Raw genomic sequence first — 52,579 nt, 5'->3', positions numbered from 1 at the left:
TGAGAGAAGGGTGCAAAGGGAGGAAGAGAGAGAGAGGGAGAACGAGAGAGAGGAAGGAGAGAGAGAGAGAGAGAGAGAGAGAGAGAGAGAGAATGACTTCTTGGTTCTGTATAAAATAGAACTCAAAATGTGCACAGTGGATATGCTTGAAGACCAGACCCTGGCCAGGAGGACCCACTCTCCCCAGCCCTGCCAATAATAAATGTGCTGAGCTTCACACTTCACCATACCTTTCCCCCCTCCACACTTCCCTCTATGAGAGGCTCGGTGAACAAAAGTGGCAACTCAAAGTCTTTGATCTGAAGATGCTGGGTGGGTTAGCAAGAGCCTATGGGCAGGGGCTGGGTGGATAGTGTATTGGGTGGGTGTTTGCCTTGCATGCACGGTTGACCAGGTTTGATCCCCAGTATCCCAAATGGTCTCCTGAGTCTGCCAGGAGTGATGATGAGTGCAGAGCCAGGAGTAACCCCTGAGCACCACTGGGTGTGGCCCCAAAATAAACATAGAAAAAGCAAAGAAACGAAAGGAAGAAAAGACCGCCAGCGTTCCTTGGCCACATCTCACAGGGTCATCTCGGCAAAAAAATAAACAAAATTAAACTCAGGACAGAGGTGAGCAGCCTGTGCTGTGCTCTTTGGGTATCAAAAACTTTCCTCCAATTTTTTTGTATCTAGCAGGAAATTTTCCATTGGGGGCCCAGGGCTGTGTGTTTCCCCTGGTCAGGACACGGACTGCCAAGAGCCTCTCTCAGGACCGCCTCAGGACAGACTGTTCCTCAAGCCACGAACACGCTCTGCCTTCCTTCCTCTCCCTCACACCGAAGTAAGGTTCGATTAAAAAAACAAACAAACAAACAAAAAACACGGCATTGCTTCACCAAAAACTAAAAGAAGGGGCTGGAGCGATAGCATATCGGGTAGGGTGTTTGCCTTGCACACAGCCAACCCTGGTTCAATTCCCAGCATCCCATATTGTCCCCCGAGCACTGCCAGGAGTAATTGCAGAGCCAGGAGTAACCCCTGAGCATCAATGGGTGTGACCCCAAGTGCAAAAAAAAAAAAAAAACCAAAACACCAAAAACAAACCCAACTACAAGAATCGTCGTGGGTCAGGGATCAGGGATCAGGGAGCTGCAGTTCTGGGAAGGGGGGGGGACCCCGGATGGTGTTTTTCTCATTTCTCTGGAGAGAGAGGATTGCTCCTTTTGGAGGGGGCACGGCCAGCTGGAGGGGCGGGGGCAGCCTGGAAGTCACTGGGTACAAGGCCATGCGGTCCTGGCCCTGCTCACTCCTCTTGTTGCCCGGGTTGGCTCTGCCGCAACAGGCACCAAGGCCCGAGCTACCCCGTGGAGCGGCTCGGCTGCCTGTCCCCGCCCCCTCCATCCGCCCCCCCTCCAGCCCTCGGGGTGCGCCAGCTCGGGGAGGGTCGCGTTTTCCCCGGGCGTGCGGTCAGCAGGGCGGGTACCCCTCCTGGGCACACGAGTGGGAGGTGCGGGGGCACTGGTACCCCAGGCAGAACCCGTCCCTCTGGGACACTGGAGCACCACTCACGGTCTCTGGCTCCGGGGTGGGCCGGACACACCGCAGGGGCCCCAGAGAGGCCCGTGGCCCTAACGGGGGCTGCCGCGGTAGGTCGGCTGGGCTGCTGCAGGCGCTGGACCACCAGGTTCCTTTCCTCTCACCTCCCTGTGGGTGGCAACTCAGTCCCAGGCCTTCTGGCAGCATTTTTTTTCTCTTTCTTTTTCTATTTAGGGATTGCTCAATGGGACTGGAAGGTCCAGGGTCACTCCCAGGCGATGCCCCCAGCCTTGCTGTGGGTGACATGTCAGGCCCGGGACTCGGGGCCTCACGTGTGACAGACATGTGCTCTGCACTGCAGCCACCCTCCGCGTCTCTGGCAGCTCTCCACTATCACTGAATTCTGCAGGCTCCAAACAGCCAACAGGCCCCTCCCCTCACCGAGGTCGGCCAGAGAAAACTGATTTCCCAATCGCAGAAATTCCCCCCAAATTCTACTTATGTCTGACACACAAAGGACCTTCTTGTGGGGCAAAAGGCAGCCGGAGTGATGTGGGGCTCAGAGTACCCCTCTGTCCGGACGGCAGGCACCCAAGGCACGTTCCCTACCCCTCTCATCCCCAAGGGGAGACTGAGGCTGACACCGAGCTCTGGTGGGTTTGGAGGCCACACCCAGCGGTGCCCAGGGGCCACTTCCTCCTGGCCTGGTGCACTGCTGAGGGCAGCATGCGGTGTGAGGCATAACCCTACGTATAAAACATGCACCCCGGCAGTCTGAACTGTCTCACCCACACTAACTCAGCATTTCTTGTTTGGGCGGGGGTGTGGGCACACCGGCAGCAGTGCTCATATCTTACTCCTGGATTTGCACAGGGATCACTCCTGGTGCTGCTCGTATGGGTGCCATCATGGAGTGCCGCGGATCGAGCTCCGGCTGGCTGCATGCAAGGAAAATGCTCTATCCCGCTGTGCTCTGTTCAGTCTGCCAACTCTTAACTCATTTTACCTTCATTCACCTCAGAAGTGTGTTCAGGATTAAGGTGCATTTCTTGCACACAGGAGACCCTGGTTCAATCCCCGGCACCTCAGCCTGTTTCCTGTCTCTCCCAGATGATGCACAGATCTATTCCAGAGAGAGCGAGCAGCCTAGTGCCCAATGCCCGGAGCTGGCTTAGCATCACAGGACAAGGCGTGAGGGGCTCTTTGCTACTAGGTACTGGTTCTGTGAGACTTGCTCTGTCCACTCTCAAAAAAAAAAAAAGGCAACAGAAGAAAGACCCATTCATTGAGCACCTGAGCTGCATCCCATTAACCTATATAATCCACTTAGCCCTCAGCTCTGTGGGGGCATCTTTGCTCTTCTCACAGACGAAGAAACCAAGACTGCGGAGAATTCCACACAGGGTCAAGATCAGAGCTGCTAAAAGCTAACCTCGCCATTCACCTCTAGACGCCTGCGCCCTTCCCGGCCAGCCGAGCAAAGGCAGCTCCGAGCACCCATGATCTGTCTCACCACTGGCCCCAGCACTGCCATGTTACAGTCCTTGGCCTTTGACTCAGTCACAGAACCAGAGGTCAAAGGCTGGATTCTGGAGCTGGAGCGATAGCACAGCAGGGAGGACGTTTGTCTTGCACGCGGCTGACCCGGGTTCAATTCCCAGCATCCCATATGGTTCCCGAGCTCCACCAGGTGTGGTTCCTGAGTGCAGAGCCAGGAGTAACCCCTGAGCATTGCCGGGTGTGATCCAAAAAGAAAAAAACAAAAAACAAAGGCTGAGTTCCTTCATGTTGATGCTGTAACTACTGTTCCAAGCCTTCGTGGGTCTAGCGGGCTTCTCCAACACCCACATCATCAAAACAAAAACCAAACCAACTCTCCCATCCTCCTATACTTTCGTAAACCAGCCAAGGATGCTCAAGCCCACAGGCCCTTGCTGCTGCTTCTCCTTATGAGACCCTCTCAGACACTGCAGTGACACTTCCTCAGCTCAGTGGAGTGGGGGATCCACACAAATGCCTGTTCTGGCTCTGGCGCTGGCCTCCCCCTCCAGGGGCAGTGTCCTCAGGCCTGTGGGGAGATGGAAGGTTTCAGATGGAAACTTCTTGGGGCAGTCGGGGGATAACCTGCTCTTAGGAAAAGTACCTTGCCCAGTGCTCCTAGAACTTAACATGGCACTGTCCTTCTGTGATCCATGGCGCATTAAATGAGCCTGCATAGTGGCTGAATTATCCATTACTATGTATTTGCCCAAGTGGAAGGGTCTGAAACACTGTAGGAATCTGAAACCTGGGCGGCTCCTGGAGAAAAGCCTCTATCTAGCCCAGATAGGAGAGGCGCCCTTTTTGGAGCTCACCTGGGCAATGTCCCTCCCAAACACAGACACAGTCCTGTTCCCCAAACCAAACACACACACACATGCATGCACAGACACACAATCACTGACACACATACATACACGCACTCCTGTTCCCCTAACCAAGCACACGCGTATGCATGCATGCATGTAACAAACACTCCTGGTGCCCAAACCAAGCTCTGGGGTTGCCCATGGCTGCCCCCTGGTGGTTCTTCATGACAACGACACTTCAACGACAGAGCTTTGGGGCAAGCCCTTTATTTTAGGTGGTCACTGTTCTGGAGAGGTCCTGTGAGGTCGACAGCAGCCGAGGCAGTGCCTGTCCCAGGAACAAGGCCCTGTTTTCCCTGCCGGACAAGGCGGGCAGATCGCCTCAGAAAAGGCTGAAATCCAGGAAGCAGCTCCAGAGTCAGAAGCGGAGCTGGAAAGCTTCTGTCACGTGTTGCTTCCACGTGTCCAGGTTGGGTAGCAGGGAGGAGATGCCCAGGACATGCCAGGTGGCCCCCTCAGACACCGATGAGAGCTGGTAGGACAGCAGCTGCACACCAGCCCCGGTGAGAAGGTCTGGAAGTAAACAGATCTCTGGGTTAGCACTGGGCTTGGGGTAAGAGGCCAGACGTTGGGGGCAAAGTCAGAATCTTGAACCTCTGTGATCCAAGATGTGGGACAGCAGAGTTCAGAACCAGGGCCAGAGAGATAGGACACCGCCTTGCATGCAGCCTACCAGGGTTTGATTCCCGGCATCCCTTATAATTCTCTGAGCACCACCAGGAGTGAATCCTGAGTGCAGAACCAGGAGTAACCCCTGAGCATCGCTGGTGTGGCCCCACCCCCCAAAATGTTCAGAATCAGAGAGAAGAAAGAAGGAAGCCATCCAGCTCCCCTTCCTGTCTTGTCTCTCTAGGAAAACCCCAAGACCCCACAACAGGGCGAGGGGAAGGGAGGCCCAGCTGCAAAGAGCTAATGCCCCCCCTCCCCGCCCCACCCTCCAGCTTCCTGGCTGCCAGTTTTATTCAGAGTGACATCTGGGAGGGAAAACAGGGCAAGTTCCACTGAGCCGCTGGCCAGGATGGTGAACTAGGCCCTCTGGGGTCTGCTGGCATATTCTCTGGCAAACTTGAAAGTGCTTCAAAATTTCCAGCAGCCCTGGCATGGCCCTGGTCAGTGCATCCTGCACCCCACAGCTCTGAGTTCCAGGGACACAGTCCACGGGAAATGCCCCTATGTCTTCACTGGGGGCGGTAGAGGCTGGATACCTGCATCTTGTCTGAGAATAGGCGTCTGCGCTGCCCATCTCTGGGGCTGCAGAGAAGCTACAATGAGTTCTTTCCCAGGGTATTCTAGAAACCGGCCCTCTCTCTGCTGAGGGTCTGCAGCCGCCCCTGGGTACAGAGGGCCCTGAAAGGAGAAGGGGGAGCAGAGGTCTGCACGGCCCCCCAGAGCCACCCAAGCCCGGCCCCCTCACCGATGACGGTGGGCAGCATGGCGGGGCTGGAAGACTGAGCCCGGAACAGGAGCAGGGGCAGGTCCCGGCGCAGCGGCACTGGAGGGCTGAACACGGCTCCGTTGAGCGCTTGCAGAACGGGAGTCGTGCCCTGGACCGAGCCCACTGCCTGGTAGGGGGCACCCGCCAGGGCCACCGTCAGGAGGCTCTCCCCGGTACCCTGGTCCCCAGGCACGGCGGGGCTGTGTGAAGTGGTAACCTGCAGAGGGGAGACAGGGAGCCAGTCACCCACCCCTGCCTCGGCCACTGGGCCGGCTGGGCGGAGCTTCTGCCTGGCTCCCAGGCCCCTGCGCGGGGTGGGGGTCAGGGCAGAGGGCAGAGCTTGTGGACCTGGAATAGTCAAGACCTGGGGGGTCCCAAGGGGAGCGTAAGCAAAGTGCTGCTGAGAACAGGCGAAAGATAGAATGGGGGCTGGGGCGATGGCACAGCAGGGAGGGTGTCTGCCAGGCATGTGGCTGATCCCGACTCGATCCCCAGGATCCCATAGGGTCCCCTGAGCACCGCCAGGAGTCATTCCTGAGTGCAGAGCCAGGAGTGACCCCTGAGCATCGCAGGGTGTGACCCATAAGGAAAAAAAAGTTAGGACGGGAGGTTGGGGCAGGGCGGGAGGTGCAGGGAGGAACAGGGGCAAGTGAGAGGTGGGGGCGGCGAGGAAGGAGGGGTGATCGGGTCTAGCCTCCAGAGGCTTCCCCCACCCGGCCCCCCATGCTCAGCTCACTCCAGCCTGCACAGAATCAGGGCCATGACTGGGACTTGGGGGGAGGGGAGGGGTCCACAGGGGCAAACGTGAAAGTGCTTCAAAATTTCCAGCAGCCCTGGCATGGCCGTGGTCAGTGCTCTGCCGGCTCCTGTGCTGGGACACACAGACTTGGACCATGGAAACAGAGGGGATGGTGCCACAGGGTGGCCACGGGCGTGGCAGAGGTGAAGAGAACACCTGAGAGCTCCGGCCTGGCCAGGAGCCCCAGCACGGGCTCCATGGCTCTAGGGCTCTGGGGGACAGCCCGAGGCCCTGCACCATGGGATTTCCTCAGGCTGGGCACTCATGGCGTGACAGACACAGAGTGCGAGTCCTGCGGCCATGCGTGAGGCAGCTCCCGTCCTCTTTGCAGACGAAGCAATCAGGCGTCTTGCTTGGGAGCCACATCAGTGTCGGGGGCTCTGTGGGGTCGGGAAGGTGGGGCAGGGGGTGGCCTGGCGGGGCAGACAACACGCACGCTGAGGCCAGCCTCCTGCACCAGCAGCTTGGCGTTCACCAGGTTCACGTCGGCCTGACTGGAAGCTTCTTTCAGAAGACCCACGATGACCGCGGGGCTCAGGCAGTTCCCTGCATTCTTCAGGGACGTTCCTGGGGACCCAGAGAAGTTACCGTCAGGCTGCTGCTTCGTGAGGGACACAGAGGCCCACAGGAGTGCTCTGGACCACGGGCTCTTACTCCGGCACCAGCCCAGCCTTCCAGGCGGTTCCGCATCCTCGAGAGTGGAGAAGTGGGAGACTCCACGAGAAGCCCAGGGCAGGGCACGGGTCTCTGTAGAGCCATCTCCTAAGCACGTCTCGGGGTAGGTGAGGCACCTGCCTTGCACGTGGTTGACCCCGTTCCATCCCCTGGGCCCTACAGGGACCCTGAGCACTGCCAGGAACGATTCCTGAGCACAGAGCCAGATGTAAGCCCCAAGGTCCACTGTGTGTAGCCCCAAAACAAATAAGCAAAAAAAAGAAAGCCCTTTCTAGAGCTCCGCTTCCCGCCTATTCCCCATGGCCCAGGCAGCAGGGCTGGTGGGATGCCTGGCCGCTCTCAGCGGCCTCTCTGCTCTCAGCGGCCTCTCTTCTGCAGAAGCGGCTGCAGCCTGTGCAGTACCCCCACAGGGCCAAAAGGGGGCACTGCCTTCCTCACTCAGACAGCACAGGCCCGAATGCTGGTAGCAGGGCCAAAGACCCGCCTTCCTGTGTCACAGAGCATAAAATGTTGCCATTAGCACCCCACCCCCTCAGTTTAGGGTGGAGGCCCCTCCCCTGCAGGCCAGAAGGAAGCAACAAGGTTGACATCAGAATCGGACCTGCAGACTCAGCCTGGGACACACCCCCTCCTTCCCACTGCCCTACTATGAATTTCAACTCTGTTTTAGTCTCTTGCGCATCATATCCATTCCTGAAGTACTAGAAAAATATGATTTGTGGTAAGATAATACAGGGATTAAGGTGCTTGCCTTGCACATGGCCCATCCCAGCTTGATCCCCAGCACCCCATATGGTCGCCTGAGCACTAGTCCTGAGTACTACTGGGCTTGGTTCCCAAAATGAAACAATAATAATAATAATGATGATAATAAAAACCCAGAACAGATGGGTTGAAAGGAAGTCTGTTTCCCCAGGGGCTGCTTAGAAGGGGTCTGGGCAAACACCTGAGCTCTGTGCTCAGTGGACTGTGCAGTGCTGTGCATCCAACCTGAGCCCCAGGCAGAGCCACAGCCCGCGAGCACCTCCCCCACCGCCCTGTTCCCACAGCCGCTGGGGGAGAGGCTCAGAATAAGGGACATGAACTCTCAGTCACTCAGTGGTCTGTAAGCTGCAGCGATTATACCCAGTGGGGCACACGCAGTGCCTGTGTTCCCTTCTCCCCATCTTCCGAGGAACCCGGCATCACCTTGTGTCATTATGTGGATGGTCCCTTTAGGGGATCCAGCCCAGGAGTGCATCAGCGTGCCCAGAGCTTCTGCCAGGCCAATCCAAGGCTTAGTGTGTGGGGAGAAGGCACTGGTAAGGGCCTGGGCGTTCACCTGCAAAGAAAGGGGAGACAGAGATGACACAGCTGCCCAACTCGGCCTCCAAATGAAGACCTGTTGCCAAGACTCAACTCCTCAAGGAGAACAGAGAGCCAGGAGCCACCCTGGCTCTGTGTGTGTGTGTGTGTGTGTGTGTGTGTGTGTGACAACTGCCACCAGCTACCAACAAGGAAACAACCTGTTGCTATAGCTCAGGAGAGCTCTAAGTGAGCCTTCCATCTTCATTCTCTATCTTGGCTTTTGAAATAGGATGTTTACATAGTCACTGACAACAGTGACTCCAAGTTGTAATGAATAAAGCTGCATGACACTCACTCCTCAGTGGCCAGAGGCACACTGGGCAGTGGACAGAAGTCGTCACCGTCTATGCTCCTAAGATTGTAAGTCTGGGGTCTTATCAGTTAGACCCCACCAGAGGCCAAAGGCAAGAGTGTCCTGGGTCCAATGTCTGCCTGTGTTTGGCTCTGATTAAGCACTGGCCACTTTCACTGAGGTCATTGCAGACAGGTTCATCTAAAAAGGACTGAATGACAATCTGGGGATTGGTGCAAATCTAGCAGGAAGATCCAAGATGTGACAGAAAGAAAAGGGTGGCATCGGGTTGGAAATGACCCTTGGGGACGGGTGCTGGGGATCCTCTTTTTCTGCTGTGTTGTTTTTGTTTCATTGTTTGTTTTGGGGCAACACCCAGTGATGCTCAGGGGTTCCTCCTGGAGCTGCACTCAGGAGTCACTCTTGGTGGGCTCAGGGACCATACGGGTTGTAGGGTGTAAACCCGGGTCGGCTGCATGCAAGGCAAGTGCCCTCCTGGCTGGACTGCCTCTGGGTCCCTGCAGGGTCCCTCTCAATACTGTCCAGGGGACACGAAAAGGAAGGACAGTGAATGGTGCAGGAGGCGAGTGAGAGCAGCCCTGCAGGGAAGAGCTGAGGTGACAAGACAGAGTGTCATCAGGAAAGGTGCTCCCCAGGCTTCATGCCTCACTTCTGTCCCCTAGGCAAGGCCACAGCAGCACGGGGGCTTGTCTTCATGGACAAGAGCCTTCCTTGGAAACAAGACAGAGAATCCTGAAAAAGTCAGCTTAGTCCAAGTCCAGCCTGGATCCGAGTGCTAATCTGTGCCTGAGATTCAACCAAAACTGCACTGGAGCAGATGCAGTAAAGAATTAGGAGATGGGGGAGCTGGAGCAATACCACAGCGGGTAAGGTGTTTGTCTTGCATGCAGCCGACCCTGGTTTGATTCCCAGCATCTCATATGGTCCCCTGAGTGACGCCAGGGGTAATTCCTGAGTGCAAAGCCAGGAGTGACCCCTGTGCATCGCCGGGTGTGACCCAAAAAGCAAAAAAAAAAAATAATAAGAATAAGAATTAGGAGATGGCCAGGCCTCATGGTGGCAGAGGACCCGGGCTGTCCCTCCCTGGGTCCCTGCTCACCCAGCAGACTGGCTGTCACACCCACAGTTTGCCTCCAGGCGCCATCTTAGCGCACCAATAGCCCTGGCCCAGAGACGCCCAACTGAATCCCAAAATGGATTAGTGCCATACAGAGATGTCTCTGGAACCCAGCCATTTACAATCTAGAAATTTATACTTACAATCGCGGCCGCACGAGCTCTCATGATATTTAAAATGAACAATGAAAATAAATGATCTAGCATCAGCCCTGGTAGGTAGGCTTGAGTGGTGGTGGGAAAATTTGAGCAAAACCTAATGCCCAAGATTAGGGAGTATTGGGGAAATTGTCTGCCATAGAGGCAGGGTGAGGACTGGGATGTGAGTGGTGAGAAATGTGCACTGGGGGAGGGATGGGTGTTCCATCACTGTATGGCTGAATCCCAAGCATGAAAGCTTTGTAACTCTGTCTCATGGTGATACGATAAAATAAAAAAATAAATAAAGTACAATAAAGTTCATGCCCTATTCAATCAGCTTAATCAATGGCTGAACAAATAGCAGTACTCCTACATTATTAAAAAAAAAGAATTAGGAGAGGGATTTGACAAACTGTCTTCTGTGACCTGATGGCTTCCCTCCCAGGTAGAATGTGTGCGGCACAAGCACACTGACGAGAAACAATAAAGCAGACGTGACGAGCATGGACGCTTCCTCAGCAGGAAAGCGAGGAGGGGAGCAACGGCCACGAGGGTGACAGCAGCAGTGCGTGAGTATGGAGCTAGTACTGAAACTCCAGAGCACTGTGAGCCAGTCAGCAGTCAGTAAAAAAAAAAATTACCATCTGTCCAGACAAGATCTGGTGTATTCAGGGCTGGATACTTAAGCACTGGGGGGAGTGAGCCCTGAGCACAGAGCCAGGAGTAACTCAAGCACCAGCCAGGGAGATGCGATGCCCCCTACCCCCACAGAAAGAAACGCCTCTGCCCTCCAGGGACTCTGACGGAAGTTACATTTGCCTTAAGCTTTTTCAAAAGGAGATTGTTTGAGTTTCGCCTCCCAAACACACCATTTTTTAAAAAAAATTTTAAACTGAGTCGCAGTGAGATACACAGTTACAAAGCTGTTCCTGATCAGGTTCAGTCATACAGTGATCCTACACCCATCCCTCCACCTGTGTCCATTTCCCACCACCAGTGACCTCAGCTTCCCTCCTGCCACCCTCCCCACCAGCCTGCCTCTGTGCCTCTATGGCAGGCAGTTTCCTCCTCTCCCTGTCTCCTCCCCGCCCCCTCTCCTGGGCACTATGGTCTGCATCACAGATACTGAAGGGTTGTCATGTTTGTTCCTTCACCTACTTTCAGCACACAGTTCCCACCCAGAATGGTCATTTCCAACTGTCTCTGTCATAAGGGCCCCTAATCTATCCCAGTTGCTTCTCCCCCAGCTTTTGGGGCAGGCTTCCAACCGGGGACTCACCCTCCTTGCCCTTATCAAACGGGAGACTGTTTTGCCCCTGTAAGTAACATGGGACCACATTTGTGTCCCATGTGATGGAGTCCCTTTCATGAAAATGCCTAAGGGCCTCTCTGAACTCACTTCACCGTCAATAACCCACAAGCTATGACCATGACTGAAAACAGCAACGCCAAGTGCAGATGAGTGGGCGGTGCTTAAGTGCCAAACCTTGGCCTGGGTCCTGGCCGGAATCACTAAGAAGAAAAGAATGTGCTCAGCGGCTTCATGCTGCCTGCCCTGAAGCCACACGGAGGGAGGGGCACAGAGGCAGGCATCACCCAGAGCCTAGGAGCTCAGTCCCCTGCCTGCTGTGGTCCCCTGACCCCCGCACAGACGGCCTCTCCTTCCTCAGGATGTCAGAGGAGCGCATGGCCCAGGACGCCAGGCAACACATCAGCATGGCTTATATGCTGAAGAGAAGAAAGCCGTTCTGTCTCTCTCGGGCCACAGTGCCCAGCCAAAAGGCAGATTCCCATGTTGGCCGGGAGCCCGGAGTTTCAGCTGCGCCCACGCTGGCCTCCCCAGCATATCCTGACTTCCATTCCAGCAGAAAACGCTCTGGGCTGGAGCTATGCCAGGGGCAGAAGTGCATTATGTGGTAGGAGCTTTTCCCCCAGGACTCAAAGTTTAGCTCAGGAGAAAGATGGAAACACCTAAAACATTTTTTTTTAAGTGCTTCTTTTTTTATAAAGGACTTATAGAGTACAGCTAGACTCCAAATTTAGGCTAAAGGCAGTGAACAGTGAGCATGGTAAAGTTTTTGAATGATATTTTGCGAAGAGGGTGACTGACTGGTGGTGGGGGGTCCTTGGAACATGGGTGGAGGGAAGTGGGCAGTGCCCGGGGGTGGGCATGGTGTTGGGATTATGTGTGCATGGCAAGTGTGATCAACTACTATTGGAAATCCTGGCACTGCAATAAAAATGGTTTAAAAAAAATATTGAAGATGTGAGATTTGACCTGGGCCCTTGGTTTAGTTGATTTGGCCACATCGCCTGTGCTAAGGCCAACTCCCAGTCCTGCACTCAGGGATCATCCTGGCAGGACCTGGGGGGTGACAAGGGCACTGGGACTGAACCCAGCTAGTCTGCATGCGAGGGAGCTGCCAAGACCACACAAGCTCCTCAAAGACCCAGATCCTCCTCACCCACGACCCCCAAAGGGCCTGTGAGCAGCAGCTCCCAAGAGGTGCATCAAGATTATCCAAACTCTCAAAGAACAGGCTGGGACAGGGGAAGCTGGGCGTGGCTCGGGGAATAACTTACACCGAGAAGGGGTCAAGCTGGGCTGAGAGGAGCAGAGGTCATGAAGCCCTGCATGGGCAAAGCAGGGGGGTGACCTTGTATGTAGGGGCAGGGGGAGCCGGGTCATTAGGGCACGTCCATCACCCAGGTTCCCGGAGGGCATGAGGCGAGCTTGGTAGCTCAGAGAGGAGACATCTGATTGGCTCCGGCCATGCCCTGGCTGTGCTGGGGGCTGGCTTCCCGCCGACTCTCCCCCACGCCAGGGTGTGGGACAACAAGGGAGCCTTTGTCCAGAGTCGGGACAGGGAGAAGCCACAGTTGGCACCGAGGTGGCAATGTAACGGGCTGAGCTGGGCTCCCCGCTGCCAGGCCTCCAGTGCCAGTGTCCAGCACCAACCCCGGAGCTGGGATATTCAATCTCCAGCCCCACACCTCACCCATTCCCGGCAGCAAGCACCCTCCCCCCGCGAGCCGCCCCGCCACCACCGTGGTACTTACGACGCCCGTGAGAGACTTCCCCTTCACCATGTCCACAAACTGCAATGCAATTTCCTCTCCGCAGCGGCTCTGGGCCTCCTTGGTGCTGGCCCCCAGGTGGGGACAGCTGATGACATTCTCGTGGTCCACCAAAGCGCGGTCCCGGGGTGGCTCCTGGCCAGAAAGAGACACCTCTTAGCCCTGGACACTATGGCTGCCCAAGGCAGGAAGGCACTTGGAGGAGACAGGGGAGGGATACGCCTTCTGCTCTCTTTTGGGGGACTCATGGGTTCAGGAAACAGCTCCTTCCAGAATGTTCTACCAAGCACAGTGACAGATTCTAACCTCAGTGCCAACATACAAGCTGCCTGTGTGCCTTCAGGAAACCCTGAGTCTCTGAACCTGTGACCCTGCCTATACAGGGCCCACCTCCGACGTTATTGGGGCGATTACACGCAGGAGGCTTTCGACTGGCCTTGGGACTGGCGTTTCTCCTGATCCCATCACATGCCCCCAGCGTGCTTACTGCTAGCGCCTAGCACAGTGGCGGGTCCCAGCAGGAACGTGGGGCTGGTGGCTCTCCGCCAGGACCACCCCCAGTGGCCCTCTCAGCCCTCTGCTCACTGGTACTGCCCCTGGAGTACCCCCGAGGCCTCCACTTCTCTTAGAGCCATTCTCCCCAGAGTGCAGTGGCCCCCACTCACGGAAGCCACATCGCCCTGAGAGGCTCAGCTCTGGGGGAGCCAGAGGACAGAGCTGCAGTACACGGGAGCCAGGCACACCCCTGCCTCCAAAGAGCTCGTTCCGGATGGGAAAGGTGAGAAGGTGAATCTGCACCGTGTGGCCTGGGCAGCGAGCCAGTGGCGACACTGGCAAGCACGGAGGTGAGCCAGAAACCCAGGCCACAGAGCTAGTGACCAGCAGGACCCTCAGCCCCCTGACACTGGGGGAGGGAGCACTCCCTGGCAGTGGGAATGTGCGTTCCATCACCAGCAAATGTGGGGGCAGAGGGCATCAGGGGTGAAGCAGAGGCCTGGGGAGGCAGCGCCCAGGGAATGGGGCTCAGGAAACCAGGATCCTTCTCCCAGGGCAAGACGGCTGGGGGGAGGAGTCTGCTGAGAAAGAGACTCAGCCCCAGAGGGAGCGATCACAGCCCTCACCTGCCCTAGACTCTCCCCCTCAGGAAAGGTGCTGCTGTCTACCTGGGCTGAGTCAAGGAGACAGAGATGGGAATCAATCCTACTTCACACTCGAGTTCTGCAGACAGTCAGACGCTCGCCCCTGTTCCAGGCTCTGTGGGACACCGTGTCTCTCCAGACTCTGAGTTGCGTCTTTGGGCCATACAGCTGCCCCTTCTGGGGACACGCTGCACTTTCCCCCCAACGCAGTCCCCCCACCCCCACCCCGGGGGCCCCGGCCCCGGCACTCACTTCCGTGAACACGTCCAGTGCAGCTCCAGCGCAGTGGCCAGACTGCAGGGCGCGCAGCAGGGCCCCTTCGTCCACGATCCCGCCCCGGGCACAGTTCACCACGCGCACCCCTTTCTTGCACTGGGCAAAGGTGCCGTCGTTCAGCAGGCCTGGGGGGAGAAAGGACCCTTCTGCAGCAGTGGGTGCCAGGGGGCCCGTGCTCGGCCTGAGCCCCAGGGAACCAACTCTCCTTCCTCGGACAGTTCTGTCCTCAGAGGCCTCTCGCTGCCACACCCACCGCTTTGGGCTCACCTCTCACCTCAGGCTCTCAGAATCTGGGGCTGACTCTGTTTATTTGTGGGCATTTGGCAGTGCTCGGGGCTTACTCCTGGCTCTGTGCTCAGGGATCACTCTCGGCTCTGTGCTCAGGGCTGACTCCTGGCTCTGTGCTCAGGGATCACTCTCGGCTCTGTGCTCAGGGCTGACTCCTGGCTCTGTGCTCAGAATTACTCCTGGCTCTGTGCTCAGGGATCACCCCCGGCTCTGTTCTCAGGGCTGACTCCTGGCTCTGTGCTCAGGGCTGACTCCTGGCTCTGTGCTCAGGGCTGACTCCTGGCTCTGGGCTCAGGGATCACTCCTGGTTCTGTGCTCAGGGCTGACTCCTGGCTCTGGGCTCAGGGCTCACTCCTGGTTCTGTGCTCAGGGCTCACTCCTGACTCTGTGCTCAGGGCTCACTCCTGACTCTGTGCTCAGGGACCACTGATCACACTGGTTCTGCACTCAGGGGTCATTCCTTGGCAGGGTTCAGGGAGTCATATGATGCAGGGATAGAGCCAGTCAGTCGTGTGCAAGGCCAGCACCCTCCCTGCTGTGCTCAAGCTCCACCCTCGGGCAAACTCTTGCTTAAAAACACCCTAAAAGTTCCTAAGCTCCTGCTGTTCCCAGTGGGTGCTAGAAGCAGAAATTCCTGCAGCAGCCCGAAGGATCGGGTCACTGGCCCTACATGTCCACAAGCTCGCCAGCAGCCAAGCGTTTCTAGCCAGTGGCTGCCTCCTCCGTGAGAGGCAGGGCCTGGGAGCACCGACCCACTGCTCGGCTCCTGCTGCTGCAGAAGGGCAAGTCTGAGCACCCACCCTGATCCAGGCGGTGGCTCCCGTGGCCACCCCCTGGGGTAGCATCTACCTGTCGTGGAGGGCAGGAGAGGCGTGTGCACTGTGATGAAATCACATATAGGCCAGATCTCCTCCAGGGGCAACTGCTGAACACCGAAGGAGGCAGAGACCTCTGGCGAAATGATGGGATCGTACCCGACAGTCTGAGGGAGAGAGGGAGGGAGAGAGGGAGAGGGAGAAGGAGAGGGAGGGGGGAGGGAGAGAAAAGGAGGAGAGAGAGAGAGGGAGGGAGGGAGAGAGAGAGAGGGAAAGTGAGGGAGAGAGAGGGAAAGTGAGGGAGAGAAAAAAGAGGGAGAGATGGAGAGAGAGAGAGAAGGAGGGAGGGAGAGAGAGAGGGAAAGTGAGGGAGAGAAAAAAAGAGGGAGAGATAGAGGGAGAGAGAGGGAGGGAGGGAGAAAGGGAGAGAGAGGGAAAGGGAGAGAGAAAGGAAGAGAGAGGGAGGGAGGGAGAGAGAGGGAGAGAGGGCGAAAGAGAAAGGGAGAGAGGGAGAGAGAAAAAGGAAGAGAGGGAGAGAGAGGGAGATAGAGTAAAGGAGACAGAGAGAGAGAAAAAGGGAGAGAGAGGGAGGGAGGGAGAAAGGGAGAGAGAAAGGAAGAGAGGGAGGGAGAGAGAGGGAGAGAGAAAAAGGAAGAGAGGGAGATAGAGAAAAGGAGACAGAGAGAGAGAAAAAGGGAGAGAGAGAGGGAGGGAGAGAGAAAGGGAGACAGAGAGAGAGAAAAAAGGGAGAGAGAGGGAGAGAGACGGAGAGAGAGAAAGGGAGGGAGAGAGAGGGAGGGAGAGGCATTAATGATCATTAATCCAGGCACCCTTTTATCAAACATTTACCATAAGTCAAGCACTAATACCAAGACTTTTGTACATACCAGTTTACTGTTTAGAACAAAAGCACACAGGGTTGGAGTAATAGATGCAGGTAGGGGACGGGAGAGAAGGGGACCAGGCTGTGGTCCCATGTGGGGGGTTAGAACTCACTATTTCCCCTTTTCTTTCTTATGCTTTTTAACTTTCCCCCACTGGTGGTGAATGTTTTTGAAAATTAGGGACACATGAAAGCCATCTTAGAAAGCCGCGTCCATGTGGGTTCAGATCAAATGCAGCCCTTCAAGAGACGGAACTGACAGTGACCCTAACGCAGCACAGCACTTTAGAACCCACGTCTCCTCCTCAGTTCGAAGGAACGAGGAAGGCCCAGCAGCTCTGCACCTTGTCTCTCAGGGACGTGCGCTCCCCCACCCCCCCGCCTTCCTCACTGCGAGAGGAACTGTCCCCCCCATGTCCTCACAAGCCTTTGTCTGCAGCCTCAGAGCTGGCTAAACCATGGCTGCGTTCATGTCCAACCCGAGACTCTTGAGTTTCCCCGGGAGTGGGAAAAGGCACGGACCCCCAGAGATTCACAAAGCCAAGCCTGACAGAGCGAGTGCCCAGAGACCCACGGCCTGCGGGACCTCGGGCGCTGCAGAGCAGCGGGAGCTGTCCCATGTCTGGGCAGGTGCTGTGGCCAGGCTGCCCAGCGCCCCGGAGCTGTCAGGGAAGGAAATAAGTGTCTTCCCGGGGAGTCAGCAAGACGCCACTTCAGCTTCTCTCAGAGTGAGGGTCACGTTCCTCTGCAGAAGGCAGGGAGAGAATTTGGCTGAGGAAACACTGAGGAAACCCTGTTCTTCTCCATGGAGACCCGACACACAGGGCAACACCCTGGGACCAACACTCAGCCCAGCACGGGGTTTCCCACTCCTTCGGCCCCAGCCGCAGGGCCGGGCATAGTACAGCAGGAAGGGTGCTTGCTTGCATGCAGCTGACCCAGGTTTGAGCCCCAGCACCTCACATGGTCCTGGGACCCCCGCCAGGAGGGATCCCTGAGCACAGAGCCAGGAGTAAGCCCTGAGCACCAACAGGTAGGGCCCCAAACAAACAAAACCAATTCCAGGCCCCGGGCCACACCAGGGCAGCAAGTAACCTTTTCCAAGCAACATTCCTGTGCCTCTTAGCTAGCTCAGAGACAGCAGGGGCAGGCTGATCGTGCCCAGTTCAGGGCTGGCAGCCAATGGCGGGCAAAAGGTGGGTATAAAGGGACGCCCATGGCCACACCCTCTCTCTATCCCCCAGGGGAATGCTCTGGCATAGGACTGGGATCACCTTCCCAATACAGTGAAATCAGAAACCCCTTAAGAAAAAAAAATAGGGGCCCAAGCGAAGGCATGGGGAGTAGGGCTCTTGCCTTGCCTGCAGCAGACCCGGGATCAGTCTCTAGTATCCCAGATGGTCCCCCAATCTGCCGGGAGTAATTTCTGAATGCAGAGCCAGGAGTGAGGCCTGAGCACTGCTGGGTGTGACCCAAAACCAAAATAAATAAATGAGAAAATGAATAAAACAGACCCCTGCAGTGCCACAGAGCCTCAGTCCACACACCAGCCCCCGGACCCCTCCCTGTTGAGAAAGTGTCAACAATCACTGCCTGAGGGCCACAGGGAAGCCAGGCCAGCCTGCCCTGGGGAGCTGCTGTCTGGGTTCGGGCGCCAGCAGTGACACAGGACCAGGGTGAGGGGAGCAGAGCGCAAGTCAGGAACTCCCAGAGCTGAGCTGGATGCTACTACTCGGGTTCCCTACTGTCCGGAGCCGACCTTAGAACCTGCCCGGGCCTCAGCTTCCATATCTGTAAAATGGGGAAACAGTCCTGACTTCTCAGATCACTGGAACACAGTCTCTGACACAGCACAGCTCAGCAAACACCAGGCTCTGAAAGGACCAGTGGCAGCTGGTGGCTCAGGTCCTATGTCCACCCCCCTGGACCCGTGTCAGAGTCACAACAAAACGGACAGCAAGGCTCTGAGATGTAGGTCTGCTGCTGTGAAAAGAACTGAAACAAAAGGCATGGTTCAAGTCCGGGTTGGCTTTCAGTCTCTCTGCACTGTTGGGGGCCATGCGTGAGTCGAGTTCCTGAAGCACCACCTGCTCTTCAGTGAGACTACTGAGAAAAAGTTTCAAGCAGAAGGAATATTTGAGAGCACAGGACACAGTGGCTCAGACTACCCCAGGCTCTACGTTACCAGAATTTTCCTGAAACCCACACGTGGGCCATGTAGCTCAGAGTCACACTGCTCTCAGCAAGCATGCCCAGGGGGGCTCTGTCCCCAACCACCACGGCACAAGTTAACCAGGGGGCTGCCCCGTTGGCTGACCCCCAGCAGACAGAGGGGGTGGAGTCTCCTGGGAGCACAAGGTCTCCCGCGGTCAGCTCTGCCATCAAGATGCTTCTCTGGATGCTGGTGAAACATTGACAGCCTGATTGTGTGAAAGGCTAACAGCCAGGTCGAGCTCAGGACAAGAGCCCGGGCGCCGGCACCAGTGCAGGACGGGGATGATAAGATGGTCCCTGTGCCTTGCAGATGTGCTGAGGCACCAATCAGAACACTCTGTCTTTAGAGAGTCCCCAAGATCCCACCTGTCATCACTCCCTCTTTCCTCCAGCTGCACGGGGAAAGCACTTCTCAGAGATGGTCCAGAGGAGGGGGCAGCTCACTGGGTGAGGACGTGCATGGTACTCAGCATTGCCCGGGCAGTGCCTCTAACTCTGGCCAACATCCCCTAGGACTGGCTGTCTCACCCACTCAGATATCTTTTTTTTAATTTAAATTTTATTGAATCACCATGTCACCATGAGCACAGGCACTTTTCTTCTTTTCCTCTCTCTCTCTCTCTCTCTCTCTCTCTCTCTCTCTCTCTCTCTCTCTCTCTCTCTCCCTCTCTCTCTCTCTCTCCCTCCCTCCCTCTCTCCCTCTCTCTCTCTCTCTCTCCCCCTCCCCCCTCTGGGTATTATCATTTGCAATACAGATACTGAGAGGCCATCAAGTTTGGCTGTTTGCCCACTGTTAGCACACATCTCTAGTCCAAAGCCATCCCTTCCAACCATAATTGTCATGATGGCCCCTTCTCTGTCCCTGTTACCCTCTCCCCCAGCCCTTGAGGCAGGCTTCCAACCACAGACCATTTGTCCTGACCCTTGCTTCTATTATCCTTGGGTGTTAGCTTCTTACTGTGTTTTGTATTATTCATTCTCTTTTTTTCATATCCCACAAATTAGTGCAGTCATTCCATGTTTGTCCTTCTCTTTCTGAGGAATTTCGCTTAGCACACTACTCTTCATTTCCATCCATGCAAAGGCAAATTTCATGACTTCATTTTTTTCTAAAGCTATATGGTATTCCATTGTGTAGATGTATCAGTTTCTTTAACCAGTCCTCTGTTCTTGGGCACTCAGGTTGTTTCCAGATTCTGGCTACTGTGAATAGTGTTGCAATGAACATACAAGTGTCACTTTTGCTGTGTATTTTTGCAGCCAGGGGCATATTCCCAAAACTGGTATTGCTGGGTCATACGGAAGCTCAATTTCTGGATTTTTGAGGAATGTCCATATTGTTGTTGTCTATAAGCTTTCTGCAGCTCATCTTCCAGGTCGCTGATTCTGTCTTTGGCTGTAGTCATTCTACTGTTGAGGGCATCTACTGAGATTTTTAATTCATCTACAGATTCCTTTATTTGTGTGACTTCCGTTCGCATGTTTGAAATTTCTGCTCTCATTTCTTCCTGCATTTTCTTGTTAGACCGTTCCAGTGCTTCATTCATCTCCTCCCTTTACTTATTGGATGTCTGTTCCATGGTTGCTTGGAGTAGGTCGACTCTCCTCCAGATTTCCTCTCTGAACTGTTTATCTGAGAGGTCGTAGATGTGAGTAGCCCCTGTTGATGTTTCTGGAATCTTTTCTTCTCCCTCCCTTTGTGGAAGGGATTTTAGCTGCTTCTTCATATTGTTACAGAAGTATAGAGTTGGAACTTTGTACTTATTTATTCCTGTTCCCTCTTGTGGAAAGGAGGGGCTCTGATTGTGCTAAACTTCCCTTATTCACTGAACAGTTTTTTTTTTTTATTTTTTTTTAAATTTTATTTATTTTTAATTAGAGAATCACCATGAGGGTACAGTTACAGATTTATACACTTTTGTGCTTATACTTCCCTCATACAAAGTTCGGGAACCCATCCCTTCACCAGTGCCCATTCTCCACCACCCGTAAACCCAGCATCCCTCCCACCCTCCCCAATCCCATCTCCCCCCCACCCCACCCTGTCACTGTGGCAGGGCATTCCCTTCTGTTCTCTCTCTCTAATTAGCTGTTGTGGTTTGCAATAAAGGTGTTCAGTGGCCGCTGTGCTCAGTCTCTAGCCCTCATTCAGCCCGCAACTCCCTTCCCCCACATGGCCTTCGACTACAATGTAGTTGGTGATCGCTTCTCTGAGTTGACCTTTCCCCGGAACGTGAGGCCAGCCTCGAAGCCATGGTTCACTGAACAGTTTTTATAGTGTCAAACTAAGCTAATGGATATTTTGCATAAGTGGTTGAGATGGCTAAAGTGATTTTCAAAGAAATAGACAATACCTATTGTGCTGAGGAAACAAAACACCGATCAGGAGGGAGGAGGCCACGCCCACTTTGAGACCACGCCCACTAAGATACAGGCCACGCCCCCAGTGTCTTCCTGTTACAGAGCCAGGCAGGTGGGAAGCAGGGACAGGAGGGTTGGTCTTGGTGCCTGGTGGGGGGGCTGCCGTTAGAAAGCCGGATCAGAAGACGGGGTGCGCAGGGCGCGGGGGGGGGGGGGGTGGCTGCAGGATCTCCAGGAATGTCCATATTGTTTTCCAAAAAGGCTGGACCAGTTGGCATTCCAACCAACAGTGAATGAGATTCCCCTTTTCTCCACATCTGCGCCAGCAATGGTTGTTCTTATTCTTTTTGATGTGTGCCAGTCTCCGTGGTTTAAGGTGGTATCTCACTGTTGTTTTGATTTGCATCTCTCTGATGATTAGTGATATAAAGCATTTTTTAATGTGCTTGTGGGCCGTTTGTATTTCTTCTTTGTCAAACTTTCTGTTCATTCCTTCTCCCCATTTTTTGATGAGGTTAGAGGTTTTTTCCTTATAAAGTTCTAGCAGTGCCTTATATATCTTGGATATTAACCTCTTATCTTATGGGTATTGTGTAAGTATTTTTTTCCTATTCCGTGGGCTGTCTTTGTATCTTGGTCACTTTTCTTTTGAGGTGCAGAAGCTTCTTAGCGTAATGTAGTCTCACTTGCTTATCTTTGCTTTCACCTGCTTGATCTTTAAAGATGCATTTGGGCTTCAACGTAATGGAGGGTTCTTCCTATATTTTCCTCCATATATCTTATGGACTCAGGTCAGATACTGAGGTCTTTAATCCATTTTAATCTGACTTTTGTGCCTGGCATTAGACAGAGGTCTGAAATCTTTTTTTTTTTTTCCCAGCACTACTCGTTGGAGAAGATTTCCTTCTCCATTTCACATTTTTTGCTCCTTTGTTGAAGATTAAGTAATCATATATTTGAAGGTCTGTGTCAGGATAGTCAACTCTGTTCCACTGGTCTGTGGGTCTGTCTCTATTCCAATATTGTGCTGCTTTAATTACTACTGCTTTGTAGTAGAGTTTGAAGTTGAGGAAGGTGATGCCTCCCATATTCCTTTCCCCAAGGACTGCTTTAGGTATTCGTGGGGGGGTTATTGTTCCATATGAATTCCAGTAACGTTTTGTCTATTTCTTTGAAAAATGTCCTGGATATTTTTATAAGTACCGCATTTGAATCTGTACAATGCTCTGAGGAGTATTGCCACGTTGACGATGTTAATCCTTTGCATCCAGGCTGCTCGGATATCTGAATGACAGGAGGCACGCCTCTTGGGACCTCCTGGTCCACCTGGGGTCCCCTCTCTCTGTAGCTGTCGCCTCCAGCCTGCATTTAGCACTCCTCGACAGCACCACCCCTCAGTTCCCTGAAGGCTGCAGCCATGGCACCATCTGGATTGCGGCCAGAGAGCCCGGTCCTTTCAATCCTTTCATGGGCACCTTCACTGCATCCTTCAGAGGCTCACTGGCCCCGAGGCCCTGGACTGTTCGCAATTCTCACCAGTGTTCTGACGAATAAACCGAGATTCTCACTTCCCACACTCGGGAGTCATGCTCCCTTCAACGCTATCTAAGCTACAGGCCCTTCCAGTCAGCTGTTAACTACTGCACTGTGGCCCTCCTTCCCTGAAAGAGCTTTGGATGACTCTCTCTTTGTCAAACACTTGCATAGTTACTTGGGGTGGGGGGAAGGAAGGGAGATAAATTTCCAGCTTAAGAGCCACCTATTACAGGATTCCTATATCTTTTAGGCCCTAATGATTTCCACACTATTTGTTTTTCTGGTTTGTTCTGTTTTCTTGTTTTAGAGTCACACCCACCTGTACTCAGGGCTTAATTCTAGGCTCTGCCCTCAGAGAGCACTGCTGGAGGGCTTGGGAGCCGGGACCAAACCTGGGCTGCACCTTACCAGTAATACGAGCTCCATCCTTTGCACTTCTTATGTGTTAATACCTCACCCTGCTTCCTGTCATCCACAAATGACCAAGGTGCAGATGAGAATTATGGGCATGGCAGAGCCCTGCACTGACCTGTACGACCACTCTCCAAAGAAAGTCATCCTTCCACACTCAGCACCCAGCTCACGATCTCCCCCTCAACCTAAGGACATCGTGGAAGCTCTCAACCAACAATATCTTGCTGATGAATCCATATTTGCACAAAAGCCCCATGTTGAGAAACTGTGAAAATGAAGAGCAACCTACCCACACAAAGAATTCCACCCAACAGCGTAAAGGAATGGTAAATCTATTCTTTCCAAGAATTACATTTCTACCTCAAGGACATACACAAATTTTGTTCTCTTCAGTGTTTTACTTGTGTTAGATTCACAGAAACCCACGAAAGAACCACTTCTTCTGTGGGTTTCCATAAATTACAGAAAACTGACACTGTCTGTGCAGAGATGAGGGCTGGGAAGGTGATCAGAAAGAGCCTGATCCATGGTTCTCACTTTTATGCATCCACTTATTGCAGAATGAAAACGTATTTTTCCATAGTGCAGGTTTATGATTCCTAGGGGCTTCCATGAGTTCCAAAGGAAGAATAAAGCTAAGAGTAAAACTATTTGTGCTTAGCAAACACTGATCATATGTCCCATCTGGATGATTATCAGCCACCTCTTTCACAACGTGTCCAGAATCTTCCTTCCTTGCACATTAAAGATCTTGCTCTCCCACACTGCTGAAATCAGCTGAGCTCTGAATGACACAGGTCCATATCTCTCTGCCTAAAATAAAACTCACCGGGACCCACAAATATACGAGATGCTCATCAGAATGAGCATCTGGGATTACCAAATGCTGGTGGCTCTGGAGAAGCTGAGCTGACCCTCGAAAGCGGACTGAGAATAAATCATTAATGCCTGTTGACCATGGTGCACCCAGAGACACAGGCCAGCATTCACGACAAGCTCCAGCAATCTCTCTCCCTCAAATACACGCCCCAGCAGTATCAGACCCTTCCAGACAGGTGCCCAAGGTCCAACCACCCTCTGTGCCTCCTGAAAGCAGAGAAGCTGCCCAGTGCCAGATCAAAAGACACACTTACCAGCTTATTCAATTATTCAGGAAATGAGGAGGGTGGCTTTCTGCCTCGGTGAAGTTACCATCAAAGTCTCCAGTGCTTGCCTGAGTGTTCTGGATCTAGAACCAGGCATGCTACGGTGCCACAGGGAAGAGGGGTGGATGTAACAGGTCCCTACAGGCTGGTGACCTGCCACTGAGTCACTGCATCATCAAACACCCACCTGCCTCACTGCATCATTAAACAGCCACCTGTCTAGCGATGTGCGCTGAATTTTACTTAACCCCTGACCCCTGCTTTCAGTCGATGCGAATGTCCATGAGCAAAACCTCTACCCAGATTCCCCCTAAACTCAGAGAGGGAATAATGGGCTCTGATGGCCTTGGCATTCTTTTGGCCCTGTACAGAGTTCGGCTCCGGGCTGCTTTCCTAACCAAGATCCTGCTCGGGAGCCTGAAACATGAGCTGCTTTTCCCTAGTGCTGCAAGCTTGGTGGGGAGAGTGGGCAGGAAGGGGAGAAGGACGCTCAATGCGATATAGAGATATACCACGTAGGTTCTTGTCTACGATCAATTTTCTGTGAGTTCTGAGCAAAAAGAGCTGAGAATGCAGCTATCAGTAGAAACACATAAGGTGCATCTATAAGTCTGTGAAGGCGAGAGAAAAGGGAGCACAGAAGCCCAACGTGAATTTTTCCAGAACTGAAACGATTTTCCAAACTCTTTGCCTTAATGTTTAACTCCAGGACCCTGATGGTAGTTTGAACCCATAATTGCTCCCTCAACAGCCACAGCAAACAGTGGGTTGCCCCTCTGCCCTCCCAGCTGCCGTGACCCTGGCCTCTGACCCCCACACATCCTTTCTGTGGGCTGAGCGGCCTCCCCTTTGCAAGGCCTCCAGGCTGGACCCAGCAGGCAACAGTGCTCTGGAGGACAAGCCCCCCTCTACCCAAAGTCCACTTAGCCCCCACAACAGCACGCAGCAGGCCCCCATGGGGGCAGGTCAGTCCTGTTCATGACGATCTCTGAAAAGTCAGGACTGTGGAGGAAGCGAAAGAATCAGCAGACAATGGCGATGGTCATTGCTGTTTTCTGAATTATCACAGGGGACAGATGCAGGAAGACAAGACAGGGAGCAAAACTGAACAGGACTTGGGCCCCCTCTGCTCTGTATGGATGCGGAGTCAGTGCTCACTCGAGCGCCAAGTCTTCCCAGAGGCTGAGTCCCAGAGTCCAGAGGGGCAGACCACATCAGTTCCCACCTGGCTTGACTGTTTTGTCAGAGACTTTGACTTAGGGGAAGTCTCTAGAGGAAGAGCCTTCAGTGTCCATCAGCGAAGTCACCCACCAGCCTCTTACCTTCATTCCAAAGGACTGCATCCGGGTAGCCACCTCTCTGCCAATTCTTCCCAGGCCAAGAATTCCCAGGGTTTTTCCATTCAGCTCCATCCCCATGAACTGTAAACAAATAGGCAAAAGGTGGAATCAGCCTCAGGGCACCCCTGGGCTCTGAGGTGGGGCTGTGGGGGGTGAGGCAAGCCTGGGTGCTCACCTTCTTCCGGTCCCACTTGCCATCTTTCATCGAGGCTGTCGCCTGGGGAATCTGCCTGCAGGGACAGACAGAAGATCAGCAGGTCCACCCGGACCCTCGCTGAGCAGGAAGGAGGCACAGCACAGGCCCACACTGACACTGTTGCCGATGGTCACTGCCCACGACCATCTTACGGCCATCTGTGGGAGCTGCGGAACGACCAGAGGGAGGCCAAAGAGTGCAGCAGAGGGAGATCCTGGCGCCACGTGACAGGGCCCAAGCATGTCCAGTGAGGAGGCGGGAAGTGGGTTCTGACTCTGCCTCAGCCACTGAGGTAAGACTCTGGGTGGGTCCCAAACAAGAGTGGATGCACCTGGATTTATGAGAATGACAAAATGGGACTTTGGGGGACGACGACGATGATGATGACATCATCAAGTGCTAGTGCTCCTCTGGATGTTCAAGAACTTGCATTTCTCTGCTCCATCCAGGGCCACCTCCCGTGAGCATCTTCCCCATCAAAGGGGACAACATCTTCCTTGGAGACTTCCTTAGGCCCACAAACTCTCAAACTACCAGATTGGGATGGGTGGGTAGCACAGTTCCGACATTTTCAACATCCACCCCAGTCCCCATTGCACCACAGAGAGAGAGAAAGACAGACAGACAGAACAGCCTCTCTTTCTATCACAAACGTGACTGTCAAGTCTGTAATTCCTGAAGGAAACAAAGAAAGTGCAAAGTTAGGAAGAAAATGTTCCAGAAGACAGGGTTCTGCAGGAATCTTGAGGAACAATTAGTAAACAATAAATGGGGATCAATGTGGATCAGTATCTGCTTTAGATACTGAAATAGTGAAATCCACACTTGCTTTATCACCCTCATTTCTCCTGGGCCCCTTTTCAGCTCCCGCAGCTCAGGGCCCCCACCCTCTGTGCAGTGCCGTCGCAGAAGCCCCACTGGGTGGTCTCTGCCAACTCTTCCAGAGCCCTGCACCTGCAGTCTGCCACTCCCATCCTCCTGTGCTGAGCCTGGAGCAGAGACCCAGAAACCACAACACAAACACTGACCAGTGAGTCCTTCACAGGTATATTCCTTCTTCATTTTGATGCCTCCTTGATAAACGAGGTCAAGACTGGGAGATTACGCGTGGCTACTTCCCATAAACTATGCCATTTAATTTCCTTTAAATAAACTTTGCCCTTAACTGAGGGGAGGGTGGGGGGCTGTGTCCACTCCTGAGACTTTCCTGCTGGGAGTGGAAGCAATGAATCAGAAACTGCACTGAGGGCTGGAGTGATAGCACAGCGGGTAGGGCATTTGCCTTGCACACAGCCGACCCGGATTCGATTCCCAGCACCCCATATGGTCCCCCGAGCACCACCAGGACTAATTCCTGAGTGCAGAGCCTCCCTCCCTCCCCCCAGGGCCCCCAAGGAAACGAATCATCTGTGATCTGAAGAGCACAGGTGAAGTGAGCATCAGGATCATTCCCAACCGCTGTGCCAGGTGCTGTTTCTTGTTCTCTCAAAGTCTCTACCAAACCAGTGAACTCCTAAGGCTGCAGGTAGAAAAGCCAGAACAAACTGAACTCCTTCAAGTCTTCCCCTAGCAGAAGCGATACCGGTCTCAAGAGGAGAAAAGAAAGTTTTTTTTTTTTTGGCCCCAGAAAGTTTCAGTAAAGAAGTGAGGAATTTAGGCTCTTTCGCTCAGTTCTGCGGCCCTTTCACTGTGAACAAATGTTAGAAACGCTGTTCACGGCACATCTTGAAGCCATTCACTTCTCCAGATTGTGACCCCACATGGGGAGACTCAGACCAGGTATCAGAGCCATTGGCCCCAGGCTGGTCCCTCCACCCATGCTGCCCACACCCCCAGGACTCCCGTGGAAAGAGCAAGTGTGGGATTTGACCACAGAGATCCTGGTGTTATAAATCCACGGGTGGCATAGGAATCTCAGGACAGTTTGCTTTCCATTCTGTCATAACACAGACCTGTAAAAGAACAGGGACAAGGCAGGCCCGACGGGCAGCAGAATCGGAGAGGGACAAAGCTCCACAGAGATAACCCGGCATGAATCAACACGCCTCTTGCTTCATCTTGAAGAACCAAAAGGAGAAGAAGAAAAAAGGACAGATGCACCAGGTGGCAAAGAGCATATTTGGGAGCCTCAGCAATGAGGGACGCACAGTAGGTGGGCAAAGAATAGAAAGAGTGGCAGATGTGACGACTCCCACAAGCCTCGGCAATGAGTGCAGCACTGCAAGTCCACTCTCGCACCTGACGTGTAAGAGCCAGAATCACAGTAACGAATACTGAGTAGGAGACTGACCACCCGGAAAGTTCTTAGTCGTCTGCGTGCTGCCCGGTTCATCAAGCGTTTTGAAGTTTCTCCAGGCCAGCTTGCCTGGGGAGCCAGCCACCCACGACCGACTTGCCTGGGGCAGGCTCTGAGAGCCTGGGACTTACCTGGCCAGGCACATGATCATCCCGCAGGTGAGCTCTGCAGCGCTGAGGCTGTTCCCATTGGGCGTGCTATGAGCAAAGAGGTGAGAGGTCAGTGGCCCGTACCCAGCCTCAGGGAATCCCCAGAATGCAAGTGCATGTCTCTGGCTTCAAGAGCTCTCCAGTTTTTAATGCAAGCCCCAACCCTGCACCGCCACCCAAGTTTTTGGACATACGCCTGTCCAAAGCCAGGGCGACAGCAACCCCCTTTCAGCCCTCTGCTCCAGAATGCCACCACAGGGCCCCATACGCAGACCTGCTCTTCCTAAGGCAGGGCCGTGTCTTGCTCACTCGGGAAGCACGTGTGAACTGGCCCTTCATGGCTCCTGTCCTTTCGTAATCTGCCTGCCCACAGCAGCTGTACCCAGTCCCGCTCGCTCCCTGGCTATCCAGCTCTCCCCGGCCACCTCTAGACAGAACAGAGGCCAGTCCCTGCGCACGAACCTCCGTCATGTCCCCCTTGCTGGCTGCCACTGGGAGCAAAACAAGAACTTTTCTGTTTGCCTCCTAGACTTCTCTACACAGCTCCTGAAAAATTCTGAACTGACAAAGCTTCCTCACATTAGTCTGACAGAGCACAAGGCTGATTCAGTCCATTTTACAGAAAGCAGAGCAGAGACACAGTAATCGACAGAACAATTTTCATTTTCTCAAACGATTTTTGTTGTTCCATGTCTCTAGTTTTGTGGGTTACTTTAAAGTTTTGGGAGAACTTTATTCACAAACATGTTCATCCTCAGCTCCCCGCACCTCCCCCTCTCCCTAGCACATGAAGATAACATGGAGACACAAAGCCAAAAGATCCTACTTCTAAAGATTCTACTTTTAAAGCTCAGGCAGAGGGACCAGAATAATAGTACAGTGGAGAGGGTCTTGCCTTACACACGGGTGACCCAGGTTTAACACCTGGCACCTCATATGGTCCCCTGAACACCAGGAGTGATTTCTGAGTCCAGAGCCAGGAGTAAGCCCTGAGCATCACCGAATGTGGTGCAAAAACAATTTAAAAGAATAAATAAGTAAAGCAGGGAAGGGGTGTCCACTAAGCCAGGGAGAAAGCTCCATAGGCTGGGCACACCCCTGCCATGCAGAGACTGGCACTGCCCGTGGCCCTCCAGCACCACCAGGAGCAACCGCTGGGCACTGAGCCAAGCAACCCTGAACACCACCAGGTGTGACCCCAGAATTTAAAAAATTAAAAGGTCAAAAGAAAGGATTCTCTGTCTACTCCACAGACCTTCTGGTGTCCCAGTTCCCAGTGTAACCATCACAGCCACACGAGATGGGCACTGGAAAAGAGGCAGGGGGCGGGGGGCTCCGGGAACAACATAAAAAGGGTCACCGATGACCACTTCTACTTCTGGGTACTGACCCAATCAAATGGCCTGACCTCTCGGAGGCAGTAGAGGGAAAAGGAAAGAAGGACTCGAGAACAGTGAGGGCTCCCGGGGAGAAAAGCATCATGGGACTAGAGAAGTGGAGAGGCGACACCAGCCAAGGCATCTGGGCGCCAGGACCAGATCCAGGAACGAGGGTCCCCTGGCACCGAGGTCCTTCTGGCCCGGTCTGCTGTGAGACCAGCTCCACACAGACACAGGATACGTTTGCTCTTGGCCCTGACATGTGAAAAGTCAAGTAGGGCCATGGCGGCAGAGAAAGGGTCAGGAGAGGGTGGGAGGGAGAGGGCTAGGTCACACCAGCAGCAGCGAGGCAGCGGAGACATTCAAAGTCACTGGGACTTGTCCCCACACAGAAGGCGGCAGGAAGGAGAGAGAAGGGCAGGGAACAGACTATCCAACGAAGTGGCCTTCCCACTGCCCTCCAGGCTGCCTTGGGAGTGAGGAGCACTTAGGGTTACAACGAAGCCCCAATGTCAGGGACCAGGAGGGCTGACCACCAGCCTGGACTCTGGACTCGGCCTCTAGCGGGTCCCTGCTGCGTCCCCCTAACTCTAACTGGCTCAAGCTCCCCGCCCAGACTCCCGGCTTACTTCATCACCAGGATGCCCTTCCTGGTGGCCGCTTCCAGGTCCACATTGTCCACTCCTGTGCCAGCCCTGCCCACCACCTGGAGCTTTTCGGCTGCGTTGATGACATCAGCAGTCACCTTGGTGGCTGAGCGGACAATGAGGCCTTCACAGTCCTGAAAGAAAAGAAATATCTGGATTCACTCGCTTGATCTTCCAGACAGCCCAGAGCCACGTAACCAGCACAGAACTCTGCTGTGGACCCTGGATATTCAGGCTGCGACAGCACCCAGTGGGCTCCCAGCGGAAAGAACCCACCTGTTTTTCAAATCCAGGTCCCATCCCTCAGGTGCTGGAAGAAAATGAGACCAGGCAGCTACAGCACCTGGCACAACACTGTGCCCTGAGCGCCACTGAGCACCACCTCTGCCATCAAACCCTGAGCTGCACAGAGTAGGGGAAGAACGAATTCTACTCTGCAAACCCTATGCCTGGTGCATGGAAACGAGATGATGAATTCTGGCTGACTGCAAAGAGAATGGGGGTAGTGGAAGGAAGTACTTCCTTTTCCCTCTTCTGGGTATTTAATGAAGAAAAACCTCGATTCAAAATAAATGCTTCCCACATTTATTTCAGTATTAGTTGCAAGAGTCAAATGCCCTCGTCAGATGCATAAGATGATGAGGCAGGACCACAGAGACAGGACAAACGCTGAGGCGCCTCCCTTGCTTGCTGCCAACCTGATTAAGTGCCTGGCTCTGTGCCCAGGAATGACCCCTGAACTCTGCTAGGTGTGACCGCCCCTCCACTCCAATATGTAAAGAGATTTACTATTATTGTTGTTGTTATTACCCACTGTGCTATTGCTCTCTGTGTGTGCGCAATAGCACAGTGGGTAAGGTGTTTGCCTGGCATGCAGCCAACCCGGGTTCTATTCCTCCGCCCCTCTCAGAGAGCCCAGCAATCTACCGAGAGTATCCCGCCCGAATGGCAGAGCCTGGTAAGCTCCCCATGGTATATTCGATATGCCAAAAACAGTAACAACAAGTCTCACAATGGAGACGTTACTGGTGCTTGCTTGAGCAAATCCATGAATAACGGGAAGATAGTGCTACTACAGTGCGAAAGTGCTATTGTTATTATCTCAAGTCAAAATCCCACATAGGCATGCCAAGTCCTTTTGTTTTCCATACAGATCAAAAACCAAATCTCAAAATCTCAAAATATTAATTCCAAGATGCATTTGCAAGTGTGTGGTCCAAACTCATTTCATGCATAAGAAACTTCAAGCCCAGAAAAGTCAGCTCTGCCCACTTCTCCTCCACTTTCCTTCCCCTTTCACTTCTTCCTTCCATGTATGGGGCACGTGGTATACACATCTCTGTCAAGAAGCTGGACTTGTGCCCACACAAGGTTAAATCACAGTTCTATTCCTCAAGTTGCTCACAGTGACAGACACCCTGAAACTCACGGTTCCCCGTGCATGTGGTGACCATGGAGCGTACGGATAAAAGGACCCTAAAGGCCAGAGAAACCTTGGAGCTGATGCCAACCTCAGGAAGTGTGAGGGCACTGCCATGTCTCCGTATATGGCCAAATGGGCAGAAAACCAGCCAGTGCCCACGCAGTGAGGGGACAGCACTGCCACAGGGACCACTGTCGCGCTCACCACACCAGCGACAGAGGAAAGGATTCCCCTGCCTGCTCACATATGCCATCTTATTTCTGGGGAGGTTAATGACATTCGCTTCCAGGAAACCTTTCCAGTACCCAGACTTGATCACGCCCTTCCCAATCTCGATTTTTTATCACCTGCTTCACATTTAGTTGTTTTCTCTGACAGGCAGTTTGGGTTCATTTTCATTTTATGCCTTTAAAGCAAGGAACACACATGGAAATCTTTCCTGTTTCCTCTGCTACATCTCCATGAGATCAGCCACATCAGCCTGGGCATTGGGTACATAAACCACCTATTGATGGGGCTGGTGCTACAGCCTAGTGGGTAGGGCAATTGCCTTACATATAGTAGACCTGCGTTTGACCCCCCCCAGCACCTCCGATGGCCCCCCAAGTTCTGCCAGGAGTTGTCTCTGAACACAGAGCCCAGAGTAAGCCCTGAGCATCACTGGGTGTGGCCCCCAAACCAAACTAATGGGGAAAAAATGTTATGAAGCACCGAGCAGATCCCCAGCACCTCAGGTACCAAACTTTACAGCATTCTCACCACAGCTCCAAGGAGATTGTTTTTTTTCAACCCAGACAAATTGAAATAACTTTTTAAATGTAAGCATTTGAAGAAAATAAAGGGGGGATGATTGTGTGATGTCAGGTCAGGATGAGCAACTTCTCATAGACCAGGCACAAGTCCCAGAGGCCGTAAAAGAAAATATGGACATATTTAATTCCACATAATATTTAAACTTCTGTGTGGACAAAGATCCCACAAAAAAAGTTAAAGGGAAGTAATGGGCTTGTTATGAGGGGAAAAGTCTGCACAACATAATACATCATAATTAGTGCTGATCACCAAAACACCAAGATTCCCTCCAGAGGGCAGGGAGAGAGCTCAAAGGGCTGGAGCACCTGGCTGCTCTGAGGCCCTGGGTTTTCTGAGCAACCCTGGGGTGCCCCTTGTGCTCCCTCCAGCCCCCAGCATTCCTAGATCCCAGTAGCACCTAGTTCAACACACCTGGAAGTGGCCCTCAGGTCCCCAGAGCACTCTGAGGAGACATTCCCTGGCACTCCCACCTCCTAAGCAAAAGAAACACTAGAAGGCAAGAGCATGCCTTGCACCCAAGAGTTCTAGGACCCTATCTTGGCACCCATGGACCTCTAAGCACTGCCATGAGCAAACCCCCAGCACAGAGCCGAGAGTAGACCCTGAGCATGATCAGGTGTACCAAGAGCCAAGAGGGAAAAAAGCACAAGACCTACAAATCTCTTCTAATGATAATCAATAAAATACAAAGAGGGGCTGGAGCAATAGCACAGCAGGTAGGGCGTTCGCTTTGCACGCGACTGACCCGGGTTCAATTCCCAGCATCCCATATGGTCCCCCGAGCACCGCCAGGAGTAATTCCTGAGTGCATGAGCCAGGAGTAACCCCTGTGCATCACTGGGTGTGACCTCAAAAGCAAAAAAAAATAATAAAAATAAATTAATTAATTAAATAAAATATAAAGAGATCTAAGTGGGCAATTGATAGAGGGACTACAAAGCAGCCAGTAATTTATAAGATCCCGAAACATGAGATTTTATGACAAGATCATTGTTAAATGTGACATTTTCAAGCATCCAGTGGCAACAAGAATATTCCAGAGCAGTAAGGACTGAAACAGGAGAGAACATTGCAGAACACCGTAGGAGGCACTTCTGCATCTGCCAGTACATCTTAGTGTATTTCCTTTCACCATCGCCAATGGCACCTCAGGTCACTGGTGACATAGAAGAAATAAATGCACCTCCCTTGAAGCAGCCAGCCAAGGATGAAGAGTCAAAGTTCAACTGATAAGAAGGGATCACAGAGTAGGAGTCATCCCCAAAAGTCAGCCTTATCACTTCGCCTCTCCAGCATCAAGTTCCAAGCCAAGTCCTACTTGAGACACTCTGCCCTATCATTCCCACAGGTCCAGCCACCCGGAATCTCTCCAATGCAACCACCACCCTCTGCACACCTTGGAATTGCTTCCCACAGGGCAGACTGGCTATAGGGATGATGCAAAGGCCCCAGGAGTCCACTCCACTCTAACACACCTCACGGAGCAGGAGTTTTCCTTAAAACGTACAACGTCTCCCTGTGGCAGCATCTCCGAATGGAGGGAGTTGACTCCACCCAGATGCGCACTCAGCGTTCAACTCCCCACAATGAACAGGCCTGAAAGTCCAAGATTCTTGCCTGGCCCAAGTGGACCAGTTTGCAAAACCTCTGCCCTCAGCAACTACCTCAGCTTCATTGATCCTTTGTGCTGACTCACTCCATCGGCATATTATTTATTGGCAGCCTGTGTGCTGACCTAGCTCCTGCTGAACACTCAAAAATAGTACCATTCTTTACTCAAGCCACAGGCCCTCTGAGACTCAGCTCCACGCTGCCCTTCTCTGCACTCTCCTCTCTTACACGAAACGTGTCCCTCCGCCTGCATCCACCATGCAGTCCTCAGTTATAACTTTCTTCTCTCTGCTTTGTCATTCTTAGTGGGAAGGTGCCACTCTCTGTTACCCACTCTGCCGACTCCTGTTCTGAGAGGCTGTGGGGGTGCCCAGGATGACGAGGTGGCGTTGGCACTCTCTCCCCTTGACTGTCCCCACTCTGCATCTCTCAGCTGCCACAGAGCTGGATAGCAGTAGGTCACTGATCTACAAGATTCATGGCTGTTTCCAACAAACCAAGTCAGCAATGGCAACGTTCCTCAGGTCCGCACATGATTCCTTGCCCAGAGAGACAGGCCCAGACACAGAGATCATTCTAGCATTGCTGCAGCCTGACTTAGAAATCACCAGGAAAGTCAAAGAAATTCATACATGGAGAGGGTGGGCAGGGAAACCATTCAAGGGACTGAATGATTTCAGCTCTGACTCCAGGCTTGACCCTGGTACTGCCTTGGCAAAGTCCCACCAGCAGTGATTTCCCCAGCCCACCTGCACCACGCCAGGTGTACACAGCATCTCTCCCCCTGCACTGCTCGGTGTGACCCAGAAACTGAAAAGAAAAAAAAAAAAGGAAACTCCCCAGGTTATGTTGCCCAGTTACAAAGAATCAGAGAATGCACACTAATTAAGTAGGTGCTTGTCCAGTAGCTGCAAAGTAAATCCTAGCATAAAAGATGAGAACTTGAGAATCTGAAGGAATCTTTTCAAAAACTAGAAGACTCCTGGCAGGGAAATGTGTTCACTTCTCTTTTGTGAAATTCTGGAACCATGTATATGCGTTGTTAAGCGACATGCATCTCCACTGTTAGTTTTGTGAATTCTCATCAGAGCTGTTTTGCTATTTTTTTAAACAAGACAAGATCGGGAGGCACTGCACACACTCAGGGCATTATTTCATAAAATGTGTGTACACATACAGATGTGTATGCCAACTAATAATCAAAGTTAATTTCTTGCTGGTTTAATGGTAAAGGGTGCGTTAGGTCCAAGTTTAAGTGTCCCTGAATTTTAGGTTTAAGGTGGGACCCTGGCTGATAGAAGCTTGAGAATTGTGAGTCCAAGATAAAAAGCTTTTATTATTCTAAGTCAGCGTTTTCAAATGCTTTTAACTAGGATACACAGCAGGAAACATTTCTAAGTTGTGATTTTATACTCACATAAGATAACTACCAAGTTTTGCCATCGGTCCAAACCCCACCCTGCGCCATTCTCACAGGAAAGTTCTTCCTCTGGGTCTTAAAATGCCGGTCGTGCTCCATCCACGTGGCTCCATCACACACGGGGAGCTCTGACCTGCCTGCCAAAGCATCCTGGGGAACGATTGTGCTCCCCGACCACGGAGTCGGAGAGTGGACTGATCAGAATTCCAAGGAGCTGGAACAGCGGCCAAGTTCCCTCGGCATGAAAACGTCGGAAGCCATGGAGGGAAGGGACACTTGCATCCCTCTCCACACTGGACAAAAAGGCACAGCGGATCGGAGTAGATCTGAGGGCTCTTTGATGGGCCGCGCCACCAGACAGGCAGGGCGAGAGCAGCAGTGTCCCTGGAGGAAGCCACCAGCTCCTGCTGCAGGGACTTTGCACTGCTTTGAACTCATTCACCAAGACCCTGGTCTCTATCCTGTGCATAAGTGCCTCTGCCTGTCCCTGCAGCCCCCAACTCCCCCGTTAAAAACTCTAATCTCCATTGTTTAAAAAAAAAGTTGCACAGCCCGGAGTTCAGCCACTCTCCCAACCTGGCTGTCTAGAGGAGGGAAGAGGTGCAAGTCCCAAGCAGATGGTCTCAGTTAACTCCTCTGCACACAGCACACGGCCCAGTGGCCCGGTAACTGCACCCTGGGGGGAAAGGGCACCGAGAAACTGCACAGAAGATACATCCGGTACCTGCGCGGCGGCAGGAAACACGTGGCTGCCTCTGAGGGACCTGGAGGGCCCGGGAGGTGGGGGTGGGGGACTGGATGCCCTGCTGGACGCGACTGCACAGAAAGCCGAGGGGGTTGGAGGTGCCGCGGGGTGGGCACTGCTCAGCTCGGCGCGAGCGGTAAAAAGTGCAGAGGCTGGAGTGGAGAATTCACCAAAGACGAGCCTTGGGGTGCTCGGTGCCACGGGACCCCCGGGATCCGCGAGACATGAGCGCTCTGGAGCCGTGCGTGCGAAAGAACAGCGCCGCACACCCACCCCTCGCGAGGAGCCGTCGGAACGCGCCGGGACCGCTGGGCGTCGGGCCCCGGGCCGGCGGTTTCTGGGCGGAGCGCAGCCACCTGCGCCCGCGGGTCCCGGCCCCCCGTCTGCCCCGTGGCGCCGCGCTCGGGCGGCGAGGGGCGGTGAAAGCGCGCCCCGCTCTTGCATCAGACGCCGCGGGAAGGCTGCGGCCCGGCCCGGCCCGGCCGGCCTAGGCGCCCCCGGCCCCGACCCCGAGCGCCTCCGGAGCACCGGGCGCGGCCGTGCGCGCGGGGGGCTGCGAGCCCGCGCCGGGGAGGGGACAGGCGGCGGGGCGCCCCGCGAGCAGCGCCCGGACCCGTCGCGGACGCTGGCACTGGCGAGGCCGGCGCGGCGCACGCGGCTGCAGGGAAAGGGAGCGCGTGCCCGCCGCGCCCTGCGCCCCCCGCGCCCCGCGTCTCCTGCAACCCCCCGTGCCCCCCGTGCCCCGGAGCCGGGCAGCCGCCGCCCGGCCACCCGCCCGCCGCGCCCGCCTCCTCGCCTGCAGCTCGGCGATCAGCTCCTCGCGGCTCAGGTTCTGCTTCTCCACCACCTGCAGCCCCCCATCCTGCAGGATCTTCCGGCAGCAGGGGTCCAGGCTGTCGCTGATGAGCACTTTGCGGAGAGTGGCGAAGGCCATGGCTCTTGCCGGCAGAAGCACCGAGACCCAGCAGAGGCGGCTGCTCGGGCCGGCGGACGCGGGGGACTGGGCAGGACCCCGCGCCTCCCGCCCCCCGCGCCCCGCTACCGGCCCCTCCTGATTGGACAGATTCGCCCCAGCCCGCCCGCCCCGGGCGCCCGAGCCTCCCGGTCCCCGCCCAATATATTAGACGCCGCAGGAATTTCTCAATCTCAGCCCGAGCCCTTCCCGACACCTGATGAGCCTATAGAAGTACGGTCTGCGCTGACTAGCTCTGATGCCTATCAGAGACGAGCAGGAATATTCCTTGTCGTGTTTCGTGTCTTCCCTAAGCACGCATTCACTATTTATTTTATTTATTCATTTCATTAGGAAGCGCTTGTGGAAAAGGCTCTGTGCTGGTTGCTAAGAGGCGCCAGCGAACCGAACAAGCAGACAACCAACAGCCCATTTCTCTCGTTAAATACTATAAAGCATGCACTTCCCAGAGTTTACAAAACAATCGTTAGTTCCAACTGAAGGATTCAATGAGAAAGCCACAGAGGGTGTATCTAGAGTACCTTAAGTTTTATTTGTTCAAGTTCCCTATTTTCTTCTTCCTCCTCTTCCCCTCTGATTAGGAAAGAGAAAAGGAAAATAAGATGTCAGTCTGTCCTAATGTATATGAGGGCCAAAAAGCATGTCCCACTTCTTTTTCTTAGAAATCCTTTAAAAAAAATCCATTATGGGTAACTTAAGGTTACTAACGATTGGAAAGCAAATTCGGACGAATTAGAATTCAGTGTCATAGACACGTCCAGTCTTGTTAATCGTTGTGTGCAGTTGTCAAACACCATTCAAAACACTGAAATGTCAGATCCTTATCTTACATGTCTCTGTAGGATATCAGTAGGACAAAGCATGGGAAATTTTATTTATTTTGAAATTTATTTCCTTTTCAAAAAATAATTCAGCCTGAATTACAAAGTTACTCATTATTGCCTTTCAGAAATTCAGTGTTTCAACACCAATTCCTTCACCAGTGCCCACTTCCCTCTGGCAGTGAGCACTCGTACCTTTCTACCCTACTCCCCACCTGCCTTTCTCTATAAGAGACACTTAAAGAAAAGCAATAACTTCTGACACTGTGATTTGCAGTACTGTTGCCAAGAGGATTTCATGCATAACACTTTAGACTGCCGATTCCTGCACAAAATAGATTTTAGACCAAATGCTCCCTACAGGAAGAAAGATCATCTGTCTGTCCTGTTAATTTATATTTTGCATGATTTCATGTCCCACGTTTTGGCACCCTTGAGTATCCCATTTCTTTCCTCTGAGATATCCAGCCACCCTGGAGTCTGGGAACGAACAGTAGACTTAGTCTAGGAGGTCAATGATGTACTTGGAAAGCATCTGCTTTGGTTAACACTTACCTTCAACCTATCCCCAAACTCACCCATCCTGTTTTCATTAATGCAAAATCTAAACCTTCTTATCCTAGAATATGACCCTATTCCTTTCCCAAAGTCAAACTTCTTGGATACTTCCTGAACTCACAACCCTGAGGCACTTCTATGTCTAATCTCTCAAGCAGTATTTTCTTTATTATTTCTTTATTATTTTTGTCATAAACAAGTGACAAATGTTGCTCTTTTCCATTTCTAAGCTTTATCTCCAACTTAGCTCACAGTATCATCTGTATTATATATAGGACCACCCTGGGCATGTTCCCTCCCCCCATACCTAAGTTCCCAACATTTTATTCTTCCAACCATGCCGAGCACAGTGTCCACACTGAAGAGGTTTGAAGAAATTTCATTCCAAACCAGGTTTATTGAGCATCTATTAGGTCCAGTGGCTTAGTATAAGGGACAGATTGATGCATAACACATAGGCTTTTTCCTCAGGAAGAAAGAATAACAACATTTGAAGTCTTGAACTAGAGAGATGTACTGAGTGTTTTGGCAATGGAAAACAGAACCACTCAGAACAGCTTGGGGCAACAGGAAGGCCACTGCAAAGTCACCTTTGAGCTGTCATATGGAAGCTTGTTGTAGGCAACCAGGCTGAGAGGGCCAAAGATGCAAAGATGAGTAAAACATAATCTGTCTTCAAACTGCTCTCGGTCAATTGCCAAATACTGACAGTCACGTAGGAAATAGCATTCTTGGGTTTCCCTTTGAAGCTAGAAATCCACCAATAATGTACACTCACCTGTTTCCTTATTTGCAGTGAACCCCTTCCCCATGTAGGCCTTATCCTAAACACCTGAGGGGTCCTAGGAGACATAGTTGTCCAGTTCCATGTAGGAGATGACTAATAGGGTGTCATGAGTAGAAATTCTATTTTCCTACTTAAATTCCAGATATGATCCACCTGGTGAGTAATAAAGGATATTTTTTGAGAAATAAATGATAGATTGTCATCTAAAGAATGAGTTAATCTAGATTTGGACAACTTATAGTAACATAAAACTGGGGAAATTATGGGGCTGGAGTGATAGCACAGTTGGTAGGGCGTTTGCCTTGCATGTGGCCAACGCGGGTTTGATTCCCAGCATCCCATATGGTCCCCCGAGCACTGCCAGGAGTAATTCTTGAGTGCAGAACCAGGAGTAACACCTGTGTATCACCGGGTGTGACCCCCAAAAAAACTGGGTAAATTACCCTCTAAGACATAGTTTTTCTACTGAAATAGGAGAATACAGATTGCTATTGCGTTTACTTCCTAAGGATGTTATGAAGGTGCTAAAAAGGTTATGCATACAAATGAATGTAATTTGGCGCTGAAGAAATAGTAAAGTGAGTAAGTCATTTGCCTTGCACACAGCTGACCTGATTCAATCCCCAGCACCCCATATGGCCCCCCTGAGTACTAATAAATTCCTGAGTGCAGAGCCAGGTGTCACTCCTGAGCATTGCCTGTGAGACCTCACCCCAAAACAAACAAGCAAATGAGTGCATCTACAGTGTTTGACTTTCATTACTTTCATTCATTCACTCACCAATATGCTCAATTATTCAGCAAGTCAATCAACATATATTTATGAGAGTCTGTGATGTGCCAGGTACAGCTGAAGGTACTGGGAATAAAGTTCCAAATGGGATGGACTGTCTCTGTTCTCATGGAGACTTTACTGTTTTAGGACAAAAGATAACAAACAAGTGAGATCATCTCAGGGTATGATTAAGTACAGTGAAGAATGTAAAACTGAGAGGCAACTCAGAGAAGCAAAGACTAGGGATCATCTATTTGGACTATCTGATTAAGAAAATCATTTCCAGAGCAGGAGCGATAGTACAGCAGGTAGGGCTTTTTTTGCCTTGCACATGACCAACCCGGGTTCAATCCCCAGCATTGCATATGGTCCCCCGAGCAGGAGTAATTCCTAAGTGCAGAGCCAGGAGTAACCCCTGAGCATTGCTTGGTGTGACCCAAAAAGAAAAAAAAAATTATTTCCAAAAATATACTTGGCATGAGATTGAAGCAAGAAGGAGCAGTTAGGTAGAGAACTAAGGGCAGAGGGGAAAGCAAAATGAGTCTGGCATAATCAAGGAACCTGTAGCACTGCAGCGCTGTCATCCCGTTGCTCATCAGTTTGCTCAAGCGGGCACCAGTAATGTCTCCAGGGTGAGACTTGCTGTGTGAGACTGTTTTTGGCATATCAAATATGCCATGGGTAGCTTGCCAGGCTCTATTGTGCGGGCGGGATACTCTCAGTAGCTTGCCAGGCTCTCCGAGAGGGATGGAGGAATTGAACCAGGGTCAGCCGCATACAAGGCAACAGCCTACCCACTGTGCTATCGCTCCAGTCCTCAAGGAACCTACCCACAGATATTTCTATAGCACAAGATGCACGGCAGGCCAAGGCTGACCACTACAGTGATGCTGCTGGACACATCCCATGAGGGCTTGCTCTCTTTGGAGGATGGGATGGGGTTGAGCTGCTGACTGCTCAGGAATTCAGGGCCAGGGAAGGCTGCAAAGATAGCACTGGAGCTGGGAGTGGGAGCCGGAACACGGGGAAGGAGGGAAGACCCCAGGAGAACATCTAGCAGAACATCTGCAGAAGAAAGCAGTGGTAGGAACAAAGTTATCTGGGTGGGAAAGACTGACTTTTTCTTGCAATAGCCAGATCAGAGCTCTTGTTTAATAGAGAGCAAAGTGGAGCAGGTACCAGGGAAGGTGGGGGGCCAGACCACTCAGGCCCTGTGGATCAACCGAACTTTTGTAGATGTACATGATGAAACACGACCCAAACAGGCTCAGAGAAGGAAAGATTCAAAGGCCTAAAGATAAAGAGGGGCATAAATGAGCTCTTATGTTATCATGGGTATTCCCTGTCTCTCTCTTTTTCTCAGGGTTTCCTTTATTTCCAGAAAGGTGAGATGTGGCAACAGTGTCACAAGTTAGTGAAGAAAACAAGACGTGGCTGTATATTCTTGCAGTTGAACAGTCCAAGAAGATTGCATTCTTCTTTCAAGAATCGCCACAAAATTTCTACAACTGGATAGCTCTGTGGGCCACTTGGATCATCCCTCCTGTGACCAGGGCTGCTGGCTTCTCCGTCCGAGGAAAGCACCCACTTCAAATCCAATGAAAGAATCCACTTCATCTGAAACAAATGAGAGAAAGATAAAAGTATGTCCAGGGGACCAGAGAGAGAGAGTACAGAGGTCAGATGCTTGCCTTCCTCTGATTTGATGGCCACTGTCGAAATGGTCCCCTGAGAACCCTTGGGAGTGAGCACCCTGATCACAGAGCCAGAGGTGAGCACTGAGCTCACACAGGTCTGTTCCTCACAAATACATAAATAAATTTGTTATTTAAAAAACAGAAAGAAGAAAAAGGAAAGAGAAATTCAGAGCTCCAAGACCCAAAGAAAGAAAATGAGGATTGAAGACTGGCCACTCCACATGGTCTAGCTTTCATTATTCTTTTTTTTTTTTTAGCTTTCATTATTCTAAGTAAGACAGAAAACAATGTTTTATACTAATAAGGCACAGGCATTGTAAGACTTTTATAGCAATCACTTTATATTAGAGTGCACACACACACAAACACACCCCACTCCTTTTTGCAGGGATACCACGATGATAGTGATACACAGAGCAGGGGGTCCTTTATTCTGCACTGAAGCTACTCAGTAAAGAACATGCAGAACTTCAAAAGGCAATTGATAACTAAGCACCTGTGAATAATGGATGAAGTCAGCCACCTGGAAAAAGTAACTAGTTCATCCTGAGAGAAGCTAAGTGCCTGTAAAATTGTGTTGGGATCCAACAGATGAAATGAATGGGGGAATGAATACTGTTTTATCCAAATATAACTGAACCTTAACAGAAGGAATAGTGAGGGGGGTTCTTGGAATATATTTAGTTAAATTACTATGGGGGTAGCAAGACTCTATTAATTGGAAAACTGGTTTGCATATTCAAAAAGATGGTTCATGCTGGTGCGGGTGTGTGTTGGAGTTATATGCATGAGAAATCTTTATTACTATTTTTGTAAACCACAGCATCTTAATAAAAAACAATTTTAAAAATTAAAAAAATGCAGCAACAACAACTAAAGATGGTTGAGAGTGAATCATGGCTCATCCCCAGTGCTGAGCTGGAAGTCGGAGGAAAGACAGCACATGTGACATGGTTAGTGTACTTTGATGTGGTACAGGGAGAACTTGTCAGAATTTACCATTGTCTGTATAAAAATATCTCTTCTCACTATTCAACTCCTTTTCTTTACCATTCTTCTGAGAAATATTTTGCTTTCCAGAGGCCACTGGGTGGATCTGTTTCTTTCCCTGGAATCTGTTGTCTTAAAACCCTGTTAGCAAAAGAAAAACAGGCTGGAGGTATAGGCTGATGTCATGGGTGAAGGACGTGGGGCAGGGGAGCCAGAGCACAGTCATTAGGTTGAGATTCTAGCTGTTTGTGAGCATGGGAGTGTTAGGGTTTGTATTTATGGTCTTTTCTGATTCATCCAGCTCCTGAAAATTGCCAGAATCTTCATCAACACTAGGGGATTTAATTAAATCACATTTTAAAAACTTATTGCCTAGAATGGACCCTGAGTTACTGTTTGAAGTTGGGTATAATCATTGCTCATTTGAGATCTCAAACTCTCCTCACCTTGGCTCCAGCATTGCAAAACCTAGTTTAGGTCAGAGAAAGAGCTGGTGAGAGCCATAAATCTCTTCTCTTTGCAATGTGCTAACAGCTTGGGGGACTCTTGCACTGCGTTGGCGCTATTCATGGGCTTCATAAGAATTCCTGGAGCCTCTTGTTAGAAATCCACATTTGTAAAATTAGTAACAAAGTACAAAATAGTTGCAATAATAATCAAAATATTTAATGACTTTTAAAAAATGCTAGGTGAGTGATTGCTCAGAAACATCAAACCACAGCAAAGACTGGTTACATTATTATTTTCACTTTGCAAATAATAAATCTGTGATGTAATTTTACATTTTTATAATTCCCCTAACTTTACAGTTTGGATTTGGGGGAGTGGCAAGGGGTAATGAGCCATACATAGCAGTAACTCAGGGACTCCTGGCTCTTTGCTGAAGGGTCACTTCTCGTGAAGGGCTTCTGCTCTAGGACTTGTTTGAAGCGCTGGGGGTCAAACCTAGTCAACTGCACATAAGGCAAGCATTTTAACGTCTTTATTTTCTCTCTAGCTCCCCCAACTTTACAATTTAGAAAGGTAGGCTATGTCCATCCCACCCCAAACACACCCAGTCTTGTCTGCTGTTGGAAGCTAAGCAGGGTCAGGTTTTTTGGGTGGGAGAAAAGTAACCGATTTACTGAAAGTTACGCATCAATACATTAAAAAGCCGAGATTATAGCTTCTTTTACATAATTTAAAGATTATAATTCTTTAAATCTCTAGTTCAATGTCTAATTATATTATTCCTGAATCTTTAAAAATGAGATTGAAGGGGCCCAAAGTGACAGTACAGTGGGTAGGGAAGCCTGCCTTGCACGTGGCAGGCCCAGGTTCAGTCTCCAGCATCCCTTATGGTCCCCTAAGGTCACCAAAGATTCTTGAGTACAGAGCCAGAAGTAAGCCCTGAGTACCAACAGCTGTGGCCCCCAAACAAAACAAAACAAAAATGATAGAAAGTTCCTTCAAATCTAACATATCATCTATAAATTACCTACAACTTAGAAACAGCAGCACAAAAGTCTTAAATATTTGAACTATCAGAAGTCAAAAACCAGAGATTGTTTGAGAAGTCAAGATACTGATATTTACTGAGAAAGGTAGTAGGCAAGATAGTGGTCCCAGACAGATGTCCCAAACCTATTACTTTGTTACCTTATAAGGTAAAAGGACCTTGCAGATATTATTAAGTAAAGGACTTAATAATTTCATGGTGGGAAAATGACTCTGGACTATCTGGGTGGAGCAGACGTAATGCAGGGTTCACCATAACGGGGATGCACACAGAATCAGGGAGAGGGAGAAGGCCCTGTGGTAGAAATAGAAGTTACAGTATTGTGCTCTAAAAAGAAAGGAAGGGGCCCCAGTCAGGGGCTCTGTATACAGGACTGAGCAAGGAAACAGTCTCCTCTAGTGCCTCAGATGGAAACAGCCAAGCTCAACCTTGTCTTTTACCTAGTGAAACTGATTTTAGACTTCTGAACTCTAGAATTCTTAAAAGCAAAATGGTGTTTAGACCAACAAATTTGTGATAATTTCTGTATAGCAATGACTAGAAAACAGATATGCTTGGGAGTGTGAACAATAGTACAAAACATAGGGCATTTGCTTTATATATAGCCAATGATGTTTGATCCCCAGCACTTAATATTCTCCTTGAGAACCACTAGGAGTTATCCCTGAACAAAGATAAAGTAAAAGCAAAGATAAAGTAAACCCTGAGCACAGCTGAGTGTGACCCAAAACTAAAACAGAACAAACCCCCCACAAGACACCAAACATGCTTGGAAACCATGCGAAATGAAACAAATCTGTTTCATAAGGAGCTTAAAAATAGTAAAAAGATTCTTAAAATATATGAAGATTACATAATGGGGACAGTAATGGACTCTCTCCCCTCACCTCATATTAATTAAGGAGTCTGAATTAAAGAAAACAGAGATCTAGGAAGCTCAGGTTAAGCCTAAAATGGAATGGAAAGAGGGTTGGATTTATGGGATGGGTAGATGGATGGATGGATGGATGGATGGATGGATGGATGGATGGATGGATGGATGGATAGATGGATGGGATAAATGGGATAGGTGTATAAATGGGTGGGTGGAATGGGTGGATGAATGGCTGAATGGATGGGTGGGATGAGTAGATGTGTGGGTGGATAGATAGATAATTTGGACTAGAGACTTTTCCCTGTTCTTCTACTCCCAACTCTTTCCTCAAGCACCTACTTCTTGGAGTAATTAGTTTACTAAGGTTGCCTGAGACAAAGAATGAAAGAAACCAAAAATGAAGAACAACATGTTATAAATATGGTACATTTCACAGGGCCAGTGACAGAGCTATTGGAATGTGGTGTTAAAGACAATATCTGACAGACAGAATGACTTAAAGGAAGTGACCTTGAATAACAGAAAGATCCTGAACTAGTCATCCAGGCAGCAGAAAGAAAAGTGAGGAAGGGGTAGCCCGACCCCCATTCCTCATTCATACTTTGCACAAAAACTGTATCATTGAGTTAACAAGCTTCTTTTTTTCATGGAATTTTCTCTAGAGAATGAGACAGGCATTAACAAAATCATCATAAAAATAAGGCTATAACTATAATCAAGAGCAAATGTTACATAGAATTTGTTGAAAGTCTTGCACAAAAGAACCTAAAATTTGTTGAGAAGGGAAGGGAAGAAAGGTTTCTTTGAAGGAAAGAGGCTCAGAAGTTATCTGAGAAAAGAGTTAAATGCTGTCATTGTCCTTTGAACCTTTCCATGGGAGAGAGACAGGAAGAATTCTAGTCCTAATAATTCAGAGATGGGCCTGGACCTCAATTTGGATTAAGGTTTTAGCCCTGGATTAAGCACTGCTCCGGTCTTGCCTAACAAAGTTTAAGTTAAATACCTCAAAGGATTAAGTAGTCCCCTGTTAACTTAACCACATCCCAGAAGAATTTAGAATCTACATGTAGGAAAATAATATATAGTAGCCAGAATGATAAAAAATAAAATTCACTGTGTTTAGAATTCAAAAAAGTTGTAGGGTTGCAGAAAAGAAGGAAAATGTGGCCTATGTGATAAGAAAATATATTTGTCTCATTTAAATTAAAAGAAGTATTTTCTACAGAGACAAATAGGTGTCACAGATTTGTGTCTATAAATAAACTTGTGACCAATATCTGCATATTAGCAAGCTTATGCCAAGATATATATGCTAGACTATATATGAAGACTATGCATAAATATCTAAATATTGTAACCCTATTAGAATAGTAAAAATTAAACAAAGTAATTAGTATGGGACCTTTGGGTCCTATACCTTCTTTAATCACTTATTTGTACTAAATTATTTTATATATTATGTTAATCTTTGAGCATGACTTCTTAATAGTGGCAATTTTAATTCTACTTTGGTGCCCTTTTTCTTTTTTCTTAAATCTTTTCATTGAATGTTATTTTTATGATACTGAGTTTTTTCATAGTTGATTTGTATTAGATTGAGGATCTTCCCAAATTGCTAAATTTGAGTCCAAAGGGAATGATACTAATTTTGTTGAAGGATTTTTACATATGATCATGTAAACATATAATTGTTCTATCAGTCATGAATTATGTAAGTACTTTACATTGCTATTACACTCACTTTTTCTTGACTGTTATAGAGATGGATTTGACATGAAATTCAAAAGCACAACTTGATGAAATTCTTTTTTGTTTTTGTTTTTTGTGACACACAGCAATGCTCAGGAGTTATTCCTGGCTCTGCACTCAAGAATTACTCCTGGTGGTGCTCACCAGAAGTAATTCTTGGTGATGTTGGGGATGTTGGGGATCAAACCCTGGTCGGTGGTGCAAGGCAAATGCCCTCCCTGCTGTGCTATCACTCCAACCCTGGAATGTTTTCCCCCTAGTATTGTCTTTGTATTTTAAAAAACTTATTAGTCCCATACTTTTATTTTGGTATAAAAATGCCAAGAAAAGAGAAAAAAATTTTTAATTTAATTTTTTGTGTGTGTGTGAATCACCGTGAGGTACAGTTAAAAACTTAACTTATGAACTTTCATGTTTGCATTTGGTTTATATCCCTCCACCAGTGCCCATTCTCCCCTACCAATGTTCCCAGTATCCCTCCCACCCCCCCTACCCCAACCCCCACCATCCCGCCCTGCCTCTGTGGCAGGGCATTCCCTTTTGTTCTCTCTCGTGTTGGGTGTTGTAGTTTGCAACAGAGGTATTGAATAGCCATCATGTTGGTTCTATAGTCTACTTTTTGTATGCAGCTTTCAACCTGAGTGGGTCCTCCCAAAATTGAAAAGAGAAAAATTTTAACAAAGCGTATAAATGAAAAAAAGAAAAGAGAGAAAGAAAAAAAGATCCATAGTCTTAGGAAACACTATTGTACTTTACTAAAGGAAAGTCAAAATCTGATTTTATTCAAATATATAATACAAGATAAAATCCCTTTTTTTCCTTTTTTTTTTTCTTTTTGGGTCACACCTGACAATGTATAGGGGTTACTCCTGGCTTTTGCACTCAGGAATTACCCCCTGGTGGTGCTCAGGGGACCATATGGGATGCTGGGAATTGAATCCAGGTTGCCCGCATGCAAGGCAAATGCCATACCCACTGTGCTATTGCTCCAGCCCCAATAAAATCCATTTTTTTCATTTTGTGATTTAAGCATGTTTGACCACAAAATATTTTTGCTGTTTCATTTCTTGCTGACATTCTACACATTCTTTTATACTCACATTTTATCCTATACCTTCCCTTTATTCCACTTCAGTTTTACTTTAAAACAGAATTTTTTTGTCCCACAGCAAAAATATCTCTATTCTTTATACCTTGTTTACCCTAATTCATTGCAAACTTCTGATATTTCAAGCCACTATATTTTTATCTCTTGGTTTAATTTTCTTTCAAGCAAGTTTATTGAATTGAGAAATTCCATAACTCAAGAGACCTCATTCTGTGTCCATATTAGTCAGAAACCTTGTAAGACCAAGTTTGTTGCTTTTCTGCTTAGACAACACAAGATTACTTCAATTAATAAGTGCAGGTGAGGTAAAAAATTCTCATATTTTACTGATTAATTTGGAGATGTTTGCTTTAAATCAAACCATTAAACATTAAACCATTTCTCCATTCCTAATTAAAAGGAAATAAAAGTAAAGTCATTTCTTTCATGCATAAAAAGGAGAAAATTTATCCAATAGAAACCCACCCAGAACTTAACACAGATGATAGAGTTAACTGGGATGCACATAAAAATAATCACGATCACGTGTTCCATAGATTTGAGAGACCTAAGGAGAGATTGAACATGTTCATCTTTCAGACACAGAAAATACAAAAGACCAAACTCAAAGATATAAAAGACCAAACCCAAAGTGCACAATTAATGAAGCACATGCTTTGCGTGCAGGAGGTCTCAGTATACTTCCCAGTACCACATGGTCCCCTAAGCACTGCTAGGACTGTATATAGAATAGTATGGGGGAAAAAAACAAAACAATAATTGAGTTGCTAAAAAATTTGAAATGACCTAATGTAAATGTAACCAAAGTCCCCTAAAGAGAGGAGGAGGGTGGGAAGGAAAAGAAAACCTTTTAAATGAAGGTCAATTTTTTTCCAAGTTTGATGAAAACCATAAATCAATAGATTCAGAAGATCAAGGAATCCCAAACATAAAATATAGCCAAAGTGAAAGAAAATATCATTAAAGTGAAGGAAAAAAGTAACAAGGGCTGGGCAGATAGTGTAGTGACCAACTGGGGTTCGATCTCTGACATCCCATGTGGTCCCTTGAGCCAGCCCCACCAATAGTGATCTCTAAGAACAGAGACAGGAGCAAGCCCTGAGCACCATCAGGTGTGGTTCCAATACCATGCCTTCCTTCCAAGAAAAGGAAAAGAAAGAAAGTAAAGAAAAAAGCAACTAAAGGAAAATTTCAAAGCATCTCCAGGGAAAAGAAAAGGCATAAGGTTACACGTTGAAGAATAAGGAACAAGGACAGTATTTCTCACCAATACAAGCCAGAAGAAAATCACATGTGTATTTGTTTCTTTTTATTTTAATTTATTTATAATTTATCTTTGGGTTACAATATTGTAGAATTTCAGGTATTTTGGTGCCATGCTTCTATATATATAATTGCCAACACACCCTTCCACAGAGGTTTCAGTACCACTCCACCACCAATGCTATCCTTGCATTCATTTATAGTATTCAATCCATGATAATATATTCATAAGCAATTTTATCCAACTATCTCCATAGCCAGTTATTCTACAATTTATGTAGACAATGACTATTTTCTGTATTCCCTAAAAGTCAGAGACTGTCAGAAGATTGGACTAACAGACAAATTTCATTAGGAATCCAATAATCAAAATCTATTTCAATAACTCCTCTTTAAAGGTAAAGAGCTGAGTTGATAGACATTCCATTTGACACTACAATTGCCATTTGATTTTAGGTGAATCACCTCTCTCTATACCTCCTCTTCATCTGAAAAAAGCAACAGCTGTGAAAATAGCCTTAAAAATTAGGATGTGGAAATGGTTTATAAAAACATGTCCTAAACCACAGTTGCTTGGTTTCACTGACCATTGATGAGAAACAGAAAGCCCTATTGTTCTGAACATAAAAATATATAGATTATAGTTCTTTTCAAAAAAGACAAATGTGTTTATATATGATCATTTATTTTAAATTGCTTTGTAGATTTTTATTTAACTTGTTTCCTCGTAGTCATTCAGGGGAGCAGTGCCTCCCAAATGGTGCTCTGGTGGCCAGGACTCCTCCCCCAAATTCTTGAGCAACTCAGTTGGCAGTTCAGTGCTCAAGTGAGCCCAAAATGCAGCACTGCTTAAGACTGATGGCACCAGGGGTTACCTGGGTCATTCTGATTGTGTTCAGGGGAACCATGTGGTGCCAGGGATTAAACCTGGATGGCTGCACACAATGTTTCCAAAACCCATATGATCTTTTCGGCCCCACTTGTTTCCCTTTGATTTACTGATTTTTTTCTTTGGTCTCTTCATGCTTTGCTCATTTACACAGGGTTATATCTGATGTATAGATATATACATAACTTTATGCTTCTTTGAATTGTATTTAAGGTGATGTATACACCTTAAATACAATTCAAAGAAGCATAAAGTTAAAGTATATGGTGTGAATATTATATTTCTGTTTGTTTACATTTTTGATTTAATTTAAATGACTCAATTAAAATATGGTTCAACTAAAATGTGCCAGGAGCTCCACATATAAGAACAATTCTGCAGACTTCAAGATCTCACACTGTATGGATCACGGTAATTTATCAGCAACACTGCTGCAGAACTGTGAAAAGTATTCTGATGAAGACTGTTCTCAGATTAAGAGGAAAAAGGTTGGCTGGTTGAGCTGCAACACTAGGGAAGGCATTTCCAAAACCAGAACATTGAGCTAAATACTAAAAGATTGCAAACTTATAAGTAAATCACCCTTTTTGTGGAGGAAATGATACACCTAATAGTACCAAATGCATGAAAAACCCTAATTCATTCGGGAATCTGCCAGTACATCAGATATAACTAGCTAAATGTAAACTGTAAGGAAATAGGGATGAGTCAGGACATTGCAGGAAGAAACCATGCAACCAAAGACATGAGCCTTTTAATGAAAAAGAGATGGTAAATCATTCAAGGGCAGATATTAGAGTCAGGTATGTTTGAGGATGTTAACTGGAATATCTGAGAGATTCTAGGCGAGAATATGCTGATGGTCTTCACTTATATAGCGAGACTTCAAAGCCACTTGCATTGTCATGTCCTTTGATTTCCCTAACTGATCATCCCTACTGGATGTGTTTGGGCTAGTTCAACATTGATAACATGAATGTGTAAACAATGAAGTAGCACTACCACTGCTCATCCCACTAGCTCAGTGAATGAGGAGGGCCAAGTAGAAAAAGATGTCATTTGTGGTTAGCAGGGATAAACTAGCACAGGTATTTTGTTATATTTGGTGTCAAGATGTTTTGGGTAGCGATGACAATGTAGACAACAATTTCAGTCCTATTGGATAATCAAAGGCTTATTTTCAAATAAATCCTGCAAAATTTTGAAGAGAGGGTGAAACTTCATCTCTGAAAGATCAGATAATATGTCTGAACCAGAATGGAATGTCATGCATAGACATGAGATTTGTTCAGAGAGCAAACAGGCCACTTGCAAATTAGAATCTTACCCAATCTCCCTGAGGGGGAACAGAAACCCACAAATAATTTTCCGGAGAGTGGAAAAACTGGCTTGTTGAAGTTTGGGGTATGACAATAATGCTCTGTTTCTCCAGTGATCCTTTCCCGCAGGGGGATTGGGAGTCCTTGGCAGGCAGCCTCATCATTCACAACTCGGACTCTGCTGGGTCTGGCAAGATTAGGAGGCAGCAGTTAATATGCCACAGTGTAGTTGTAGCCCAGAAAGATGTGGAAACTCTTCCTAGGGTCATCCCGGGAAGTGATAAACATTCAATAGTCAAAAAGCTTTTACAGAATCTGTTTATTCCTGGCACATTATAAGTGCTCAGTTAACTTTAACACCAGTTTTTATGGCCCAGAGTCTGGAATACAGTAGTTTTGACATGATTATTTATTGTGGAAAAAGAGAAAGTCTTCCTCTGTCTCTGGACCAGAACTTCTGCTACCACTTGATCCTTCTAAGTCCCGCACAATGGATAAGACTAACTAATCATTGACCTTGTTCTTCCGAGCATATCTGTGAGTGAGTGTGCTCACCAAACAGATTTTCCAGACTTCCAAAGTTTGGTATTGTTAAATGACCAATTTCTAGCATTGTAAGTTGATGATGACCAATTCTAGTCCTAGCCCCTAGAAACATTCATTATTGCACTTCTGGAATAAGAGAGTAAGATGCTACAGGACTAACTATACACACATACAGAAAACAATAATTGAGTCTGAACATAGTTCAAAAAGCAGCTCTTGTAGGTATTGGGACTGAGCTACATCGTGAAGCATGATGCTGCTGATGCCCAGACTGTAGTTAGAACTTACATAGCTCAATAAGGAAAAGAGCCAAATTTTTAACGGACAAAGATGTAGACAGATTCTTCACAAAATAAAATGTGAAAATTGCCAGTATGCATATGGAAAGATGTTCCACATGCCGCTAAGTTCCCTAGTTCCCATGTCACTTCGTTCCCTAGACACTAAGACTAGAAAAATAAAAACCAAGGCTCTACTCAAGCACTCACTAGAGTGGTTAAAATAGAAAATTGGCAATTCCAATTTTTCATAAGGTTATGGAGCAACTAGAACTTTCAGTGAAAATTATGGTTGAAAATGCAAGATAGGAGCTGGAGCGATAGCACAGCGGGTAGGGCGTTTGCCTTGCACGTGGCCGACCCGGGTTCGATCCCCAGCATCCCATATGGTCCCCTGAGCACCGCCAGGAGTAACTCCTGAGTGCAAAGCCAGGAGTAACCCCTGTGCATTGCCGGGTGAGACCCAAAAAGCAAAAAAAAAATGCAAGATAGTAGAGACATGGCAAGATCTTATAGCATTAAGCATACACTTACC

General features: G+C 49.6%; 1 protein-coding gene across 1 annotated transcript; it reads right to left on the bottom strand.

Moving 5' to 3' along the window:
- Window positions 1-4,108: 4,108 nt before the first annotated feature.
- PHGDH (phosphoglycerate dehydrogenase) lies at window positions 4,109-36,931 on the bottom strand. The gene is made up of 12 exons (XM_004618114.3): window positions 36,716-36,931; window positions 29,890-30,041; window positions 27,864-27,929; window positions 25,416-25,470; window positions 25,223-25,321; window positions 15,382-15,514; window positions 14,221-14,369; window positions 12,812-12,964; window positions 8,023-8,155; window positions 6,596-6,726; window positions 5,340-5,577; window positions 4,109-4,438 (listed from the first exon to the last, which is right to left on the bottom strand). The coding sequence occupies exons 1-12, from the start codon at window positions 36,851-36,853 to the stop codon at window positions 4,284-4,286; spliced, it is 1,602 nt and encodes a 533-aa protein (XP_004618171.1). The 5' UTR covers window positions 36,854-36,931; the 3' UTR covers window positions 4,109-4,283.
- Window positions 36,932-52,579: the final 15,648 nt, after the last annotated feature.

The sequence above is a fragment of the Sorex araneus genome, chromosome 3 (assembly GCF_027595985.1).
Source record: "Sorex araneus isolate mSorAra2 chromosome 3, mSorAra2.pri, whole genome shotgun sequence".
NCBI lineage: Eukaryota > Metazoa > Chordata > Mammalia > Eulipotyphla > Soricidae > Sorex > Sorex araneus.
Note: the sequence above shows the minus strand (reverse complement) of the source record. Positions and strands in the feature narration are given on the sequence as shown.

Excerpts from the sequence above, each read along its gene's own strand:
- PHGDH (XM_004618114.3), bottom strand. The coding sequence starts at position 36,853 with ATGGCCTTCGCCACTCTCCGCAAAGTGCTCATCAGCGACAGCCTGGAC. Across the intron at positions 25,322-25,415 it reads GCAAGTGGGACCGGAAGAAG|TTCATGGGGATGGAGCTGAA; the intron begins GTGAGCACCCAG and ends ATTTGTTTACAG. Across the intron at positions 5,578-6,595 it reads TGCAGGAGGCTGGCCTCAGC|GTTACCACTTCACACAGCCC; the intron begins GTGCGTGTTGTC and ends TCCCCTCTGCAG.